The sequence below is a fragment of the Pinus tabuliformis genome, chromosome 8, assembly GCF_031772625.1.
Source record: "Pinus tabuliformis cultivar Carrire ecotype Pingquan chromosome 8, CPIR1, whole genome shotgun sequence".
Classification (NCBI taxonomy): Eukaryota; Viridiplantae; Streptophyta; class Pinopsida; order Pinales; family Pinaceae; genus Pinus; species Pinus tabuliformis.
Window position 1 is genome coordinate 1,451,542,378 of NC_142294.1, and position 72,089 is coordinate 1,451,614,466.

The window sequence follows — 72,089 nt, forward strand, 5'->3', positions numbered from 1 at the left end:
GGAACATGGGTCTTACTAGCTTCCTAAGATGAGGTAGAATACATTTAATTGAAGGTTCTTGTATTTTCTCTTTTCAAGTAGTAGTTTTGTTTTAGATACTTCTTTTTCATTTCTATTTTGTTGGGTCCGTGAGATTGAAGTTAACTGAAGTTCTAGCATTTCTTTGTCCTCTATTTTTGGTGTTTTAATTTTAATGTTATTGGGTTGATAATTAGATTTTTGCCTTTTCTTTTCCATATATTTTTGGTTTTTTAATTTTAATATTATTGGGTTGACTTGTTTTACCTTAATTTATCTTGTAGAACAATCTTGACTCTTCTTAGTAACATACTTTCTTTGCTTTTGTTGTTATATGTTCATTAATATTTCCTTTTTCATTATGTGTAATTCACTTCAAGCTTCCCTATTTTCTCAGAAAATGGGTCTTATTAGATTCCTAAGATGAGGGGAAATACACTTAATTGAAGCTTCTTGTACTTTCTCTTTTCAAATAGTTGTTCCTTTTTTAGATACATCTTTTTCATTTCTATTTTGTTGGGTGCATGAGATTGAAGCTAATTAGAGTGTTTCCATTTCTTTGTCATATATTTTTGGTGTTTTAATTTTAATGTTATTGGGTTGCTAATTAGAGTGTTGGCATTGCTTTGTCATCTATTTTTGGTGTTTTAATTTTAATATTATTGGGCTGACTTGTTTTATCTTGTTTTATCTCGTAGAACAACCTTGATGCTTCTTGGTAACATACTTTCCTTGCTTTGGTTGTTATATGTTCTTTTATGTTTCCTTCTTAATTATGTGTATTTCACTTCAAGCTTCCCTATTTGCTTGGAACATGGGTCTTATTAGCTTCCTAAGATGAGGCATAATACACTTAATTGAAGCTTCTTGTACTTGCTCTTTTCAAGCAGTAGTTTCTTTTTGAGATACATTTTTTTAATCTCTATTTTGTCGGGTGCATGAGATTGAAACTAATTAGAGTGTTGGAATTACTTTGTCATCTATTTTTGGTGTTTTAATTTTAATGTTATTGGGGTTCTAATTAGAGACTTGTTGGCATTACTTTGTCAACTATTTTTGGTGTTTTAATTTTAACATTACTGGGTTGAACTGTTCTACCTTGATTTATCTCGTATAAGAACTTTCATGCTTCTTGGTAACATACTTTCCTTGCTTCTGTTTTTATATGTTCATTTATGTTTCCTTTTTCATAATGTCTAATTAACTTCAAGTTCCCTAGGCAGAATACACTTAATTAAAGGTTCTTGTACTTGCTCTTTTCAAGTAGTAGATTCTTTTTTAGATACATTTTTTTTCATTTCTATTTTGTTGGGTGCATGAGATTGAATCTAATTAGAGTGCTGGCATTGAGTTGTCATCTATTTTTGATGTTTTATTTTTAGTGTTATTGGGTTGATAATTATAGTGTTGGCATTTCTTTATCATCTATTTTTGGTGTTTTAATTTTAATGTTATCGGGTTGACTTGTTCTACCTTGATTTACCTTGTAGAACAAACTTGATTCTTCTTGGTAACACACTTTCTTTGTTTCTATTGTGATATGTTCATTTATGTTTCTTTTTTCATTATGTGTAATTCACTTCAAGATTCCCTTTTTGTTGGAAAATGGGTCTTATTAGCTTCCTAAGATGAGGCAGAATACACTTAATTGAAGATTCTTGTACTTTCTCTTTTCAAGTAGTAGTTTCATTTCGAGATACATATTTTTCATTTCTATTTTATTGGGTGCATGAGATTGAATAGAATTAGAGTGTTGGCATTGATTTGTCACCTATTTTTGGTGTTTTAATTTTAATGTTATTGGGTTTCTAATTAGAGTGTTGGAATTTATTTGTTATCTAGTTTGGTTTTTAATTTTAATATTAATGGGTTGACTTGTTTTACCTTGATTTATCTCGTAGAACAACCTTGATGCATCTTGGTAACACACTTTCCTTGATTCTGTTGTTGTATGTTCATTTATGTTTCCTTATTCATTATTCATTATGTGTAATTCACTTCAAGCTTCCCTATTTGATTGGAACATGGGTCTTATTAGCTTCCTAAGATGAGGCATAATACATTTAATTGAATGTTCTTGTACTTGCTCTTTTCAGGTAGTAGTTTATTTTTGAGATACATCTTTTTCATTTCTATTTTGTTGGGTGCATGAGATTGAGGATAATTAGAGTGTTGGAATTATTTTGTCATCTGATTAGAAAGATTTTTATATGTGGTATTAACATCAAAATAAATTATTAATTACTTTCAAAGGTTTCAGTTCAATTGAAGCTAAGTTGAAAGAATTAGAGATTTGTAGTTGAGGTGAATTAGAGATCTCTACTTGTTTTCCTCTTGCAATTCTCCAACCATCCAACCAAGTAGAAACAACCTTTCTTGCTACCTAGCCTTCTGACAATTTTTTCTAAACAATGATCTTTTGCACAACCTAACAATACTTGTATAAATATATTAAATTCATTTTATTTTTTATTTTTTTACAGGGTTCAGAAAAACCCATTAAACATGGTTGGAAAAAGGACATTATGCATAGAAGTTTATTGTTATCCCAATCTAGGGAAAGAAGTGATTAATTATGTGTTATGCAATGTTATGATGAAAAAATCCTCCAAAGGAAAAGGAATGTACTAGGAAAGACAACAAAAAAATGAACCATATTATATTGCATTAATAGAAGGCTTAGGAACATCTAAGGAGTATGAATCGAATGAAATTGTAGTCTTCACCAATTATGAACTTGTGTGCAACCGAATGAAAGGTGTGCACCAAGTTAAATAAGAGAGCTTAAATAAATGGCATGGAGAAGCAAAAAATATTGTCAGTCAATTTCAATCATTTAGCATAAGACATTGTGAAAATGTTAATAGGATCTCTAGTGATCTATTGTATGCGGAAATGCCAATTCAAAATTTGTGTGTGAAATATGGATTACTGTTAAGGTGTTCTCCATAAATATTTATTGATGGACATTGTAATATATCTTTGATATGTTTGTGTTTTTTAGTTATAAATGTGTCATTTTGAATGACCTTGTGTTTTTTTAAATGTTATACCAAGTGTGCCCCCACTATGTAAGCACAACTTGATGAACTTGACATGTTTTAGAAATTTTTGTATTTAATTTTCAAAATGTGTGTGCTTCAACATTTGTGTTTTTAGTCTTCAGTATATTTTAAATGAAGATCTTTGGATTGTTACATTAATTTTATGAATTCTTTCAATGTTTTTAAATAGCAATTTTAAGATCTTAAAATGCATGATGTAATTTCAATGGTTACATCAATTAAATGCATGAGGTAACTTCAAGGGTTATATCAATTTTCTAAATTCTTAATCTTTTTAAATAGAAATTTCAAGATTTTTAAATGCATGAGGTAACTTCAGGGGTTACAACAATTTTCTGAATTTTTGGTCTTTTTAAATAGCAATTTTAAAATGAATTGTAAATGCACGAGGTAAATTTTTAAATATCATGCATCTATATATCTATAGATATTGATATCATGGATGAGAATTTTCCACATGATTCTTTGAGGTGAACATCAATATAGCCTCATGCATATTTTAGAACGATAGGTCAAGGCCATGGATCAAAGAGAATATAAAATGAATCGGGGAGGTCCATCATTCACATCATGGTATATATGTGTGTGTGTGTGTGTGCATTTAATTAAATGATAAATAAGTATAATTAGATGTATGTACACATAAATATTAAATTGATTTTCTATTTTTGTTAGATGCTTCGCTCGCAATGTTGTCGTGTGACTGTGGTCAAAATTCTTCAGGTGGTCAACATCAGTTTGGTAGATTATATAAAAAATTACGTTAAAAGAATTGCATACATGTCAATGAATTGTGTGTACATTTGTGTATACATGTCTATCTTGCATACATGTATGAATACATTTTTTCACATTTTTTATATTTATGTAATTTTATATATTGATCAAGAGGGTGAAAATGTTGGTCCAATTACACGTAAGCAAATTTGGACAGTTCAAGAAGAAGGCCAGACACCATCTACCATTTATCCGTCTGATATTCCGGACAGGCTTCCTTGGGAGACAAACCTCCAACAATGCACATTACAAAGGTGCAAAACTCATTATTCTAAATTGAGGAAAGATCTTGGGGATTTGGAGCTCCCAACAGAGAGTAGAGAAAGCTTAGAAATAGTTGTGCTCTCTCTAAGTTGATTTCTTGATATTTACGAGAAGCTTGGGCCAACAACAGATTCATTTACAGATATGATGAGGAATATAAAGGAAGCAGTGATGGGTTTTGATAGATGGGCTGAGGTTAATAAAAGGATTACAAAATAAAATGAAAAATATATGTTTAATTTCAAGGAAGGGATGAAAAGAAAGATTCTCAAGGTGCAATATTTCAAGCACCCTAATATAGCTAGCGTTTTGTATGATAGGATACTTGCAGTGTATGGAAAGATGCCATGTAATGATGACTTTCCAGTTCATTTTGTAAAATTATACTATGCATTATTCATTTTGGGTATGAAACCCGATTATAATTACCTTCCATCTAAATATTATGGTATCGAGAAAGGTTGGATATATGATCATAAGGGCACATCACATGATACTAAATTGCCTCGCCCTCAACCACCTTTGGTACTCCAACCTCCTCATCTGGTAACTTTGTGATTGGATATGGATGTTGCTTCTCAAATTAGTTGAGAAGGGATGTCATTATATACAACATACATAGTGCATTGACCAGAATTGATATTGGTCTAAATCGACAAAGAGCACGAGTTGATGCATGTGCTAATTTTGTGTATAAACCAGATGAGGAGATAGATAATATGAATACTGAGGATCTTAAATCATATGCAAAGGCTTGTCATAATGGTTGGAAATACCTAATTGTTCATGAAGAAGAGGGTGTGGGATCAGTATGTGTTAATGGTTAGGGTGGATATTTTAATGTAATTTGTAATGTATGTGTTAATGTCAATTCACATACATTTTGTTTTTATCTTTTTTCAGATATAATCTAACAGAAATGTATCATATTTTCATCATTTGCAGTTAACCCATTTGTTGCATGAAAATTTTGATAATATCACGGTCCCAGGTTCAAGTTCCAATGAAGATATTTTCAGAGATGTTAGATTTTTTGAAGAGTTCATGTTGATACAATTATTATTCTACTTTTATTATATCAGTATATTGTGAGGACATAATTTTAAAAGAAAGAATTATGTATATATAATTAAATGTTAACAGATTTTGATTCCGATCAATGTTTTGGACATAGTGCCACCCTCTTCCTCCTTATTAGGAGATGTGCCACAAGTATTGAATATTTCACTTATGTTTTGTTATAAATTGAAGTGAAAGTTTCATTAAAAAATGTTATATATATATATATATATATATATATATATATATATATATATATATATATATATATATATAGTTTTAAAATTTTTAAATTTTAGGTTTGGGGAGATGATTTCCATTCTCCATGGACTTTAGCGATGGATTCGACAATGGGGATAGGATCATCTAAACAATTTGAAAAACTTGAGTAACAATTTTTTTAATATTTCTAGTTATGCATTTCCATGTGCAATTTAAAATTTCTAATATATACATGTACATGTATTGTACAAGGCATCCAAGAGGATGCAATGCAAGACAAACACCAAAAGGGCACAATGGAGGGGGAACACCATGAGGTATTGCATGGAATTTGGAACTTTTTATAATTTTGTTTTTATGATTACATTCGCATTTAATTTTAAAACATTAATACTTAATTTTAAAGTACGTAATCTTATGTATATATGAAATTACACATGTTGTGCAGGGAAGCCATGATTTAGATGAGAGCACGAGGAGGTTGATAGATCATATATTTGAGCGAGATTGTCTAAATTAATGCAACTTTTTATTTTACAGTCTTTTAATGTTATATTTATTTTTATCATTATATAAATTTTGGACATATTTAAACTAAAATTCTTTATTATGAATTGATGCATATTATTAGTTGACAACTTTTTATTATATATGTTAAAATTGTGGAAATATTTTAAATCTTTAACTCTTTAATATGATTGAATACATGTTAATTTTGGAGTTTATCTACAATTTGTGTGGTACAATATGCATGATGTATGGTTTAATGCTTAAAACTTGGTTTTACATATTTAATTTCATGAATATGTAGCAATGAAAACAAATTTGCATTTAGTTGGTACATTTTTCATTCAATCATCCCTATAATGTTAGTAGATGATTCTTAGGTTTTGTTTAAATTTGTTTTGTCTTGACTTATTTAAAATGAATATATTAAAATTCCAAATTATAAAATGTGAGGTCTACATTTTGCATTTGAATGAATCTTATAATTCGGTGTAGATTTATAAAATAATGATGACTTAAAATTATATTATAAAATATGGTATGTACATTTTTCATTCATGTATAGAAAGGATACTATGGATGTTGGTTGATAGTTAAATTTTAATATAAAGTTGTTTGAATGCACAAACATACGTTAGATAAAATTTCATTGTAAAACATGGCCCACAATTTGCATGATGCATGCATGGTTTGATGCTTTTAAAGGTTTTACATATTTTCATTTAGTTTATACATTTTGCATTCAATCATTCCTACAATGTTAGTAGAAGATTCTTAGGTTTTTTTAAAGTTGTTTTGTCTTGACTTATTTACTATGAATATATTAAAATTGTAAATCACAAAATGTGAGGTCTACATTTTGCATTTGAATGAATCTTATAATTCGGTGTACATGTCTAAAACAATGATAACATAAAATTATATTATAAAATATGGTATGTACATTTTGAATTCATGTATATAAAGGATACTATGGATGTCTATTGATACCTAACTTTTAATATAAAGTAGTTTGAATGTACAAACATACGTTAGATAAAATTGCATTGTAAAACATGGCCCACAATTTGCATGATGCATGCATGGTTTGATGCTTTTAAAGGTTTTACATATTTTCATCTAGTTGGTACATTTTGCATTCAATCATTCCTATAATGTTAGTATATAATTATTAGGTTTTGTTTAAAGTTGTTTTGTCAAGTTATTTAAAATGAATCTATTAAAATTGCAAATTACAAAATGTGAGGTCTACATTTTGCATATGAATGAATATTATAATTAAGTGTAAATGTATAAAACAATGATAAATTAAAATTGCATTATAAAATATGGTATGTACATTTTGCATTAATGTATAGAAAGGCTACTATGGATGTTCGTTGATATTTAACTTTTAATATAAAGTTGTTTGAATGTACAAACACAAGTTAGATAATATTGCATTATAAAACATGACCCACAATTTGCATGATGCATGAATGGTTTGATGCTTTTAAATGTTTTACATATAATTTAAGTTCATGAATATGTAGAAATGAAAGTAAATTTGCATTTATATGGAACGTTTTTCATTCAATCATTCTTATAATGTTAGTAAATGACTCTTAGTAAATGGCGCAACCAACCACAATCACAAATTAATAGAGCAATAACAGTGCAATATACATCACAAATTAACATAGTAGTAAATCCTCAAGACAAGTCTACATAACAGGGATTATACATATAACTTTGTAACTCAATACAAGGCCCAATGAGAATCGCTTTCACATCATCACATTCTTAAGAATGTACAACTTAGGAGTGCACAAAAAGAAATTCCAAACGACCATCGTCTGGGGAAGACCATCTAACATAGGTTAGAGTTGTTGGGCCTTCATAGCAAATTTATTATCCCTGCTCAACTCCTATGCGATAAATTTCTTCTTCGTTATATCTTTGGACCTACACACTTTATATTTGTTTTACTCCATACTTCCCAAACACTAAAGTTCGTTGTTCGACCTAGAGCTCATAGAACCAAAAAATACACACATATACCACACTTTGTTTCCCTCTGGAGTTGCAAGTCATCCATCCTCAATTGTTGATTCCTTCATTTAAGCTCCTTTAAACCCTTCCAATACTATTATGTGAAAAACCCTCAAATGTACACCAAATCCAGCTGAAGAGAAACACCCCAAAGACAAAAAAAATGAAATGGGCGTGTACCTAAAACATAGGGTCGAGGGAAGGGAATATTTGAAAGCTAGCATGCCCCACTTCACCCTATTAATTTATGAAAATCCTCTCACTTTGTCTTCAAACCATGATTCTACATCAATTATATATTTAAACTCATGTTTGCAACTCAGGTTTGTCATTTTGATTCTTAAATAGAAAAAGGAACCTTGTGTGTTGTTATTGAATAACAATGGACTCAACAGATCACAGTTAGTGCTAAATTCAAACCCAACTTAAACTATTTGCATCTCTCTTCAAGGCTCCAAGAAACCTTACAATTAAACTATGTGAAGGTTGAACACACCTCACTCTCGTATATGACCCTACTCAAATGCACAAATATGTAGCACAAGTGGTTTTTTTGACTCTCACTATCTACATATTCCATATACATAACATAAAAAACAAAGATTTTTCCCTTGTATATTCAATGCCATCTTTGGATATGTTTCAACAACTAGGAATGCTCCCCCATTATGGCCCTGAATATAAAACGTATGCTCCAAAAGAGGTTTCCTAGTTTCCTATTATCATGTAGAGGGGAATTCAGGCACACCTAATAGTAGTGACAATATCATCAAGCTTTTTCATAAATATATTTGTATAAGAACAGATGAGTTATAATCCCTGGTGTGGATGTGTTATAATCCTTGGTGTAGATGTGTTCATCTGTATAGTGACATCTCTACAATGCACTTGCTATCATATCTTCACTAAAAGTGATGACATATGATCCATGTATGAAGTGTGGAGCTTCTTATAGTAGCATATTTTCAAATATAAACCTTTATTTTTCTAAAAAACGTCAAGTCTAAAACAAAGAAACAATGTCTCAGGCACTACATAAGAATGTAGTGTGGCCAAAATGCATGCCAGTTGCTGCCATATGTAGGAATATGATGTCTACTAAGTTAGATGAGAGATACATAATAGAATCTAACATTTATTGTCTCAATTAATAACTTCAATAAAATTAAGATCCATTTTACAAGAATTACAATCTAGGAAGACTAGCTGAAAATTGTAAAGTTTTAACCAAAATTCTAAGAGAAAAAAAAGAGAAGTAGTTAGATTAGCAAGCACATATACAAAGAAAGAAATCCTAAATAATACATATAAAACTTTTGTTGAAAAAAAAAAAGAAATAAATACCAGTGATAACAGAGTCATTTAATATCTGTGCGGTCCTTGAAGAGGGTATATATTACTTACTTGGGAGCTTCATCCATAGCAATAGAACCTATACAAGTAATCTCCAAGGAAAAATTATAATGAGTGGCTACAATCACATGTATCAACAGAATTACAATGATCCACCATTATTAGTTTATGTTTAGTTTCACACAAAATAAATAATTTCCCTCTAGAGGGTTTCAAATCACTAGGCATCCTTAGTACGAAGGTAAATAGACATGGTCAGATCCTCCATGGGCCAAATTCTAGTGCCTAGTAATACAACGTTGAGGTTATCTGATATCATTGTTAAGGTGATACTTCAAGTCCAGTTCATATACAAATATAACAACAATTATGTCATGAGAAATAACAATTTGATTTCTAGACGTGGGAATTGACTCCTTGAGGAGTGAGAAGGGGAATCCCTCAATAATTACAAAAATGCCAGATCCTAATTGTTTATGAGAACAATAACATAAATAAATTGTTCTCGGAAGCAGTAAATTTGAATAACTGAGTTGAAATTATCAATATCATTTTATGAATAAAAGACAAACAAATGTGAACAATAATAATTAGCCTCAATAGTTAAATAAAGAAAATTTGATGATATTCAACACAGTAGAACAAGGTAGAATAGTATAGAAAACTTTTAGAATGTTTTATATACATCCTTTAAGATATACTATATCCATAATACTCTTGGCCTCTAGGAAGCAATATAGGATTCATGCCAAGCTTGTAACTAATGCATCTAATTCACCTCCATTTGCAAGCAACGTGACTTCCACAAATGCATATGAGACCTTGCTCAATTGACACTAACAATCTATTGGGGGCATGACATCCTTTGAAGAAAACATGGAAATGGTTGTTTGTTTCTACATCTATAAAGGATAAAAATGACGGCACTATAAGTCTAGAGGTTGGGTTTAATATAGAACCACTACAAGTGATACTAGCAACTGTTTTTGACCATTTCTCTGAAACAATGGGATAAACATTTGAAAGTTTGTTAATCATTAAGTCTTTTCTCAACCTTAATCATAAGAATAAGTGTATGGAAAATATCATAAGGTTCTATTCCATGTTGATTTTTTGTCTTAGATCTTGATGATTGCAAGAGCCAGGTGCTACTAATTATGTGGCATTTAAGGAATCTATTTTTGATACAATCTAAAACAATATCAGTATGCTAGTGAAATGACTGTTTGGAAGTTTCAAATATCCACTATTTACATATTGGATGCCCTTTTCATGATCTTGGCTAGTGAAATATGTATGCTTAAAATAGACTTAGATTGGAGTAATGTCATCAATATGAAGGAAATTGGTTCTAAATTCTTGAAGGCAAGGACAAAACTATCTACCAGAAGAAATAGCCTTGGTATGTAGATGTTACTTGGAAAAAATGTTATTCGTGACAATTTTTATCAAGAAGTTGTTGTAGTGGCTACAAACACCATCCAAAATTTTTCCTTAGCCTATTTTGGAGCCTCTCTACCAACCTTACATAGCACCTTGCCTTGCTTCGACAAGTCCTCAAGCTTCAGTGTCTTTCTTACACAAAGGCAGCTTGTCGATCATAGTTTGATCCTTTCCCTTCACAGGCTGCTCACCTAGACTTGGTCCAACTACAGGTTGAGCATCTTCCCCTTGAAAATTGCACATTTTTGTAGGGCATCCAGCCTTCCCTCCAGGAATTGTGCAATCCTCTCTGACATCTTGTTGGGCTCTAGGATTGTGCAATCCTGCCAGCCAATTCTCCCAGCAGGATTTTCACAAATTTCCCAGTAGCAGGCTATTCATCCGAGGATTTGAGTAAATCTAGGCATCAGTCAGTTGCTCTACCTAGAAATTTTGCAAATCTCTTGGGAAACCAGCCTAGTTCTGAGCCATAAATGCGCATTTTTCTCCAGCAATCGTGTAGTCTCTTAGATGTGCAACTGAGTTGATTGGTTCCCTCCGGGACTGAGAAAACCAAACTTGCATGCATGGGCTACTTCTCTCGAGGCAGCATGCAAAGGCATCCCTTGTTTCATGGATCTATGTTTAGCAGTTGGATTTTACATCCACAGAGCAATTCTAAAACCTCCCACCAAGTGTCTCTTCCCCTAGATTCGTGGCATGCGCGTCACAACCTTGATTTTATCAAAACCCTTCAACCGAACACTGCAGAGCTCATTCCTCACATCAACCTTGTAGCTCTGACATCCCACATCACATCTAGGAGCAGTCAACACATTCATCTCAGATGTTTTGGGGTAAGCCTGCTTCCCATGCGTTGTGCTGCATTTCTGTCACCTTTTTTGTTTTAGCTTGTGGGAGTAATGTTTGCTTGATTTATTTGAATGCTTGCTATCGTTTGCATATATAATAGCTTTTCCTAGCTTTGTTTCAATTTTCGTTGCTATCTCACTGTTGTCGCATGCATGAAACTGTTTTGCACCAACCTTCGCCCAACCAGCGAACTGCCTCACCCACATGCATGTTGATCTATTTGTTGAATATTTCGTTCATGTTTTGCATGCATTGTCAATAAATTTTGCTATCAGTTAGTGTCGCCATGCATTCACTAACTTACTTGCTTTCAGTAACCCGTCAGCGAGTCAGGCCAACCTTGTCCCAGGCTCTGCCTTCACCAAGGCTGCATTATGCAATTTGGGAAAGGAAGGCTCACCTTCCTCTCCAGATTTGTGCATTCCTACCCGAAACTGGCCTCTAGGACTATTTTGTGCATTTCTAGAGTACAGTGGTTGCTTGGACCAATAAATTGCACAGATCTATCCCAAGGCCAGCAGTCCTTCCCAGCTAGAATTGTGCATTTCGCAATCCCAACAGTCAGCAGCCAGACTGGACTGTGCATTACGCAGTTCTAGCAGTTAACCAGTCTCCCAGCAGCCCAGACTGTGCCCTGAGCAGGTTTGGCAGTCGGTCTTCCAACCTCCCGACCGAAATTGTGCAACCTTCATGATTGTTCACCCAAGTATGTTGCAAGTCAGTTCTCATGTTCATTTTCGTTTTTGATTGACAGATTTCTTGCTATGAGTGTTGCCATGTCCCCAGGTATCATAGGTGTTCATCTGGAACCCAACATTATAGATAAAATGGTTTCCAAGAGAGCACAAACGAGGACACCATTCAGAGCATGCTTGGGGATGTAGTTGATCAAGTATTTATGAGCTTGCCTACTCACGAAGACATCAACCTTTTCGTAGACAAGGACATCAAGCGGCAGCATCACAACGAGCAACATCATGAGTAGTATATGAAGAGAGCATAGAAAATTAAACAAATTCAAGAGGAGGGTTGTTCACAACACGGACTCAGAACAAGGTTGCAAGCTCAAGCAGGTCCATTGATGACGAAAGCAACTTTGGAGACTTCAACTATAGACTAACAGCGCGACATGAAGATCGCATGAAGGCAGAAGTCGTAACAAATAAGGAGTTGCATGTCTTGAAGTAGCAACTCAGGAAGAACATGAAGCTACGCAGACAGACGAATGAGTTGGAGCAGGATCAAGAATAATAGTGGACGCAACGTGCGCTCATGAATGAAACTGCACCCAGATAAGTTAAAGATCCATCCCAGCAGCTAACACGGAGCAGACATGGTGAGAAATGTGGTTGATTTCATGCAAGGGATTCAGTAGCATGCATGTCATTGTGTACATGCATGTAATCCAACCGATTCAACGCACTCACCAAGGTGAAGACAAGAAGCAAGTCCACCTGGAGCCGAATGGGTACTTCGACGAGTTGATGCGCATGACCACTAGCATACACTTGAAGATCAGTACAGACACTATGCATCAATGCGTTGCTGGTTTAGCCACACCTAGGAAGACCATGCGCATGTTAGCAAACGAGTTGGATGAAGGGGTCGAACCAATGCATCGGTTGCAACGGAAGCAGGAGTTCGCTTCAGCAAGATGTCACCATGAGGTCCATGCACACCATCACGAACAACCAATCTTGGCATTAGCTCACCAGCTCCACTTGCTCAAGTCATGTTGTCTCACATGAATACATGTGCATTGTAATGTTGAGTCATGTCAAGTGTAAGTCAAGTGTCAACAGTTGGATGTAACAGTCATAGAGTAGATGAAGAGTCATGAGGGTAATTGAATTGTCACAAAGGGGAATGTCAAGGATGACCCCACCCTTTGCTATAAATAGTCCCTCTTAACTCATTGTATATACTTTTGGTCATCCAAGCTTCTACTAAGACTATCTTGAAGAAGGCTTGGACAATATTCTAACATGCCTTAGCTTCTCCACTACACGGAGCTAGTACATATCTTTGGAGGAGCAGGCGATGTGGCTGTAATGTTCCACTGTTGTGGCTAGTAGGTTTACATGGTGTATTGTATGATTGTGACTTACACTTCCTTATATAATAAGAGCCAACACATTTTCATGCAGATGTTGTTATTGTAGTTGGATTGTTCTGATTTCCTTAATTATATATGTTTATTAACTTATGTACTTTTGTATGAACTAATTTGTATGAAATTATATGAATCTTGTTGTTAATGTGTTGTATATGTTATTAATGTTGTCACTATCCATGTTGACTACTCTACCGGACATCAGATAGACCTTCCTCTTGAACTTTTCTATATCAACCATCACACTCGTCTCAGACTGATCCGCGAGTATTATTCATGTTATCTTACCTTGTATGTTGTGACTACCACATCCGAGTGGATGCTCTGCCAAAATTTGTGCATGTTCTTTGTGTGGTGTGTTCTTAGCTGAGTTGGGACTGATCCCTTTCAACCTGGAACTCACCTTCACCTTCCTCTCCCTTCGAAGTGTTGGAACCTCTCGTACCCATTCCTTGACTCTCTGCATCAGTCACACCATTTCTACTGACATAGTTATCTTACTTGCCTCTATTAGACATCACGGTCAAGGCATTACCTTACGACCCACTATTGGGACTCCTACACCAAATGGTCTGAGGTCTAATTGGGACTTCTTACCAGGGAGATCCCCTTGACATGTCGTTTGGTCCAACACCATCAACATTTATGGTGCTAGAAGGAGGGTCTGATGACAATTTATGTCCTCTCATCTAGTTTTGAACCTTTACATATCTTTCATGGAGTCTTGCACTCTTCTCCCCTGAGGTGTTTTTCAAATCATGAAGATGCCTCCATCTGAGGGAAGATTTTCAATATCTTGTGCACTCGCACATAAGATGGTGAAGGTGAAGTGGCCTAGCCTGAGCACTTACATAACTTTCTTTCCATGATTTATGAGGAAGATGAATTTATTAACGAACAGGCCTGTTTGCTACTTGCATACTATTGATGCCCCGAAAATCGTTGTATCAACATTGGGGGATAACCACCCGGTCCGGACCTTAATACAGCTCCTTTTCCGTTTGGAATGGTGGCTCCGACTGGGGATAATGGGACCAGTTTCCCAGCAATGAATAAATGGGATGAATGAATGATTGATTAACTAATCCAATGATAGGCGAATAACTTAATTCATTAGCAAAATAAAAGAATTACTACTAATCCCGGGAACTATTGTACTTTGAAGTGTAGCGCTTGATGATCTATGTTTATTAACAGGCATGTATATGACTCCATCTAATAAACATGGACATTTACTCATTCAAGGATTACTTTGCTTAAATAGTTAAACAAGGTGATTAACGTAATATTGCTACACTCATCATTTATATCATCAATACATATATGATCAAAAGAAAAGCATTACCATAAACATCCAATAGTGGAGGGAATAAAGAAATGCTGTTAAAACACATACATATATTCGATAATAGCAAAGGCGATCAAATAACAATTCATATAAAAAGAATGGATTCAGACATAGATAATAGTACCATATGAGCTGCGAGTCACTCTCCAATATCAATCGCTATTTGAAATTCTTCCTCTAACGCAGAAATACTTTCGAACAAAGACAATAGTGCACATTTGCATAAAAGCTTCTTTGCCAAAATCAGAATGATTGGTCCAGTTTTATAAAATAATATGCCTGAAGTACAGTAGTGCAACTTCAGGTTTTAAGTCAAGTACAAAACTTTACGACCCTTTCTAAAAAGATGAAAGGGTCTATAAATACTTAATTAAACTAACTATCTATGAAATTGAAATCCTACTTAATTGGTATCAAATGATTTTGAATATCTCCTTCTCAGCAACCTGGCAGTCGGCGGCATGAATCATCAAGTAGGCTGTTTGCCTTTAAACTTGAGCTGACTTATCGCAAGCATTGGCTCCACTTCGGGCGGTCTGTTGAGGCGAGAGTTAAGCTAGGCGGCATAGGTGGCATCCTGAATATCGGGGATAATATACCCGATTGCATCAGTAAGGCATTTGAGGGCGGCTCTTGTTGGGTTGTGTTATATTCTTTCCACGTAGTTAATAGGGGGTTTGAAGGACACCCGTAACCCCACTATATGTTAGGTTGGGCGGACCCACCTATGGTTTTGTGCATGATTTTCGCACATGTTTTTGGACGCGATGGTTTTTCGGTCCATGGTATTGGACGCGATGGTTTTCGGTCCATGGTATTGGATGCTTCGGCATGTATAAATATGTATTGTAACATTGAAAGGAATATAATGAAAAATCAAGCTGGTAGTCCCGGTTTTGGGATCCAGGGAAAAATCTTTGTGCATATGTGTTTTATGGGTTATGCTCTCGCATTGTTTATTTTCTTTGTTTAAGAATTCGTATGCAGGTAATTTCTGTACAGGGTTAAAACCTACATTTGGTATCAGAGCTGTTTTGGCTTCAAGGGGACGCCTTTGTTGCTGAGGGGTTTCGCTCAGGCCTGTGGTAGACCTTGTTTAGTGGGAGATCTGCGAGATCGATTCTGGTGGTGAAAGAAGATGGCGAGCAGTGGAAAGATAGAGATTGAGAAGTTCAATGGTCAGAATTTTGAGTTGTGGAAACTCAAGATGGAGGATCTGTTGGTGGATAAAGATCAGTGGATCGCAGTAGATCCAGGTACTAAACCATCGGGAGTGACCGATGAAGAATGAAAGAAGTTGGATCGGAAGGCAAAGAGCACAATACGATTGTGTGTCTCAGATTCAGTATTGTTGAATGTATCAGGGGAAGCTACGGAAAAGGCTTTGTGGGTCAAGTTAGGGATTTTGTACCAATCTAAGTCTCTGGTGAATAAATTGTTCCTGCAGAAAAAGCTGTATAACCTGAGGATGAAAGATGGAGACTCGGTGACAGAGCATCTAAATGCGTTTAATACTGTGGTAAGTCAGTTATTATCTGTTGATATTAAAATTTTAGATGAAGATAAGTGCATCAGTCTGTTGTGTTCTCTACCAGATTCGTGGGATAGTCTGGTTATTGCAATAGGTAGCAATGCAACTGCTTTGCAGTTTGATGAAATAGTCTCAGCCTTGCTGACGGAGGAGATGAGACGGAAAAATATGGACAACCAGAATGGTGATGCCTTGTCTGTACGAGGACGGTCCCAGAACAAAAACAAAAATAAGTCATCGAGTGGGAGATCTAAATCTAGAGGGAGATCTAAATCTCCAGGAAAACCTACAAAGGTGGTGTGCTAGAAATGCGGAAAGGAAGGGCACTTCAGAAGGGATTGTAAATCTAAAGCTCCTGATAAAGGAAAGGGATCTGATGATGCTCCTTCTGCAGAGGCGAAAACCACCTAAAATGAAGGTGGGGATGTGTACTTGGCTTCTTCAAGTACACATGTAGATCATGAGGCATGGTTGATTGACTCAGGTGCATCCTTTCACTTCACTCCCCATGGAGAGTGGTTCTGCGAGTATGAGAAATACGATGGTGGTGATGTCTTCTTAGGAGATGATAGGAAGGCTAGAATCATTAGTCGGGGAAAAGTAAAGTTGAAGTTGCAAGGTGGAAGGGTTAGAACACTTCCGGGTGTTCTACATATTCTTGCATTGGCCAGAAATCTGATTTCTGTAAGCAAGTTGGATGATGCAGGTGTAAAGACGGTGTTCGAGAAAGATACCTGCAAGATGGTTCGAGGAGCATTGATATTGATGCGGGGAGTTCGGATTGGAACTCTGTACAAGCTGCAAGGTAGCACTGTTGTTGATGGGTGCAATAGTTCTATGGTTCCTGAAAATGGAGTAGAAAATCTAGTGGTCTCTGGATAGAAGACCATGTTGTGGCATCAAAGGCTTGGACATATTGGAGAGAAGGGCCTTCGAATACTTCATGGTAAAGGTATGGTAGAAGGTATGAATGATAGCTCTCTGGATTTTGATTTCTGTGAAAATTGTGTGTATGGGAAGCAAAATCGGGTGAGTTTCCCCTCTGGTGGTAAGAGGACGAAACAGATTTTAGAGCTTGTGCACAGTGATGTGTTTGGACCTGCGAAGGTTCCATCACTGGGTAAGTCTGTGTACTATGTATCATTCATAGATGACTTCTCAAGGAATACATGGATATATTTCCTTAAGAAGAAATCTGAAGTCTTTGACAGGTTTAAAGAATTTAAGGCTCTGGTGGAAAATCAGACAGAGAAGAAGATAAAGGTGCTGAGGACAGATAATGGTGGAGAATTTTGCAGCAAGGAATTTGAAGAATTTTGTAAGAAGTGTGGTATAGCACGGCAGAAGACTACTCCATATACACCTCAGCAAAATGGAGTCGCAGAAAGAATGAACAAGACGTTGATGGAAAGGGCAAGAAGCATGCTCAGTGGTGCCGGGTTAGGACAGGAATTCTGGGCAGAGGCGGTGGATACTACATGTTACCTGATCAACAGATCACCTTCATCAGCGTTGGAGGATAAGACTCCACAAGAAGTATGGACTGGTAAGAAACCCTCTCTTTCACATCTAAGGGTATTTGGATGTGATGCATATGTACATGTTCCAAAGGAGAAACGAACCAAGTTGGATAGTAAATCTGAAAAGTGCATCTTTATTGGGTATAAGGATGGTTTAAAGGGTTATAAGCTTTGGAACCCAGTCACACGGAAGGTTGTGTACAGCCGAGATGTGTTGTTCAGAGAGGTAAAAGATGTTATTCAACATGAAGTCCAACCAAAGGAACCTGAAAAGATAGAGTTTGAGCCAAAGGAGGAAGAATCAGACTCTGCAGCAGAGGAGGAATCAGAAGATGAAGAGCCACAAACTCCGGCTGTGAGAAGATCAGTTCGAGAAATAAGGCAGCCAGAAAGGTATAGTCCATCTGCTTTCAGTTCAAATTTTGCTTTGTCTGTTACTGATGATGATCCCAGAACTGTGAAGGAAGCAGTGGATTCAGAGGATGGAAATCTTTGGAAAGAGGCCATGGTCGATGAAATGGCATCTTTGCACAAAAATGAGGCTTGGGATCTGGTGGAGTTGCCGCCTGGAAGGAAACCCATTGGCAGCAAATGGGTGTTCAAGAAGAAGACAAATACAGAAGGAAAGGTGGAGAAATACAAAGCTCGGTTGGTAGCAAAAGGTTATTCCCAGGTGCCGGGAATTGATTTTGGTGATATTTTTTCTCCTGTTGCCAAGGTAACTTCTATTAGATTACTTTTATCTGTTGCTGCTGCTTTTGATTTTGAGGTAGAACAGGTGGATGTGAAGACAGCATTTCTTCACGGGGATTTGGAAGAGGAAATCTACATGAAGCAACCTGAAGGCTTTGCGGTGAAGGGTAAGAAAGAACTGGTATGCAAGTTAAAGAAGTCTCTGTATGGGTTAAAACAGTCACCAAGGATGTGGTATCAGAAATTTGATACATTTATACGTGGACTTGGCTTCACCAAAAGCAAAGCAGATCATTGTGTGTATTTTAAATTAATTGGTGACCATGTTATTTATCTGGTCTTGTATGTGGATGATATGTTGCTGGTTGGAAATGACAAAGAAATTATCCAGGATTTGAAGACCCAATTGTCCTCCAAATTCGACATGAAAGATCTTGGTGCTGCAAACTATATTTTGGGCATGGAAATTAAAAGAGATCGGTCAAAGAGGAAGCTCTGGTTAAACCAGAGGAAGTATGTCGAGACAATACTGCAGACGTTTAATATGCAGGATAGTAAACCGGTGAAGGTTCCTATTCTTGTAGGTGTGAGGTTATCTGCTGAACAGTGTCCCAAGACACAATAAGAGGAAGAGGACATGTCTCGTGTTCCATATGCAAGTGCAGTGGGTAGCCTGATGTATGCAATGGTCTGTACTAGACCAGACATTGCACATGCAGTGGGAGTATTGAGCAGGTTTATGTCAAAACCTGGGAAGGAGCACTGGACAGCAGTGAAGCGGGTTTTCAGGTATTTGCGTGGCACTAGTGATTATGGTTTGTGCTACCAAGGAAGACCAGGATTGGACAGAGTGTTGGATATTCATGGCTTTGTTGATGCAGACTGGGCTGGAGATCTGGATCAGAGAAGATCTACAAGTGGGTATGTGTTTAACCTATTTGGAGGTGCAGTCAGTTGGATGAGTAAGAAACAATCTATAGTGGCACTATCAACTACAGAGGCAGAATACATGGCAGCCACTCATGCAAGCAAGGAAGCAGTTTGGTTGCAGAGATTGTGTTCAAGTATGGGGTTAGTACAGGGAGCTATAAGAATAGACTGTGACAGCCAAAGTGCAATTTTCTTGGCAAAGAACCCTGCTTATCATTCAAAGACAAAGCACATTGATGTTCAGTATCACTTTGTGAGGGATATGATAGAAGACAGAAAGGTGTTGCTGGTAAAGGTGGACACTTTTAAGAATACTGCAGATGCATTGACAAAATTTGTGAGCTCTGAGAAGTTCTCTTGGTGTAGAGAAGCAATGGGAATCTCAGGGCTGAAAAAATGACTAAGCTCTCCTGTGGCCCCCTGTGGAAAGAAAACAACAAGTGGGAGATTGTTGGGTTGTGTTATATTCTTTCCACGTAGTTAATAAGGGGTTTGAAGGACACCCATAACCCCACTTTATGGGGTCCAGGGCAGCACCCCGGAAAATTTTGGTTTTGGACCATATGTTAGGTTGGGCGGACCCACCTATGGTCTTGTGCATGATTTTCGCACATGTTTTTGGACGCGATGGTTTTTCGGTCCATGGTATTGGACGCGATGGTTTTCGGTCCATGGTATTGGATGCTTCGGCATGTATAAATATGTATTGTAATATTGAAAGGAATATAATGAAAAATCAAGCTGGTAGTCCCGGTTTTGGGATCCAGGGAAAAATCTCTGTGCATATGTGTTTTATGGGTTATGCTCTCGCATTGTTTATTTTCTTTGTTTAAGAATTTGTATGCAGGTAATTTCTGTACAGGGTTAAAACCTACAGCTCTTTGACTGTGTGGTTTTACCAAGAAGAACCAATAGGTGTCCCATGTTAAACTATTAATTCCAGCAATTAATCTCCCCTTTTCCTCTAGATCTGGATAACATGACTGCTCCAATGTTTTCACCGCTGTCAATTTACCTGAAGTGCATTGGGAGATCATGTTTGACAAGTAGAGAGTATTATTAACCAATTCAACCAAATTACTTGTGGTTGATTTGCACCTTGAAATTGCCCTCTCTTCTTTCATTAACTGGGACTGCCATTCTGTAAACAATATTTCTTTATGTGACTCTAAAATTCTTGGTAAATTTGCCGCTTGTCCCTGATCGGTATCTTGCCAGTAAAGAAATTTAGTTAGTGTTTCTTCAGCTTGATCCAATTCTATTCTAGCCTTTTCTGTTTGTTTACTTATTGATGCCGTCAATTCGCATAGTGGTTCCGCCTGGGCGATTTGTTGACATAGAAGCTTGATTTGTGTTATTAATGCCTTATTTATCTGTAATGCTTCTAATTTGAATTTGGATATCTGTGGAATGCCCTTTGTCTTCTCAAGCTGTGCTGATAGTTGAGCAATCTGCTCATCTTTTGACTTCAGCATTTGTTCATTTGCTGCCCTCAGTTGTGCCAAGGCTTTAGACAACTCTTTCTGCTTCTGGATTGTGCTGTGATCAATCCTCTGTTTCTCTTCCCGCAATTGTTGAGTTAATTGATTATTTATTTGCTGTTGTGTTAACAATTGTTGTTCTGCCTGCTCCGCTTTCTGTTGTGCTTCTGTTAGCTGTGCTTGCAACAAAAAGATTTCTTGGTCTTTTGTTTTTAATAAAAGACTCACCTCTTATGCCTTGTCTATTGTTGCTGCCGAATAGGCTCCAGCATATTGTGACGGTTTTGTTAGGTCATCAGAGGGGTCAAATTCCTCCTTCCAAGCCACATTGCCCGTGACCGTCTGTTCTGGGAAAAGGGAAGGTTGATCAGTCCTTCTTCTCTTCCTCTGTCGTTTTACCACGGCTTTGTGCCTTGGGCTATAGAAGACATCCAAGGGAGGAATTTCTTCTATCTGCAAAATAATTTGATCGGAGGGGTCCTTTGGAATTATTTCTACTTCCTTTGAACTGGGTAGGCCATTGGTTCCACTTGGAACCTGTTGTGAAGTGGTTTCCTGTGTATCTGCTGCTTTCGAAGTTTCGGTGTCTTTTGAGCACTCAAGATTACTGATAATTGAATCAAATTGCTGCCATTCCTGGAGCAATTTGGGATCAATTTGAGTATCCACATTCACCTCTATGTTGCTCTATTTCTGCTCTTTAGTCTGGGTTTCCTTTTGCACTTTCTCCTGTTCTTTGTTCTGGGTTTCCTCCTGCACTTTCTCCTGTTCTTTTGTTGTAACCGGAGGTTCCTTAGTATGTCGTTGTTCAGGCTCGCTTGGTCTTGTTGCTGGGGTTGTCGCTAACAGATCTAGAGGCAGAGTTTGCAACCTCTGTTCTCTAAGTCTGTTGAATTCAGCTAACCCTTCATCTTTGTATTGCATTATGGCCAGCGATCTAACTTGATACATTGATTCAGCTGAAGAGAACAGGTCATCAAACTTATCTTCTATATGATCAAACTTTGTTAATTTGGCCTGTTCAAGTGCATTATAGGCGACTTTGTTGGGATCAAATCGCCTATTTGGGAGAGTCGCTAGAGTTAATGATTTCATTTTCGTAGCTTCTTTTTCTACATGTTTGAAATCATGCAAAGTGTAGACACCACATCTCAGAGGAAAGGAGGGCCAGACCTGCTTCTTATTTTTCTTGAGAGTTTGAGTAACTCCTTCGGCAATAATCTGATAGGCTATCTCCCTTGCCAGCAGTTTATCAGGTATGTACAAAGGAAGAACATGAGGTTCGGCTTGGCTGCCGAAAATTCTTATATAAGAAAATTTCTCCTCTCCGAACCATCTTCCTATTGATGTCAAATCAATCCCTGCTTGGTAAGAAATCTTGGGAGCAGGTTTATTAAAAATAGAATAATGAATGGGTAACATGAAGCCGTTGCAGACTTGGTACAAATGGTGCTTATAGGAAGTCTTCCACAATTTCTGATGGTATATGTGAATAGGTGTGGGGTCTTGTGGAGTCCACCTCCAGACGAGTACAGGAAACTCAGAATTAAAACACAGGGTATCTAGTATATAAGCACTGTAGTAGAATGGGGGAATAAGCCTTTCTGAGGCGGAAGTTTTAGTTTTAAAACTAAGAACTGCTGTCGCTAGCTTATCTGACAGTATGGTTGCCCAATCCATTATCTCACTATTACATGTCGCTTCCATCAAGGGAACCATTTCAATAGTGAAATTAGCGGAATTGTGCAACCCCCACAATCTACACATCATTATCCCAGCATAACAATACGGAGAACATAGAGAATCAACAGAGTACTTACCTGAAGTTTCATGCTTGTGTTTCACCGGATTTTGCCTCCATTCCCGAATGGGTTCGGATTCAGTTTTGTTCTCATTTTGGAATTTCTCCAGAAATGCCTTGTTGTACTTCTTCTCTGGCTCAGGCAAATGATACATTTACCTCAAATCATCAGCCTTGAATGAACCGAAGATTCTCCCATCTCTGGTGCAGAAAGTTCTGTCTGTGATTGGGATTTCCTCAATTGCCCACTTTACTACATCCGTATATGGGAGAATTTGTTCCCGATCCGCTATCCGATGAAGGAAAGAGTCGGCCAAGTCTTTCAAAGTACCATCAGATTTTCTACTGGAACCCGCTGTAGCTTGTACTGCCGTCACCTTTAGTTCGTCGGCTTCGATCAAATTATAGGTACTTTTCCAAGTGGTCTTGGCAAGTCCTGAACATGTAGTATCAGATATTAATCCTTTCTTTTTATTTGCTGGATCAGCGACGGCTTGTCCTGTGGCTGGTGCAGTGGAAATGACTGTGGTTTTCTTAGACTTCTTCCCCATTCTGCTTGAATCTATTACTTCGGAAGAATTCTGCACAGTAGTGGAAATAAGCGTAACACAGAGAATTGGTAGCGAAAACCAAATACGAGTGAGATATATTGATCAATGCATGATGAGGGATTAACTTAAAAGTGGTCACAGATACAATCTATGAGAAGATTTTTTAAGCTTACTATTTCATTAAATGGCCATTAAAACCTGCCAATCCTTTAAATGCTCATCATATCTCTTATCGGCCGCATGATTTGTTTAAGCGTGCCTTGGACATTTTGGCGGTTGAGCGCAGGTGAATCACTGTTTGAAAGATAAGGCCTTAAATACGAATTAATCGTAATACCTTTGCTTTAACGGCTTTTTAAAGTTTGCGCTTTTGGCTTTATTGCAATCGGGTGTCGGGGAAAACTTAAATCTTCATATTGACACCTTTTGAAATCCCCGTTAGCCGATAGCGATATCGCATCGCATCGCATTGGGAGTATGGGCACTTTAAAGGCATGCATGGTAAATCCCCGATCGCCGATAGCAATATCGCATCGCATCGGAGTGAACGGGAGTTTATCACATCGCATCGGAGCGAAAAGCATTTAATCGCGTCGCATCGGAGTGGGAGGCACTTTTGTTATGGGAACTTATTATTGCCGATATCCAATAGCCTACTGCATGTCATCGCATCGGAGAAAACCAATGGGCCTTTATGTTATGCCTCCTTTGTCATTGCGATATGCAATCTTGCGATCGCTTTATCGCAATGATAAAAGATTAATTATTTATATTATAAGACCAAATAATTGGTTTGTCAAAAAGGTTTTTTGTAATGTTTTCATTTTGTTTTCGAACCTTTTTGAATAATACAAAGTTGATACCAATCAAAACTAAAAGGGACCCATTTCATATGATATTTTTGTGAATAAAAATGATATGAAATGGGGGGTTGTTGTAGAGCACAACAATTGGCGATTCGCTGGAAGAAACAGTTATCTCTGAAAAGTATGGAAATACTTAAACTTTTTCAAAATAGAGTTATAATCAAAGGGGAAAATTCTAATATAACTAGGTATATATGCATTCCGAGTAAAATGAAACTATCTTTGCTAATTTCCTCTCTTATTTAAAATTAGATACATTCTTAGTTTTAAATAGGCTTATATTGGTTTATAATGATAAAACAGAAAACCTTTCCAAATCAACTTTTATATTTAACTCGTCTATCATAGGTAGAGCCTCTGCTGCCAGCAAACGTTCATAGTTTCGACAGGGATACCTTTTAACCATTTTTTTGTCCATTATCCCATCCATTTAAGAGTGTGATTAATAGAATGAATTCAAAACATGTTTTCATATTTTGTATTTCCTTTCATTTTTCTGTTATTGCTAAGATAAAAAGCCATTGTCCTGGTTTGGTGGCCAGCTGTTTGACAATGCCATTCACTGGTAGTAATCTAACCGAACAAGCTAGCTCATGATGAGACCCCTTGTCTTATAATTCCAAGCCATTACCCTGTTTTGGTATGTAGTATTGGTAATGTCGGTTAAACTATTTCCCGATGATCATGGTAAGCAGGCTTGTAATAAGGCCTCTTATCTTTTATATCAAATATTTTAGAATTACACTCTGAGTAACCATAAACTTTGGTGAATGGGATGGACAATTTTCTCCTTAAGAGTAAATGGATGACAGGGTAAGAGTTGAAGATGCTGAAATTGGATTAGTTTCTGTTTTGATATTGATAACCTTTTTGTGACCAATTTGAAAACAGAAAATGATTTACAATACTTCTAAACTTTGAGAAGAGTTCACAAAAATTGAAGTGTGGTTTCGGAATGCAATTATACCTAGTTTCCTAGAAATTGTTCCTCTTATCTAAGACCTCTATTATTTTAAAAGTAAATATCATCACTACTTCTGTTGAGCAACTTTTAAGTACAACAAAGGTCAATGGAAGATACCTTACAACTTTATTTTCTAATGGTCCTACAAACTACAAAATTCTATTAAAAAGGAGAAGGGGTTACCTTCTCAATTGAAGAATTTCTTTTAGATAAGGCCATTAACAGGGAGAGAATCTCTCAAACCTGATAAATCTTGTAATATGAAGGTAAAATGGCCTATCTTCTCACAGATCTAAAATGGCCCAAGCCACATCTTTTGGAACTTGGTGTGTTTTCCCTTGTCTTCATGGGCTTTGTCCCATTTCAGAACTAAATCACCGACTTGAAATTGTTTTGAACCGGATGAGACTGAATCAAAGGATGACTTGATGATTTGCTGATGTTTTGCATGAATAACCTTGGCTTTTTCTCTTTCCTCTTCTAATTTTAGAATTTGGTCATGTCTAAGTTGAATAGAAGAAGAAGGGCTTTCCTCAATAAACTGAACTAGGGCTAGGGAAGGAAGGACAAGATTTGTTGGTAGCAGTGCTTCTTTTCCATACACGAGATTGAACGGAGAAGATCCTATGGAAGCCTTCTATGTTATCCTATCAGCCCATAGTGCGAATATTAAGGATTTGTGCCATTTTTTATGATTCTGTTCGATGGTTCGCTTAATAATTTTAATCAGATTTTTATTTGTAGACTCTGCTAAACCATTACCCTGGGGATAGTAATTAGCAGAATATTTTAATTTAAATCCTATTTTAATAGCGAAATCAAACATAGCATTGCCTGAAAAGTAAGATCCATTATCAAAAACAAGAGCATTTGTGACACCAAACCTGGTAATGATGAATTGATCTATGAATTCAATGATTGCCTCAGAATTTGTCGTCTTCAAAGGAATTGCTTCAACCCACTTAGTAAAATAATCAATAGCAGTAAGGATATACTTATGCTATTTGGAAGAATGTGGAGTAATTTCTCCAATGATGTCCAATCCCCATTGCTCAAATGGTTGTTCAATGTTGACTGGTTGCAAAGGGAAAACTGGTTTTCTTTGCCTTCCACTAGAAGTTTGACAATTTCGGCATTTCCTTACATATTCATTTGCATCTCTAAACAGAGTGGGCCAGTAATATCCAGCATGAATGATTTTATGGGCTGTTGTATCAGCTCCAAAATGTCCTCCTGCTGGTCCATCATGTAATTCCTGCAAGACCTTTTGTGCTTCAGGTTTTTCTAGGCATCTTAGTAAAATTGAATCATAATTTTGCCTGAAAAGCACATCGTCAATAATTGTGAAATTTTTTGCTTTCAATCTAATGGCCCTTTTGTTTTTGTAAGACAGGTTAGGAGGTGCATACCCATTTTTCAAATAAAAGATTAAATCTGCATATTGTGATTCCGAATCAGTAATACTTATCTGGTTGATTTCTTCGGTTTGATCTGTATCACCTGATTCTGGAATGTTGGATGCTCCTGCCAATAACCTGCAAAAACCTTGGCCTCTAACAATATTTGCTGGTTTAATTTCTAAATCATATTCTTGAAGTGCTGTAACCCAGTTTTCCCTTTTTTCACCTAGTTCTCTTTGGATTAATAGTTGCCTTACTGCAGGGAAAGGAACTATAACTTTTGTGTGGGCTTTTAAAAGGAAGGGTCTGTAATGTTTGACAGCTTTATATACAGCAAAGGCTTGTTTTTCTACCTCAGAGTAATTCAATTCAGCACCCTGAAGATTTGAACTATATAATGAAATGGGTGCTTCCAAATTGTGATCATTAATCTGTGTGAGTACTGTTGCATAAGATAAATCGGATGCGATAGTGTACAATGTGAAATGATTAGAAAAATTAGGAGTATTTAAAGCGGGGGCGTTAATTATTGATTGTTTGATTAAATCAAACGCTTCCTTTTCTGCTGATCCCCATCTAAAGACTGAATTTTTCTTAATCATAGTTTGAAGTGGAAAAAAGATTTGAGAAAAGTCTGGAACAAATCTTTTAACAAAACTGATTTGGCCTAAAAATGACTGCATGGATTTTTTATTATGAGGGAAAGGGATTTCAGAGATTTCTTTGATCCTATTGGGATCAATATAAATGCCATCTTTAGAAACAATAAAGCCTAAGAGCTTTCCTTGGTCAAGAGCGAAGAAGGATTTTTTAGGGTTAAGAGAAATACCATATCTTTTGCAACGTTGAAAGATTTGATTTAAATCCTGCAAATGATTGGACTTCTCCTTAGAAAATACAGTAATACCGTCTAGGTAGACGACTACTGTTCTGTTAATCAACCCTTTAAAAGCTATATCCATCGCTCTTTGGAACGTTGCTCCTGCATTAATAAGTCCGAAAGGCATTTTCTGATACGCATATGTTCCCCATTTTGTTCTGAATGTGGTTTTGAGTTGGTCATCAAGATGGACCAAAACTTGGTTATATCCTGAGAAACTGTATAGAAAGGACATTAAATCAGAGCCTGCTACTGATTGGAGTATCTGCTCCATAGTAGGTAATGGGAAATTATCTTTTAATCTTGCCTTGTTCAAATTTCTGAAATCTATACAAATCCTAATGTCGCCAGTTTTCTTTCTGACTGGCACCATATTGGAGACCCAGTTTGAGTGCCGAACGGGAAAAATAATCTTTGCTTTCAAGAGTTTATTAAGTTCAGATTTTATTTGACTCTCTAAGTTTGGATGTATTTTTCTCAACTTCTGCTGAATTGGTTTCTGTTCGGGAAGCATTGGAATGGTATGCTGGATGATGGATGTATCATATGTCTTTAAATCATCATATTTCCAAGCAAAAACCTGTTTATTTTTTTGTAACAGTCTAATGAATGCTTCCTTTTCTTCCAAGGAAAGTCCTAATCCTAAATTAATGTTTTGAGGAGTTTTCTCAGTGCCAAGGTTTATCAATTCAAACCTTAAGGTAGAACTTTGGAGCTTTGTATTGGTCACAGGTTTAAACCTGTCTTTAATATCATAAAGATCCTCAAGCTTCACCACAGGCTTAGGGATTGAATTCTCCTCGGGTTTACCTCTCATTTGATGGTCATGCTCATTTTCCTCGATGATTTGATCATCATAGGACTTTTCGGAAGTTAAAAACTGTAAAATGTCTTCATTGTGGTTGAATACTCTCCAATTAGTTACATTGTCGGGAATTGATGGCCTAAAAAGCAATTACACTGTAAATCTATCTGGGCTATAGTCTTCGGAAGGTAGGAGCTTGGAAGCAACATTGGCTAGCAGGTCGGCTACCAAATTTTGAGACCTGGGAATAGAAGAAATATTGAATGCCGAAAAGTGGGAGGTGAGTTCCTGTACCAGTGATTGATAATGTTTGAGATGGGTGGAAAGATAATGAATTGTATTCCTTACATGTTTGATAATAATTTCAGAATCTCCAAACACTTTCAAATATTGGACCTTGAGGCCAATAGCTTTATATAGTCCTTGGACTAAGGCTTCGTATTCTACTGTGTTATTTGTGCATTCAAATTCTAACCTACAAGACAACATTGTTTTTTCTCATTGCGGGCTAATCAAAATGCATCCTGCTCCTGAGCCCTCACTAGATTTGGACCCATCAAAATATAACGATCAAAATAAAGAAGTATTAACAATTTTATTTACAGTTTTCTCAGTATCATTGAAACATCTTGACCTATCTGTTTGTGAATAATTTTCGATATGAGATGTAAAATGGTTTACTGAGAAAGGGGATGGTTGGGCAACAAAGTTGCCAAAGAATGACTCTGATGAATAATTCCCCAAAATGTTGTTGTTAAATGCTATTGGTTGGTTTTCTTGTTCAAATTCAGTAACTGTATGGGTCATATGCTTTTCCCGATCGATTCTTATTTGATTTGGCTTACCCTTATAGGGAAGCCACATATGTGACCAATCAGTAGAAATATACCCATGTAGTTTTTCAGACCAATCCCTACTCAAGATCAAACCATAAAATTCAGGTATATCGGCGATTAAGATATCAATTCTTTGTACTACTCTGGGATCAGCAGATAGCCTGATAGTTACGGAGTTGATCTCTCCCAAAACCTGTACTTTAGTTCTGTCCAACTGTACAATATGAATAGCGGACTTCTGGGGTTCAATGTTCAGTTTGGAACAAACTGAAGCTGGCATTATGTTAGAGGATGCCCCTGAGTCAATCAAACAGTTATGCAGGTTTCTATTGTAGATCTCATAGGTTAGAAGGAAAGGTGGAGTATGAGAATTTTATCTATCTCCTATCAGAACTGCATCAGTAACTTCGACCATACCAGGAGGTGGTTGTCCTGAATCATTTGCAGCTTTAGCGCTGGGAAGAGGTGAAGTAAGAACAGCATTTAATTCTTTGAGAAGCAATTTTTGCTGATGTTTCAATTTACTAAGTTCAAACATGGTAATGTTTGCCTTAGTCTTTTTCATGTCATCAACAATATTGTAATCCATTGAATCGGACACTACCAGTGTCTTAGATGTTGATGGGATTGTTGAGGTTGAAGGTTGGTTTTGTGGAATTGTTACAGGTGGCTTCTTCGGGGGTACCTTTTCCTTTGTTGTAGCAGCACCTGCACTTCTTTTCTTCGAAGTTGTCTGAACAGGTTCGGAGGTACCTTTACTCCTGGTAGTGACAGGAAACGCTTCTTCTTCGTTTTCTGTATCGGAGTTAGGTAATATAAAATCCCACATTCCATGACATTCAACAACTTCCTCTTCTTCATCAGTTGGTGTAGCTGTTTCTTCTTCTCCTTCTTCAAGATCTGAATCTGCATTTGATATAACATTTGGTGGTTTTGATTCAGTTTTCTTATAATTTCTAAAGGGTCTTTTGGTTGAGGTTTCGGCTACTTGTTTTTTGATTTCAACCATTTCATTTGACATAGTTTTGAGGACCTTTTGTAGACCCTCCATGTCATATGGATCTTTAGGGGTTTTCTTCTTTGAATCATCTTTAAAAGAAATTTTTTTGGCTTTTCTATCTTCCAGAGCAGCTTTCTTCTCTAGAGCATTAATACGTTTCTCCACAGCAAGTGCTTCTTTCATGTTTTCAGCTAAAGTAGGTTTTCCAGCCCTGTCTACAAAAATAGCTATATTGGCAGGTAGGGCAGTTATATACCATTCACTTCAGATTTGCTCACTTGGTTTGGAGGCCGTTGGGATTTTATTCAAGAGTTTATTGAATCGCACGTTAAATTCCTTAATTGGTTCCCTATGCTCTATCCTAAGATTGGAGAGATCATTTATTAGTGTAGCCAAGGACCTATCATCACCATACTTAGTAAGAAACTGTTCTTGGCAAGTCGTCCAACTGGTAATGGAACCAGAAGGTAAAGAAAAATACCAGGATCCTGCTGATCCTTGCAAAGTATAAGGGAAAAGCCTAACGACAACATCTTGCTCTGTTACTCCCTTCAAGTTAACTGCCAACATGAAGTTATTAATGTGTTCCTCAGCTTGAGTTCCATCATCTGGATTAAACTTGGGTAGCCATTTCTCAGGAGCATCAGGTAATGCATGCAATGGTGCAGGCATATTGACTGCACCAGGCCTGGTCCATGGATCTGCCATTATAACACCAGTAGTAGATGATACTACTGTTGAAATTCCAGATGTCTGGGAAGGAATTGATGTTGCGGAGTAAGCAGGTTGGGATGTTGAAGTTCCTAATCCCTGATGAACAACAATATGTAATGGGGGAGTGGATGGTTGACTTCGCGCTGGGGAAGATGAGATGGAGGATGTGGATGAAAGTGTTTCACTATCAGATCCTTCAGTGTTTTTCTTTGCCTTTTTCCTTTTGGGTAAAGGGAACTCAGTGGGTTCAATACCAAGCTTTCCGCTCTGAAGTTTGGTGAGAGGGTGAGGTAAATTAAACTGCGAAGTCGCACTGCTTTGAGATACCTCAGATTTCTGTGGTGAAATCGAGAAGCTCTGAAGTTTGTGGATAAGAGACTAGACTTCAGGGGATTCAAGACTTAGTTTTTCTGGAGTATGATGGGTTTGAGCAGTGGTAGTTGATTCCTCTTCTTCTTGTTTGGATACTGGAGAACCAGCATGCAATTGGGAAGTACGAGGTGATGCGGAGGGAGAATTACTCTTAGAATGGCCTGCAGATTTGGGTTTGCTTGCCATTCACAGTTGAGGCCCTCCTTCTAGCGCCAAAAATGTTGATGCCCCGAAAATCGTTGTATCAACATTGGGGGATAACCACCCGGTTCAGACCTTAATACAGCTCCTTTTCTGTTTGGAATGGTGGCTCCGACTGGGGATAATGGGACCAGTTTCCCAGCAATGAATAAACGGGATGAATGAATGATTGATTAACTAATCTAATGATAGGCGAATAACTTAATTCATTAGCAAAATAAAAGAATTACTACTAATCCCGGGAACTATTGTACTTTGAAGTGTAGCGCTTGATGATCTATGTTTATTAATAGGCATGTAGATGACTCCATCTAATAAACATGGACATTTACTCATTCAAGGATTACTTTGCTTAAATAGTTAAACAAGGTGATTAACGTAATATTGCTACACTCATCATTTATATCATCAATACATATATGATCAAAAGAAAAGCATTACCATAAACATCCAATAGCGGAGGGAATAAAGAAATGTTGTTAAAACACATACATATATTTGATAATAGCAAAGGCGATCAAATAACAATTCATATAAAAAGAATGGATTCAGACATAGATAATAGTACCATATGAGTTGTGAGTCACTCTCCAATATCAATCGCTATTTGAAATTCTTCCTCTAACGCAGAAATACTTTCAAACAAAGACAGTAGTGCACATTTGCATAAAAGCTTCTTTGCCAAAATCAGAATGATTGGTCCAGTTTTATAAAAGAATATGCCTGAAGTATAGTAGTGAAACTTCAGGTTTTAAGTCAAGTACAAAACTTTACGACCCTTTCTAAAAACATGAAAGGGTCTATAAATACTGAATTAAACTAACTATCTATGAAACTGAAATCCTACTTAATTGGTATCAAATGATTTTGAATATCTCCTTCTCAGCAACCTGGCAGTCGACGGCATGAATCATCAAGTAGGCTGTTTGCCTTTAAACTTGAGCTGACTTATCGCAAGCATTGGCTCCACTTCGGGCAGTCTGTTGAGGCGAGAGTTAAGCTGGGCGGCATAGGTAGCATCCTGAATATTGGGGATAATATACCCGATTGCATCTGTAAGGCATTTGAGGGCGACTCTTTGACTGTGTGGTTTTACCAAGAAGAACCAATAGGTGTCCCATGTTAAACTGTTAATTCCAGCAATTAATCTCCCCTTTTCTTCTAGATCTGGATAACATGACTACTCCAATGTTTTCACCGCTGTCAATTTACCTGGAGTGCATTGGGAGATCATGTTTGACAAGTAGAGAGTATTATTAACCAATTCAACCAAATTACTTGTGGTTGATTTGCACCTTGAAATTGCCCTCTCTACTTTCATTAACTGGGACTGCCATTCTGTAAACAATATTTCTTTATGTGACTCTAAAATTCTTGGTAAATTTGCCGCTTGTCCCTGATCGATATCTTGCCAATCAAGAAATTCAGTTAATGTTTCTTCAGCTTGATCCAATTCTGTTCTAGCCTTTTCTGTTTGTTTACTTATTGATGCCATCAATTCGCATAGTGGTTCCGCCTGGGCGATTTGTTGACATAGAAGCTTGATTTGTGTTATTAATGCCTTATTTATCTGTAATGCTTCTAATTTGAATTTGGCTATCTGTGGAACGCCCTTTGTCTTCTCAAGCTGTGCTGATAGTTGAGCAATCTGCACATCTTTTGACTTCAACATTTGTTCATTTGCTGCCCTCAGTTGTGCCAAGGCTTTAGACAACTCTTTCTGCTTCTGGATTGCGCTGTGATCAATCCTCTGTTTCTCTTCCCGCAATTGTTGAGTTAATTGATTATTTATTTGCTGTTGTGTTAACAATTGTTGTTCTGCCTGCTCCGCTTTCTGCTGTGCTTCTGTTAGCTGTGCTTGCAACAAAAATATTTCCTGGTTTTTTGTTTTTAATAAAAGACTCACCTCTGATGCCTTGTCTATTGTTGTTGCCGAATAGGCTCCAACATATTGTGACAGTTTTGTTAGGTCATCAGAGGGGTCAAATTCCTCCTTCCAAACCACATTGCCCGTGACCGTCTGTTCTGGGAAAAGGGAAGGTTGATCAGTCCTTCTTCTCTTCCTCTGTCGTTTTACCACGGCTTTGTGCCTTGGGCTATAGAAGACATCCAAGGGAGGAATTTCTTCTATCTGCAAAATAATTTGATCGGAGGGGTCCTTTGGAATTATTTCTACTTCCTTTGAACTGGGTAGGCCGCTGGTTCTACTTTGAACCTGTTGTGAAGTGGTTTCCTGTGTATCTGCTACTTTCGAAGTTTCGGTGTCTTTTGAGCACTCAAGATTACTGATAATTGAATCAAATTGCTGCCATTAATGGAGCAATTTGGGATCAATTTGAGTATCCACATTCACCTCTATGTTGCTCTGTTTCTGCTCTTTAGTCTGTGTTTCCTTTTGCACTTTCTCCTGTTCTTTGTTCTGGGTTTCCTCCTGCACTTTCTCCTGTTCTTTTGTTGTAACTGGAGGTTCCTTAGTATGTCGTTGTTCAGGCTCGATTGGTCTTGTTGCTCGGGTTGTTGCTAACAGATCTAGAGGCAGAGTTTGCAACCTCTGTTCTCTAAGTCTGTTGAATTCAGCTAACCCTTCATCTTTGTATTGCATTATGGCCAGCGATCTAACTTGATACATTGATTCAGCTGAAGAGAACAGGTCATCAAACTTATCTTCTATATGATCAAACTTTGTTAATTTGGCATGTTCAAGTGCATTATAGGCGACTTTGTTGGGATCAAATCGCCTATTTGAGAGAGTCACTAGAGTTAATGATTTAATTTTCGTAGCTTCTTTTTCTGCATGTTTGAAATCATGCAAAGTGTAGACACCACATCTCAGAGGAAAGGAGGGCCAGACCTGCTTCTTATTTTTCTTGAGAGTTTGAGTAACTCCTTTGGCAATAATCTGATAGGATATCTCCCTTGCCAGCAGTTTATCAGGTATGTACAAAGGAAGAACATGAGGTTCGGCTTGGCTGCCGAAAATTCTTATATAAGAAAATTTCTCCTCTTCGAACCATCTTCCTATTGATGTCAAATCAATCCCTGCTTGGTAAGAAATCTTGGGAGCAGGTTTATTAAAAATAGAATAATGAACGGGTAACATGAAGCCCTTGCAGACTTGGTACAAATGGTGCTTATAGGAAGTCTTCCACAATTTCTGATGGTATATGTGAATAGGTGTGGGGTCTTGTGGAGTCCACCTCCAGCTGAGTACAGGAAACTCAGAATTAAAACACAGGGTATCTAGTATATAAGCACTATAGTAGAATGGGGGAATAAGCCTTTCTGAGATGGAAGTTTTAGTTCTAAAACTAAGAACTGTTGTCGCTAGCTTATCTGACAGTATGGTTGCCCAATCCATTATCTCACTATTACATGCCGCTTCCATCAAGGGAACCATTTCTATAGTGAAATTAGCGGAAACGTGCAACCCCCACAATCTACACATCATTATCCCAGCATAACAATACGGAGAACATAGAGAATCAACAGAGTACTTACCTGAAGTTTCATGCTTTTGTTTCGCCGGATTTTGCCTCCATTCCTGAATGGGTTCAGATTCAGTTTCATTCTCATTTAGGAATTTCTCCAGAAATGCCTTGTTGTACTTCTTCTCTGGCTTAGGCAAATGATACCTTTGCCTCAAATCATCAGCCTTGAATGAACTGAAGATTCTCCCATCTCTGGTGCAGAAAGTTCTGTCTGTGATTGGGATTTCCTCAATTGCCCACTTTACTACATCTGTATATGGGAGAATTTGTTCCCAAGCCGCTATCTGATGAAGGAAAGAGTCGGCCAAGTCTTTCAAAGTACCATCAGATTTTCTACTGGAACCCGCTGTAGCTAGTACTGCCGTCACCTTTGGTTCTTCGGCTTCGATCAAATTATAGGTACTTTGCCAAGCGGTCTTGGCAAGTCCTAAACATGTAGTATCAGATATTAATCCTTTCTTTTTATTTGCTGGATCAGCAACGACTTGTCCTATGGCTGGTGCAGTGGAAGCGACTGTGGTTTTCTTAGACTTCTTCCCCATTCTGCTTGAATCTATTACTTCGGAAGAATTCTGCACAGTAGTGGAAATAAGCGTAACACAGAGAATTGGTAGCGAAAACCAAATACGAGTGAGATATATTGATCAATGCATGATGAGGGATTAACTTAAAAGTGGCCGCGGATACAATCTATGAGAAGATTTTTTAAGCTTACTATTTCATTAAATGGCCATTAAAACCTGCCAATCCTTTAAATGCTCATCATATCTCTTATCGGCCGCATGATTTGTTTAAGCGTGCCTTGGACGTTTTGGCGGTTGAGCGCAGGTGAATCACTGTTTGAAAGATAAGGCCTTAAATACAAATTAATCGTAATACCTCTGCTTTAACGGCTTTTTGAAGTTTGTGCTTTTGGCTTTATCGCAATCGGGTGTCGGGGAAAACTTAAATCTTCATATTGACACCTTTTGAAATCCCCAATCACCGATAGCGATATCACATCGCATCGCATTGGGAGTATGGGCACTTTAAAGGCATGCATGGTAAATCCCTGATCGCCGATAGCGATATCGCATCGCATCGGAGCGAACGAGAGCTTATCGCATCGCATTGGAGCGAACAGGAGTTTATCACATCGCATCGGAGCGAAAAGCATATAATCGCATCGCATCAGAGCGGGAGGCACTTTTGTTATGGGAACTTATTATTGCCGATATCCGATAGCCTACTGCATGTCATCGCATTGGAGAAAACCAATGGGCCTTTAAGTTGTGCCTCCTTTGTCATTGCGATATGCGATCTTGCAATCGCTTTATCGCAATGATAAAAGATTAATTATTTATATTATAAGACCAAATAATTGGTTTGTCAAAAAGGTTTTTTGTAATGTTTTCATTTTGTTTTCGAACCTTTTTGAATAATACAAAGTTGATACCAATGAAAACTAAAAGGGACCCATTTCATATGATAGTTTTGTGAATAAAAATGATATGAAATGGGGGGTTGTTGTAGAGCACAACACATACACACTTTGTGAATCTCCATTTCGTTAGGTGCTCAACCTACCAGATGACACCGTGCACTCATGTGAGCACTTCTGTGATCTTATTGAAGACACATTCTATCATTTTGACTGAGACCATCTTGACCAGAAACTGTTACAACAACGAAGGGCTCCTCATGAATCCGTTATTGATTTTTGACAGTGCTTCCATGACTTGCAATTTCAAGCTTTGAGGACCCAGATGGAATTTGCTTATCTCTGGGATCGGTTCGAGTATTGCCTTAAGAAATCTACCCGTCCTAAGAAAAATCTTGAGATCAAGCCTCACTCAACCTTCTTCATTGATGGAGCTACACAATCTCATGTGGGAGTGGGCACTGTCTCAACTGACTATCTGCCTCCCTCTCATTCAAGAACTCTACCATTGCCCAGTGATTCTGAGGATCATGCTTGTACACCTATTCAATATTCACACTCTCTCGACATCACTCCACTCAATTTTCACGCAGATTTGGTTGTGAGTCCTTCGAGTTTTCATAGGCTTTCTTTTCTACGACCTCCATCTTCGCACCCAAGTGTTCCTCTAGATGATGTTGCCTTGTGTTCGTTCATTTCGAACTCTTCATTTTTTGTGAATGAGGAACAACCCACTTACAAAGCTGGTGTTGCACAACCAACATGCACTGGAATTCATGAAGATTATGAGTGAGAGCTTGAGCATCAACACTCGGTGAAGGATGACTCCCTTTCGTCTAAGCCCCCTCCATTCTTTCCTAACATCGTCGGTCAACCTGCCATCCATGATTTTGCATGTGTGCCTTCATCCATAAATGCACCCATTGTTGATCTTTCGCAGGACACATCATATGTTATCCCATCAGCCAACAATGAAGAGGACCAATCATTCATTGAAAATCCACTTGATCGTTCATCTGCTCTTTTTGGAAACATAAGGGTGAACATCCTTCCTTCTCATCTACACCTCTGTGTGATTCATCAAATCATGAGGATACCGACCAACATCCTGAATTTTCTGATCTTAGTTATCGTGATCTCTTCACCTCATCATCCGATCATGATGTCGATTCACTCGTTGTTAATCCGTCTAAGCCAATAGTCTACGAAGATCCATCTGCCAACGAATTCGAAACCCCACAGACTGTCGAGGCACTTCAGACCCAACTAATGGTTATGTCAGGCCCTCGTTGTCGTGACGTTGGTTTCACTTCTGATCAAGGCTCGTCATCACTCATCTGTATGCATGGAAGATCCATCTCACACACATATCACACTTCCTCCACTCAATCTACACGATCCCATTGCTCGTGCATTGGAGGAGTCTTACATTGCAGGAACTTGTGCACGACACAAGTTATCTTTGCTTCTTTCATTTGCTTGCATGTCACAATCAAGAGTGTGCTTATGCTTCAAAGATGCACGTAGTGTCACACAACACCATGATAGGTCCACGGACCACCTGTCATGCACATGCACTCACTTATGTCCCGTGGGCACTTTAAAACACAAAGTGTGGTTGTCCTCATTGTTATATCTTTCTTGTTTGTTGGTCCGCATAACTAGGTTAATCACAGACCAAGCCTTCACCAACATGGGTCTACCAATGCACCGGTGGCTGCATTAGAAGTATCACTTCACATGGTCAAGCCCATGCACAGTTAGTGTAGGAGTAGGAGTAGTGTTTGCTTTCAGTTGTTTGCTTGCATTTTTGTTTGCTTACATGCTTTGTTTGCTTGTTTGTTTGTTTGCTTTCTTTTCTTTCACCTTTGCTTCTCCTCTTTCTTTGCTTTTTTGTTAGTTCATTCAATTGTTTCAATCTTAGGTTAGTTTTGCATGAAACCATGTGTTGACTCACGAAACAAAATGGGTAAAATACACGAGGGCTTGTACAGCTATCACTACTTGGTTACCTGTCATCTTGCCTCTATATGATGAGCTTGTTACTTTTAGTCCATGATACATCGAAGGAAAATATGTACTGTCTGAAGTGAACCTTGGTGAAAACAAAATGATTGCACGCTAAATAGTGTCACCTTCTCTAATCGGTTGTTTTCGGGTTAACCCTTATCAGCTCAGACAAGTAGAGTAAGGTGAGGGGGAAAACCTTAACAGGCACATCAAATATATAATAAACCACTTCTTTGCTAGAACAACCTCCTCTTCTCTCAATAAGTCGGGATCCCTCTTCTGCCTTTGAAATGAATAAGTGTTATGCATAGTGAAAAATGAAAAATGAAAAGTCAAATAATTCAAAATGAAAAATGAATAAGGCAAAAGAAGAGAAAGGCTTCTTGCATAGGGAGGTGATGCAAGTAACTTCGTCGAGGTACTGACCAGGCTCACTGGCAGCGAAGCCATGCATGTGTTCCTATGTGACTCCACCGGGGTACTGTTTAGGCCTACTAGCAGTGGAGCAACACCAGAGATGAAACTAAGACTCTGAGGACTATACTGCTTGTGCACCTATACCTCTCAACCCCAATCAAAACATGTATGTTTTCTTGCCTTGGAATGTGTGTCAATCGACCATGATTCTAGCAAATGCTACATCTTACAATAAGGCTAGTGTGAAACCAATATGAGGTGAGAGCTGAACAATACTTCTGGAGGTGTTAGACTTGCTTTTCATGAACAAGGTCCATTGAGAGAATTGGAGTTCTACCAGTGTGTTGCCAAGTGTTGTAGCGGCTACAAACACTCTCCAAAATTTTTGCTTATCTTGTTTTGGAGCCTCCCTACCAACCTTACACAGCACCTTTCCTTGCTTCAGCATGTCCTCAAGATTTAGTGTCTTTCTTGCACAAAGGCAGCATGTTGATAACAGTTTCATCTTTTCCCTTCACAGACTACTCACCCAGACTTGGTCCAGCCACAGGCTGAGTAGCTTCACCTTGAAAATTGGGCATTTCTGAAGGGCAACTAGCATTCCCTCCAAGAATTGTGCAATCCTCTCTGATAGCCTGTTGGGCTCTGGGATTATGCAATCCTGCTAGACAATCCTCCTAGCAGGATTTGCGTAAATTTTCCCAGTGGCGGGCTGTTCAGCCCAGGATTTGCACAAATCTGGGTAGCAGTCAGCTGCTTTGCCTAGAAATTGTGCAAATCTCCTGGGCAACCAGCCCAACTCCCAGCAAGAAATGCACATTTTTCTCTAGTAGTTGAGCAGTCTCTTGCATCTACACCTGAGTTGACAAGTTATCTTTGGGACTGAGAAAAATAGACTTGCATGCATGGTCTACTTATCCTGAGGCAACATGCAAAGGCATCCCTTGTTTCAAGGATATATGTTTAGCAGTTAGAGGTTACATGCAAGGAGCAATTCCAAAACCTCCCACCAAGTGTCGCTTCCCTTATATTCCTGGCATGCACATCACAACCTCGATGTTATCAAAACTCATCAACCAGATGCTACAAAGCTCATTCCTCACATCAAACTTGCAGCTCTGACATCCCACATCACATCTAGGAGCAATTGACACATTCAGCTTGGTTGTTTTGGGGTAATCCTGCTTCCCATGCCTTGTGCTACATTTCTGTTGCTTTTTGTGTTTGCGCTTGTGGGAGTACTGTTTTCTTGATTTCTTTTAACGCTTGTTGTCACTTGCATGTATACTAGCTTTTCGTATCTCTGCTTCAGTTTTTTTTTCTATCTCACTGTTGTCACATGCATGAAACTGTTTTGCACAAATGTTCGCTCAATCGACGAACTACCTCACCCACATGCACGTTGATCTGTTTGTTGAATTGTTCATTCACGTTTTGCATGCACTGTTAATCACTTCTACTATCACTTAGTGTCGCCATGCATTCATTGATTTACCTGCTTTCAGTCGCCCATCGGCGAGTCGAGCCAACCTTGGCCTAGGCTCTACCTTCACCAAGGTTGCATTGCACAATCTGAGAAAGGAAGGCTCACCTTCCTCTCCAAATTTTCTTATCCCTACCTGACACTAGCCTTTAGGACTGTTTTGCGCATTTCTAGAGGACAGTGGCTGCTTGGCCCAAGAAATTGTGCAGATCTGTCCCTAGGCCACGAGTCCTTCTAAGCTGGAGTTTTGCATTTCGCAATCCCAATAGTCAACAACCAAACTAGATTGTGCATTGCGCATTTCCAGTAGTCGTCTAGTCTCCCTGTAGCCTAGACTGTGCCTTCAGCAATCTTGGGAGTCGGTCTTCTGACCTCCCAACCAAAATTACGCAACCTTCACGATCGTTCACCCAAGTATGTTGCAATTCATTTCTGATGTTCATTTTGGTTTTTAACTAAAATATTGGTTGCTATGGGTTTTTCCATGTCTGCAGGTATCACAGGTGTTCATCTGCCTCCCAGGAGTACAAGTACAATGGTTTTTAGGAGAGCGGAGACGAGGAAACTGTTTAGAGCATGCTTGGGGATGCAGTCGATTAAGTGTCTATGAGCTTGCTTACTCACTAAGACATCATCTTGTTCGTGGATAAGGAAATCAAGCGGTAACATCACAATGAGCAGTATCATGAACAACAGCTGAAGACAGCATACCAAATGCAGCAAATTCAAGAGGAGAGTTGTTGACAATGCGCAGGCGGAACAAGGTTGCAAGATCAAGCAGGTCCATTGATGATGAAAGAAACTTTGGAGACTCTGGCTATGGAGTGACGGAGTGACATGAAGATCGCACGAAGGTAGAAGTTGTAACAAAGGAGTTGCATGTCTTGAAGCAACAATTCAGGAATAGCAGTGGGCACAGATAGCCGAATGAGTTGCAGCACGATCAGGAACAGCAGTGGGCACATTTTGCACTCACAGATGAAACTGCGGCTGGACTAGTTAAAGATCCATCCCAACAACTAACATAGAGCAAACATGGTGAGAAATGTGGTTGTTCGCATGCAAGGGATTGAGAAGCATGCATGTCATTGTGTGCATGCATGTAATCCAACCCATTCAACACACTCACCAAGGCGAAGACAAGAAGCAAGTCCAACTAGAGCCGAACGGGTACTTTGGCAAGTTGATGTACATGACCACTAGCACACACTTGAAGATCAGCATGGACATTATGCATCAGTGTGTTGCTAGTTTAGCTACACCTAAGAAGACCATGCACATGTTACCAGATGAGTTGGATGAAGGGACGAAACCAATGCACCGGTTGCAGCAGAAGCAGGAGTTCGCTTCTGTAAGATGTCACCATGAGGTGCATGCACACCATCACGGACAACGAAGCTTGGCATCACCTCACCAGCTCCACCATCACAAGCATGTCAAAGAGTTGGTCTCACCACAGCAGACCAAGTGTCAGTGATGTCTTGCACGGCTTGCTCAAGCCATATTCTCTCACATGAATACATGTGCATTGTAATGTTGAGTCATGTTAAGTGTAAGTCAATGTCAACAGCTCGATGTAACGGTCATAGAGTAGGTGAAGGGTCATGAGGGTAGTTGAATTGTCACAAAGGTGAATGTCAAGGGTCACCCCACCCTTTGCTATAAATATTCCTTCATAACTCATTGTATAGGCTTTTGGTCAGCCAAGCTTCTACTAAGACTATCTTGAAGAAGGCTTGGACAGTATTGTAATGCGCCTTGGATTCTCCACTGCACGGAGCTAGTACATCTCTTTGGAGGAGCAGGCAGATGTGGCTGTAATGTTCCACTGTTGGGGATAGTAGTTTTACATGGTGTATTGTATGATTGTGACTTACACTTCTTTATATAATAAGAGCCAACACATTTTCATGCATATGTTGTTATTGTAGTTGGATTATTCTGGTTTCCTTAATGATATATGTTGTTTAACTTACGTAATTGTGTATAAACTAATTTGTATGCAATTATATGAATCTTGTTGTTAATGCGTTGAATATGTTATTAATGTTGTCACCCTCTGTGTCAACCACTCTACCAGACATCAAATAGACATTCTTCTTGAACTTTTCTATATCAACCGTCACACTCGTCCTGGACTGATCTGTGAGTGTTGTTCATGTTATCTTACCTTGTATGTTGTGACTGCCGCATCCGAGTGGATTTCTCTGCTTGAAGTTATGCATGTCCTTTGTGTGGTGTGTTCCTAGCCGAGTTGGGACTGATCCCTTTCTACCTAGAACTCACCTTCACCCCCCTCTCCTTCTAAGTGTTGGACCCTCTCAAACCCATTCCTTGACTCTCTGCATGAGTCACACCCTTGCTACTAACAGAGTTATCTTACTTGCCTCTGTGTGACATTACGGTCAAGGCATTAGCTTACGACCCACTACTGGGACTCCTACACCAAATGGTCTAAAGTCTAATTGGGACTTCTTACTAGGGAGATCCCCTTGACATGTTGGCGGGTCCAGGACAGTCAACAGAAGCTTCTAGCATTGTAAACACATTGAATACATAGTCTCAACACCCATTAGGTTGGAAAATTTCCACTGTTTGTTATATAATTAATGCAATAGCTAATGACACAGCATGGATTGATAGATACATGGATGCAAATTTTCAAAATAAATTAGGTGCCCAAGACAGGAGGATCTAACCCCCATTTGGTTGATACGTCCCTATCACTCACATACCCTGATACAGACCTACCAAAATGACATGCTATACTATCTCATGGAGCCAATATTTCATGAGGGACATAACATAACAACATTATGTGCTCCCAAGTGGTAGAAAAGGACAATTTTCAAAGTTAATGGGCAATAATTATTACAATCCTATTCAATCTTGGATGGACAAATCCTCTCACTAGCTTATGTCAACACCTACATGTGTTTGAACTTTGAAAGTATTGTTGATTTGCAGGTACCCAAATTATTGTTCATACCATCAGTGATAGAAAACACAGTCTATGAATTTTGTAATTTTGATGCTTCATTATTTTGCATGATAACTAAGAATAAGGGAAGAAAACATTGTAGTGATGAAGTTTTAAGGTGTTTTCATTCGATCACCGATTTCAAGTAGCACCCTCATTTTGCACATGCTAAATTAGGGTAGGAAAATGAATAAAATCCTTTGAGAAATAGTGTAGCATGAATAAGATCCCTCGGTCACTAAATTTTATTTCATGTTATCATAAATAGATTCCTTGTTGGTCACATGATAGTTTTCACAACTAGACTGTTAGTCGAGCCTTTGACAAGGTTCAAACTGGGCTTGAAAACTCAAACTAGGTCCACTATAGTAGAATATTTGTATAGATAATTGCAAGTGGAACACAACAATATCATCCATTTCAGATATAAGGACATGCCTCAAACTATGATCTAAATCAGGCTTGGCCTTCTCAAATCTTATCAAAACTGAGTCTCGTGTAATGTCTTGAAAAAAATAGAAACACCAAGTATGAGACAACTCATATTGCAAAGAACTTGTTATTGTATCAACTTAAATGTGGAAAGGTTATACTTCTAGTGTAGATTATTTTTCCCAAGCACACAACTAAGAAACATCATAAGGTTTGAACATAAGTTCCCAATTAAGAAAGAACCAACAAAGTATTGTAAGAAAAGTAAGCACCACAACTAAAAATTATCCCAAAGAATCATAAATCTCGACATCATAGCTTAAGTTTTTATGATTCTTATGAATGTTAAGAAAGTGTCAACATTCATTAGGTCGAAATGGAAAATAGTCAATCACTACAAGCTTAAAAGTTAAATGGTAAGATAAAGAAAAGAAAAGGAAACTGGTCTTAAACATAATTATGAATGGATGTCAACTTTTTTTAAGACAAAAACAGATAACCATCAATCTAGATATTATGAATAATAAATTATTTTCTTCTTTATATATGCTACAGGGAACTAAAAAAATTTCTAGGACATTATCCTTCTCTATACCACATGCTTAGTTCAATGGGTCCATTTTTTGTATGTTTGAATTATTTTTCCTCTTTCTTCACTTTTAAGAATTGTAGGGAAAAGAGATATTACCAAGTATAGTTTGTTGCAAGCTGCATAGTGTTGAAGAATTATTTTGGCCTTATCAAGTGCATGATGCAAAGAATACAATTCCTGTATGCCTGACTGACACCTTGGGCATGTTTCTTCTAAGGTAGGAAATATTTTCGTTATTGTTTAAAGCATATAATTTAATATTAAATAATATGACGACGTGTTTTTTGCAGAAAGGTTTAAGACAAAAAATGTATTTTGTCTTAAACAAATGTCTTAAATGATCCTCATGTGTGGTAGTGCCTTATAGAAATTCTATAATTTTGCACAAAATCAATTTACCAAAGACATTTTTGGCCATCTCATATTTGGAAACTACCAAACCTACCTATTGTAAAGAAATGTTATGCTAGTGTATTCAAGGCTTGTTTTTCTCATTGTGGAAAGCCAAGTCCAATGCTAACCACCAATGCCAATGCACTCTAATTCCATATGAAAATTTGATGAGAAATATACCTTCCAATTTGGGTTCAAAATTTGAGTTCTTATAATGCCAACTAGATAAATAGGCCTCTATTTATGAATTTGTAGCTCCCAAAATATCTTGTGACAGGACATAGAACCGTGTTAATTTACGAATTTAGCTCCATAGATTCAAATATGAATGGTTGTTCATGAGTTCCCATGCACATGCCTTGGTATTTGATGCCAAAAGTACACAATGGTGCACTAATTATTAGCTTGGGAAACATAGTAAATTGATTATTATCTTGGGAAACAAAGCACAACCTTTTCCCACAACTGATCATTAGCTTGGGAAATAGAGCACAAGCTTTTCCCATAATAGTAAATCCCACAAGAATATGTATGAGCCTCACATTTAATATTTAAGAAAATTTATAAGTAGGAGATCACTAAATTGATGTTTTCACTAGTCAGCAAACCATCTAAATTATTTTAGCGTCGTAATATAGTTTACAGAAATTACCTGGATGAATTTACCATAACCAACATACAACGAATGGGTGAAACCATGGAAGTATGAGGGAATTACACCAAGAAAAAAATAATGAGTTAAAGCCCAATGTGGATGATTTTTACCAATGAAAATGGTATGAAATTTCCACAAAATTACACCAATGAGTAGAGGGTAAGTTGACTCTCAACGAATAATGAACTAGTCACTATAGTTCCTTGTCAAATAACGAGGTTGGATGTGAATTAAATACATCTTGGAAATCCTATGAATTCATGATATTGTTGTGATTCAACAATTCATTGAATTAACTATCATGATGCCAACAACTTGGTGCAAAGAACTTGGCAAGGTTGCGCAACATGGTCATAGGTATTGCCAAACTAGTCACAAGGTGAATGTGGACTTTGTTGGAATCATGTCTTAGGAAACAACATGTGCATGGAATCATGAACCCTAACTCTAAATATACCATGATGGAGTATGGTAGGATCGACTTTCTATAGGATCAACTAAAGCCCACTAGGAAAACATATGTATTACTACCACGGGCATCACCTAATTGTGAGCATAATCTATTTATGCAAATTATGTCAAATGGGAAATATTGGCTAAGTCCAATGAAAATTAGGTATCAAGCCTTATGGAGCCTTCAAACAATAATATCTTGATCTCAATGACAGCATAGGTAAATCATTAGGAACAGTTTGTTTTTCAACCAACCATGTGCGTAGAAAATCCTCACAAAATGTACCCATGCAAAGATTTATTTTAGTTCTCTTAAATCATTGAAATAGCTTATCTAGCAACTATCAACATGACCAAATAGTAATAATTACAAAACAAAAGTTGAAATTTAAAACACTAATCTACCATCTGTGACAAAAATAGTAGTGAATTTATCTACTATTCTCTCCTCCTTGCACCACCACAATGGGAATTGTGCCAGAACTATGTCAGACCATTAGAACCATGTGTCAAACCATCGAAATCGTGTGTCAGACCGTTAGAACTATGTGTCAGACCATGTATTGAACCATTACATTTCCATAATTGCAGGAAACATGGTTCTGAATTTTCAAAAAGCAGATTAAATGGCGCTTCAGCAGCTATCCCATCTAGAGCAAGGTGTTGGCCTCCAGACTAGGTGGGCAAGGGAAATTTCCCACAAAACTGAACAAAGGACCTTGGACCATGCTCTATGCATTTAGCACCAACAGAACAAAGAATGGGATAATTTCATGAATACCTTTCAACACAACTACAATAGGCCAACTCTTGTGTCTATTGAGCAATCTTGTTGGACACCTAATCCTCAATGGGTTAGTGTGGAAGCTGAATAGACAAAGTAGTCCAAGAGACCTTGGGATGTGGAACCCAATGGTCACATAATGTACTATAAATGTATATCTCTTGTTAATAAAAATTGTACTCTCATGATTTATCCTTCAGATTATTCTTGTTGCCCATGTGTGTTTAACATGGTATCAGAGCAGGCGATTGCTGGTCCTGCTCCAATTTGAGCCACTTGTTTTGTGGTCTCTATATATATGTCAGTTCTGCCTTTCTCCTAATCAAAATTGAGCAGAATTTCCACCTTATAAAGCATTTTAAAGCATTTTACTGTGTGCAGACCTGCCAGTTTTGTGCATGTCAGTCCTGCACCTTTGCCCATAATCCATAAATAGTAAAAATTGGCATCCCGGGTCTATAAATTCAAGCGTTTTCTATCATCCTGCATCACCAGGTCTGTCATATGCACAATTCAAATGCTAAGGCTCTATTGATACGCTGATGGTCTCCCTGCCTCTCTTCACATGCTGAAATGCTCTTTGTTGTCATGTTTGAAACTTGACCCATCTGCCTTCTCCCGAGCCTATGCGTTACATTTAACTCAGAGCTAATCCTATCAGCTATTTTCTAGTTGTGATTTCTCTGATTCACCCTCTAGAAATCAATAGAAAAAGCGGCCGAATCTTTCTCCAGTCTGCTTAATGATATTCATTCGCTTCTCTTCTTGAAATTTGCCAAAATCCCGCACTCAAACATTGATTCGTTGTGTGTTACTCTGTATTGAATTTTGTGAAATTAGACGTTTCTCTACTAGTCTCACCTGTAAGAGTTGGCGTTACTCTGCTTAACATTCTCTCAACCAATTCCACATTTCTGTCTGTTCTGCAAACCTGCGTTTTGGCTAGCACCATAATCATCATATTTATCAATGCACCTACCAGATGGTATCGAATCACCTGCAAACAGATCCACGTTGTGGCAGTTTTGTAAGAGGTCACTTATATAGGTCCACGTTGTGGCGGTTATGTATTAAAGACATCGGATCCTTACCTAAATTCTTGCATTGAAGGGAATTCCACCAATGGCATTGTTTGGTATATTTTTATCTCGACCTCTTCTTAGAATCATTACAGAATTATTGAATTCTTGGTGGAACTCTTGTTCCATGCTATCATAGTTTGAATACATTGTTGAATACATTACTGGAGCGTTGAATATATTGCTCCTTGTGGTCATGCTTGTGCAAGGGATTGTGAGAAATGGGTAGTTGAATCTTTAGCAATAGATTGAGTTGAAATCCATCCGTTGGTCTCACTATGCAGTTCCCTGCCTCAAAACTTCTTGACATAGAAACCATTCCTTCTCTTATAGCTGGCTCTCACAGATCTTGCGGCAATTCCTGTAATTACCACTTGATAATTTGATACCTGAAGCAGCAGTGAACACGTAATTCAAAACGATCAGTGATTCTTTTGTGGACACGTAATTCAAAATGATCCCAGGTGTTGATATGTTCTACACAAGGAGACTTTCAAGTTGTATGATTAAGGACCTTTGTTGGCATTCTGACAGGTCCCTTAACCTTCAGACGTTTATCTTTCGCACCACGCACAAGATCAGCACAAACTTTTTCAAGATTCTTTACATTTTTAGAAGACAAAGTAATCCTGATCCGGTGCAATTCTTGCCATGATTCTGTTCGTGGGCGTTCTGCTACTGAAGACATTAAACTGCCACAGTCATTTCCAGATTTGATGTTGGGCATGTACACTTGCAATGGTCAAGTTCTAGGCTTGCAAGGCTCAACCACCATGACCGTATAGAGGTTGTGGGTCATTTTCTGCTTGTTGGGCATAATATTTGTCTACAAGGAAGTCGATATCAGTGATATATGGACCACATTTCTTGTCCTGCTGAGCGTGGGTACAGAGGGAATGTTTCTTCTTCGGTGGAACGAGTCAGCATAGAAGATAACTGTGACAAATCCCTGCATCTTACCCTAAATCTCATGAGTTTTCCTAGATGTTATGCATGTATTTAGTGCTCCTTTAGAGGTTGTAACTGGTTAATAAATATTATAGTTGCGAACATGTATGGTTGAAAGTCACGTGGGGAACTTACTAAAATTACTGAAGAATATATTGCTACTTACATACTAGATATCCACTAAATTTCTTTAGGGACAATAATGATATGATTAGAGGGCTGCGGCAGGTTCCAGGTTCTTATTTTGTATTGTAAACTCTTATTTGTAAGTTCAGAAATCAATAGAGATGCATGGCTAGTATCTTCTGTGTTGTTTCCAGTGAGTAAATTACTCCCAGTGACTAATGTAATGTGCTCAGCGGTGATTTAATTTAATGGTGAAATCATTGAATATATTATATTGCTGATTGAGAGGTTTCTAGAGGCATTATACTCTCACTGTGCATCTCAATTTGGAGTAAAACTCAATAAATATACTTACAGCTGTCTGTCATCAAAGTGTTTAACTAAAATCCTCACTGAAAAATCCCATCAAACTCAAAAGAACTCAAACCTATTTTGGAACTTTTCCAAGAGGAATTTCACAGTAGGCCAAGGAGCCACTGATCATATGTTCTAGAATTAATAGTAGACTTATCATTTCAAAGGGGTCGAGTAGCACTTGTTAGTGGTGCCAACTCTAGACAAAGAGGAGCCTATTTCAAGAGGTTGAGTTGGTTGTAGCTTATCCAAAGAGGAAAAGTTGGTTTTAGAGACATTTGCAGATCAGTCATAGTTGCTTGTTGTGTGTTGAGGACGAATTTCCGGGAACAAACTTATCCTTATTACTATGCAAACTCATGATTGTTCCAGGTTCCTTTATCAATACAACACTTCTTTGCCTTGCTTCCTTGATTCATTTGTTGCACATTTATAAAGGATATTGCTGTGTACTGTGAGTGGGTATTACTTTTTGGCATTGAGTAGTAGTTGTGATCATTTTTTTAAGGTGTAAATCTGACATTGAAGAAAAAATGGCCAGAATCAGTGAAGTATTAGAGTTCCTCAAAACTTTGATATTGTCTACTAATCATGATACATTAAAAGTCAACAAAGTTTCTCTCACAGACATTTAGGTCTGTCTACAAAATGCACAAGAGAAAATTGATTTTTTGTAGCTCAAAACTCAACTACAGCAAGAAGAATTAAAATAGAGGAGTCATTCTAAACATGTTTCTGTTCAGAATAGTGAGATTGCAACCTATCAAAAGCAAGTCAATAATGTTACAGCTGGTTCAGATTTAGTACACAATAAAGTAGCAGTTGTACATGCAGATGCAGAAACTCAATCTACACTTCCCATGCGTTGTGCTGCATTTCTGTCACCTATTTTGTTTTAGCTTGTGGGAGTAATGTTTGCTTGATTTATTTGAACGCTTGCTATCGTTTGCATATATACTAGCTTTTCCTAGCTTTGTTTCAATTTTCGTTGCTATCTCACTGTTGTCGCATGCATGAAACTGTTTTTCACCAACCTTCGCCCAACCAGCGAACTGCCTCACCCACATGCATGTTGATCTATTTGTTGAATATTTCATTCATGTTTTGCATGCATTGTCAATAACTTCTGCTATCACTTAGTGTCTCCATGCATTCACTAACTTACTTGCTTTCAGTAACCCGTCGGCGAGTCAGGCTAACCTTGTCCCGGGCTCTGCCTTCACCAAGGCTGCATTATGCAATTTAAGAAAGGAAGGCTCACCTTCCTCTCCAGATTTGCGCATTCCTACCCGGACTGGCCTCTAGGACTATTTTGTGCATTTCTAGAGTACAGTGGTTGCTTGGACCAAGAAATTGCATAGATCTGTCCCAAGGCCAACAGTCCTTCCCAGCTAGAATTGTGCATTTCACAATCCCAACAGTCAGTAGCCAGACTGGACTATGCATTGCGCAGTTCTAGCAGTTAACCAGTCTCCCAGTAGCCCAGACTGTGCCCTGAGCAAGCTTGGCAGTCGGTCTTCCAACCTCCCGACCGAAATTATGCAACCTTCATGATCGTTCACCCAAGTATGTTGCAAGTCAGTTCTCATGTTCATTTTCGTTTTCAATTGACAGATTGCTTGCTATGAGTGTTGCCATGTCCCCAGGTATCATAGGTGTTCATCTGGAACCCAACATTATAGATAAAATGGTTTCCAGGAGAGCACAGACGAGGACACCATTCAAAGCATGCTTGGGGATGTAGTTGATAAAGTGTCTATGAGCTTGCCTACTCACGAAGACATCAACCTTTTCATAGACAAGGACATCAAGCAGCAACATCACAACGAGAAACATCATGAGTAGCAGCTGAAGAGAGCATAGAAAATTAAACAAATTCAAGAGGAGGGTTGTTCACAACACGGAGTCAGAACAAGGTTGCAAGCTCAAGCAGGTCCATTGATGATGAAAGCAACTTTGGAGACTTCGACTATAAAATAATAGCGCGACATGAAGATCACATGAAGGCAGAAGTTGTAACAAATAAGGAGTTGCATGTCTTGAAGTAGCAACTCAGGAAGAACATGAAGCTGCGCAGGCAGACAAATGAGTTGGAGCAGGATCAAGAACAATAGTGGACACAACGTGTGCTCATGAATGAAACTGCACCCAGATAAGTTAAAGATCCATCCCAGCAGCTAACACGGAGCAGACATGGTGAGAAATGTGGTTGATTTCATGCAAGGGATTCAGTAGCATGCATGTCATTGTGTACATGCATGTAATCCAACCCATTCAACGCACTCACCAAGGTGAAGACAAGAAGCAAGTCCACCTAGAGCCGAACGTGTACTTCGGCAAGTTGATGCCCATGACCACCAGCATACACTTGAAGATCAGCACAGACACTATGCATCAGTGCGCTGCTGGTTTAGCCACACCTAAGAAGACCATGCGCATGTTAGCAGACAAGTTGGATGAAGGGGTCGAACCAATGCATCGGTTGCAACGGAAGCAGGAGTTCGCTTCAACAAGATGTCACCATGAGGTCCATGCACACCATCACGAACAACCAATCTTGGCATTAGCTCACCAGCTCCACCATCACGAACAACCAATCTTGGCATTAGCTCACCAGCTCCACCATCACAAGCATGTCAAAGAGTTGGTCTCACCAGAGCGAACCGAGTGTCAGTGATGTCTTGCAAGGCTTGCTCAAGTCATGTTGTCTCACATGAATACATGTGCATTGTAATGTTGAGTCATGTCAAGTGTAAGTCAAGTGTCAACAGTTGGATGTAACAGTCATAGAGTAGATGAAGAGTCATGAGGGTAATTGAATTGTCACAAAGGGGAATGTCAAGGGTGACCCCACCCTTTGCTATAAATAGTTCCTCATAACTCATTGTATAGACTTTTGGTCATCCAAGCTTCTACTAAGACTATCTTGAAGAAGGCTTGGACAATATTCTAGCATGCCCTAGCTTCTCCACTACACGGAGCTAGTACATACCTTTGGAGGAGCAGGCGATGTGGCTGTAATGTTCCACTGTTGTGGCTAGTAGGTTTACATGGTGTATTGTATGATTGTGACTTACACTTCCTTATATAATAAGAGCCAACACATTTTCATGCAGATGTTGTTATTGTAGTTGGATTGTTCTGATTTCCTTAATTATATATGTTTATTAACTTATGTATTTGTGTATGAACTAATTTGTATGAAATTATATGAATCTTGTTGTTAATGTGTTGCATATGTTATTAATGTTGTCACTATCCATGTCGACTAATCTACTGGACATCAGACAGACCTTCCTCTTGAACTTTTCTATATCAACCATCACACTCGTCTCAAACTGATCCGCGAGTATTATTCATGTTATCTTACCTTATATGTTGTGACTGCCACATCCGAGTGGACGCTCTGCCAAAAGTTGTGCATGTTCTTTGTGCGGTGTGTTCTTAGCTGAGTTGGGACTGATCCATTTCAACCTGGAACTCACCTTCACCTTCCTCTCCCTTCGAAGTGTTGGAACCTCTCGTACCCATTCCTTGACTCTCTGCATCAGTCACACCATTTCTACTGACATAGTTATCTTACTTGCCTCTGTTAGACATTGCGGTCAAGGCATTACCTTACAACCCACTACTAGGACTCCTACACCAAACGGTCTGAGGTCTAATTAGGACTTCTTACCAGGGAGATCCCATTGACATGTTGGCGGGTCCAACACCATCAACATTTATGGTGCTAGAAGGAGGGTCTGATGACAATTTGTGTCCTCTCATCTAGTTTTGAACCTTTACATATCTTTCATGGAGTCTTGCACTCTTCTCCCCTGAGGTGTTTTTCAAATCATGAAGATGCCTCCATCTGAGGGAAGATTTTCAATATCTTGTGCACTCACACATATGATGGTGAAGGTGAAGTGGCGTAGCCTGAGCAATTACATAAATTTCTTTCCATGATTTATGAGGAAGATGAATTTATTAACGAACAGGATGGTTTGCTACTTGCATACACACTTCGTGAATCTCCATTTCGTTAGGTGCTCAACCTACCAGATGACACCGTGCACTCATGTGAACACTTCTATGATCTTATTGAAGACACATTCTATCATTTTGATCGAGACCATCTTGACCGGAAACTATTACAACAACGAAGGGATCCTCATGAATCCATTATTGATTTTTGGCAGTGCTTCCATGACTTGCAATTTCAAGCTTTGAGGACCCAGATGAAATTTTCTTATATCTGGGATCGGTTCGAGTATTGCCTTAAGAAATCTACCCATCCTAAGAAAAATCTTGAGATCAAGCCTCACTCAACCTTCTTCATTAATGGAGCAACACAATCTCATGTGGGAGTGGGCACTGTCTCAACTGACTATCTGCCTCCCTCTCATTCAACAACTCCACCATTGCCCAGTGATTCTGAGGATCATGCTTGTACACCTATTCAATCTTCACACTCTCTCGACATCACTCCACTCAATTTTCACACAAATTTGGTTGTGAGTCCTTCGAGTTTTCATAGGCTTTCTTTTCTACGACCTCCATCTTCGCACCTAGGTGTTCCTCTAGATGATGTGGCCTTGTGTTCGTTCATTTCAAACTCTTCATTTTTTGTGAATGATGAACAACCCACTGACAGAGCTGGTGTTGCACAACCAACATGCACTGTCATTCATGAAGATTATGAGTGAGAGCTTGAGCATCAACACTCGGTGAAGGATGACTCCCTTTCATCTAAGCCCCCTCCATTCTTTCCTAACATCGTCGGTCAACCTACCATCCATGATTTTGCATGTGTGTCTTCATCCATAAATGCACCCATTGTTGATCTTTCGCAGGACACATCATATGTTATCCCATCGGCCAACAATGGAGAGGACCAATCATTCATTGAAAATCCACTTGATCTTTCATCTGCTCTTTTTGGAAACTTAAGGGTGAACATCCTTCCTTCTCATCTACACCTCTGTGTGATTCATCAAATCATGAGGATACCGACCAACATCCTGAATTTTCTGATCTTGGTTGTCGTGATCTCTTCACCTCATCATCCGATCATGATGTCGATTCACTCGTTGTTAATCCGTCTAAGCCAATAATCTACGAAGATCCATCTGCCAACGAATTCGAAACCCCGCAGACTGTCGAGGCACTTCAGCCCCAACTAATGGTTATGTCAGGCCCTCTTTGTCGTGATGTTGGTTTCACTTCTGATCAAGGCTCCTCATCACTCATCTGTATGCATGGAAGATCCATCTCACACATAGATCACACTTCCTCCACTCAATCTACATGATCCCATTGCTCATGCATTGGAGGAGTCTTACATTGCAAGAACTTGTGCACGACACAAGTTATCTTTGCTTCTTTCATTTTCTTGCATGTCACAATCAAGAGTGTGCTTATGCTTCAAAGATGCACGTAGTGTCACACAACACCATGATAGGTCCACAGACCACCCATCATGCACATGCACTCACTTATGTCCCGTGGGCACTTTAAAACACGAAGTGTGGCTGTCCTCATTGTTATATCTTTCTTGTTTGCTAGTCCGCATAACTGGGTTAATCATAGACCAAGCCTTCACCAACATGGGTCTGCCAATGCACCGGTGGCTGCATTAGAAGTATCACTTCACATGATCAAGCCCATGCACAGTTAGTGTAGGAGTAGGAGTAGTGTTTGCTTTCAGTTGTTTGCTTGCATTTTTGTTTGCTTACATGCTTTGTTTGCTTGTTTGTTTGTTTGCTTTCTTTTCTTTCACCTTTGCTTCTCCTCTTTCTTTGCTTTTTTGTTAGTTCATTCAATCGTTTCAATCTTAGGTTAGTTTTGCATGAAACCATGTGTTGACTCACGAAACAAGATGGGTAAAATACACGAGGGCTTGTACAGCTATCACTACTTGGTTACCTGTCATCTTGCCTCTATATGATGAGCTTGTTACTTTTAGTCCATGATACATCGAAGGAAAATATGTACTGTCCGAAGTGAACCTTGGTGAAAACATAATGATTGCACGCTAAATAGTGTCACCTTCTCTAATCGGTTGTTTTCGGGTTAACCCTTATCAGCTCAGACAAGTAGATTAAGGTGAGGGGGAAAACCTTAATAGGCACATCAAATATATAATAAACCACTTCTTTGCTAGAACAACCTCCTCTTCTCTCAATAAGTCAGGATCCCTCTTCTGCCTTTGAAATGAATAAGTGTTATGCATAGTTAAAAATGAAAAATGAAAAGTCAAATAATTCAAAATGAAAAATGAATAAGGCAAAAGAAGAGAAAGGCTTCTTGCATAGGGAGGTGATGCAAGTAACTTCGTCGAGGTACTGACCAGGCTCACTGGCAATGGAGCCATGCTTGTGTTCCTACGTGACTCCACCGGGGTACTATCCAGGCCTACTAGCAGTGGAGCAACACCAGAGATGAAACTAAGACTCTGAGGACTATACTGCTTGTGCACCTATACCTCTCAACCCCAATCGAAACAACTATGTTTCCTTGGCTTGGAATGTGTGTCAATCGACCAAGATTCTAGCAAATGCTACATCTTACAATAAGGCTAGTGTGAAACCAAGATGAGGTGAGAGCTGAATAATACTTCTGGAGGTGTTAGACTTGCTTTTCATTAACAAGGTCCATTGAGAGAGCTAGAGTTCTACCAGTGTGTCGCCAAGTGTTGTAGCGGCTACAAACACTCTCCAAAATTTTTCCTTATCTTGTTTTGGAGCCTCCCTACCAACCTTACACAGCACCTTGCCTTGCTTCAGCATGTCCTCAAGATTTAGTGTCTTTCTTGCACAAAGGCAACATGTCGATAACAGTTTCATCTTTTCCCTTCGCAGACTACTCACCCAGACTTGGTCCAGCTACAGGCTGAGTAGCTTCGCCTTGAAAATTGGGCATTTCTGAAGGGCAACTAGCATTCCCTCCAAGAATTGTGCAATCCTCTCTGATAGCCTGTTGGGCTCTGGGATTGTGCAATCCTGCTAGACAATCCTCCCAGCAGGATTTGCGTAAATTTTCCCAGCGGCGGGTTGTTCAGCCTAGGATTTGCACAAATCTGGGTAGTAGTCAACTGCTTTGCCTAGAAATTGTGCAAATCTCCTGGGCAACCAGCCCAACTCCCAGCAAGAAATGCACATTTTTCTCTAGTAGTTGAGCAGTCTCTTGCATCTACACCTGAGTTGACAAGTTATCTTTGGGACTGAGAAAAATAGACTTGCATGCATGGTCTACTTATCCTGAGGCAACATGCAAAGGCATCCCTTGTTTCAAGGATATATGTTTAGCAGTTAGAGGTTACATGCAAGGAGCAATTCCAAAACCTCCCACCAAGTGTCGCTTCCCTTATATTCCTGGCATGCACATCACAACCTCGATGTTATCAAAACTCATCAACCAGATGCTACAAAGCTCATTCCTCACATCAACCTTGCAGCTCTGACATCCCACATCACATCTAGGAGCAATTGACACATTCAGCTTGGTTGTTTTGAGGTAATCCTGCTTCCCATGCCTTGTGCTACATTTCTGTTGCTTTTTGTGTTTGCGCTTGTGGGCGTATTGTTTTCTTGATTTCTTTTAACGCTTGTTGTCGCTTGCATATATACTAGCTTTTCCTATCTCTGTTTCAGTTTTTGTTTCTATCTCACTGTTGTCACATGCATGAAATTGTTTTGCACAGACGTTCGCTCAATCGGCGAACTACCTTACCCACATGCACGTTGATCTGTTTGTTGAATTGTTCATTCACGTTTTTCATGCACTGTTAATCACTTCTACTATCACTTAGTGTTACCATGCATTCACTGATTTACTTGCTTTCAGTCGCCCATCGGCGAGTCAAGCCAACCTTGGCCTAGGCTCTACCTTCACCAAGGTTGCATTGCACAATCTGAGAAAGGAAGGCTCACCTTCCTCTCCAAATTTTCTTATCCCTACCTGACACTAGCCTTTAGGACTGTTTTGCACGTTTCTAGAGGACAGTGGCTGCTTGGCCCAAGAAATTGTGCAGATCTATCCCTATGCCACAAGTCTTTCTGAGCTAGAATTTTGCATTTCGCAATCCCAATAGTCAACAGCCAAACTGGACTGTGCATTGCGCATTTCCAGTAGTTAGCTAGTCTTCCTGTAGCCTAGACTGTGCCTTGAGCAATCTTGGGAGTCGGTCTTCTGACCTCCCAACCAAAATTACGCAACCTTCACGATCGTTCACCCAAGTATGTTGCAATTCATTTCTGATGTTCATTTTGGTTTTTAACTAAAATATTGGTTGCTATGGGTGTTTCCATGTCTGCAAGTATCACAGGTGTTCATTTGCCTCCCAGGAGTACAAGTACAATGGTTTTTAGGAGAGCGGAGATGAGGAAACTGTTCAGAGCACGCTTGGGGATGCAGTCGATTAAGTGTCTATGAGCTTGCTTACTCACGAAGACATCATCTTGTTTGTGGATAAGGAAATCAAGCGGCAACATCACAATGAGCAGTATCATGAACAACATTTGAAGACAGCATACCAAATGCAGCAAATTCAAGAGGAGGGTTGTTGACAACGCGCAGGCGGAACAAGGTTGCAAGATCAAGCAGGTCCATTGATGATGAAAGAAACTTTGGAGACTCTGGCTATGGAGTGACGGAGTGACATGAAGATCGCACGAAGGTAGAAGTTGTAACAAAGGAGTTTCATGTCCTGAAGCAACAATTCAGGAATAGCAGTGGGCACAGATAGACGAATGAGTTGCACCACGATCAGGAACACCAGTGGGCACATTGTGCACTCACAGATGAAACTGCAACTGGAGAAGTTAAAGATCCATCCCAGCAGCTAACATAGAGAAAACATGGTGAGAAATGTGGTTGTTCGCATGCAAGGGATTGAGAAGCATGCATGTCATTCTGTGCATGCATGTAATCCAACCCATTCAACACACTCACCAAGGCGAAGACAAGAAGCAAGTCCAACTAGATCCGAATGGCTACTTTGGCAAGTTGATGCACATGACCACTAGCACACACTTGAAGATCAGCATGGACATTATGCATCAGTGCGTTGCTGGTTTAGCTACACCTAAGAAGACCATGCACATGTTAGTAGATGAGTTGGATGAAGGGATGAAACCAATGCACCGATTGCAGCAGAAGCAGGAGTTCGCTTCAATAAGATGTCACCATGAGGTGCATGCACACCATCATGGACAACGAAGCTTAGCATCACCTCACCAGCTCCACCATCACAAGCATGTCAAAGAGTTGGTCTCACCACAGCAGACCGAGTGTCAGTGATGTCTTGCAAGGCTTTCTCAAGCCATATTCTCTCACATGAATACATGTGCATTGTAATGTTGAGTCATGTCAAGTGTAAGTAAATGTCAACAGCTGGATGTAACTGTCATAGAGTAGGTGAAGGGTCATGAGCGTAGTTGAATTGTCACAAAGGTGAATGTTAAGGGTCACCCCACCCTTTGCTATAAATAGTGCTTCATAACTCATTGTATAGGCTTTTGGTCAGCCAAGCTTCTACTAAGACTATCTCGAAGAAGGCTTGGGCAGTATTGTAACGCGCCTTGGATTCTCCACTACACGGAGCTAGTACATCTCTTTGGAGGAGCATTCAGATGTGGCTGTAATGTTCCACTGTTGGGGATAGTAGTTTTACATGGTGTATTGTATGATTTTGACTTACACTTCTTTAAATAATAAGAGCCAACACATTTTCATGCATATGTTGTTATTGTAGTTGGATTATTCTGGTTGCCTTAATGATATATGTTGTTTAACTTACGTACTTGTGTATAAACTAATTTGTATGCAATTATATTAATCTTGTTGTTAATGCGTTGAATATGTTATTAATGTTGTCACCCTCTGTGTCGACCACTATTCCAGACATCAAATAGACATTCTTCTTGAACTTTTGTATATCAACCGTCACACTCATCCTGGACTGATCTGTGAGTGTTGTTCATGTTATCTTACCTTGTATGTTGTGATTGCCGCATCCGAGTGGATTTCTCTGCTTGAAGTTATGCATGTCCTTTGTGTGGTGTGTTCCTAGCCGAGTTGGGATTGATCCCTTTCTACCTAGAACTCACCTTCACCCTCCTCTCCTTCTAAGTGTTGGAACCTCTCATACCCATTCCTTGACTCTCTGCATGAGTCACAGCCTTGCTACTAATAGTGTTATCTTACTTGCCTCTGTGTGACATTACGGTCAAGACATTAGCTTACGACCCACTACTGGGACTCCTACATGAAATGGTCTAAAGTCTAATTGGGACTTCTTACTAGGGAGATCCCCTTGACATGTTGGCGGGTCCAGTACAATCAACAGAAGCTTCTAGCATTGTAAACAGATTGAATACATAGTCTCAACACCCATTAGGTTGGAAAATTTCCACTGTTTGTTATATAATTAATGCAATAGCTAATGACACAGCATGGATTGATAGAGGCATGGATGCAAATTTTCAAAATAAATTAGGTGCCCAAGACAGCAGGATCTAATCCCCATTTGGTTGATATGTTCCTATCACTCACATTCCCTGATACAGACCTACCAAAATGACATGCTATACTATCTCGTGGAGCCAATATTTCATGAGGGACATAACATAACAACATTATGTGCTCCCAGGTGGTAGAAAAGGACAATTTTCAAAGTTAATGGGCAATAATTATTACAATCCTATTCAATCTTGGATGGACAAATCCTCTCACTAGCTTATGTCAACACCTACATGTGTTTGAACTTTGAAAGTATTGTTGATTTGCAGCTACCCAAATTATTGTTCATCCCATCAGTGATAGAAAACACAGTCTATGAATTTTGTAATTTTGATGCTTCATTATTTTGCATGATAGCTAAGAATAAGGGAAGAAAACATTGTAGTGATGAAGTTTCAAGGTGTTTGCATTCGATCATTGATTTCAAGTAGCACCCTCATTTTGCACATGCTAAATTAGGGTAGGAAAATGAATAAAATCCTTTGAGCAATAGTGTAGCATGAATAAGATCCCTCGATCACTAAATTTTATTTCATGTTATCATAAATAGATTCCTTGTTGGTCACAGGATAGTTTTCACAACTAGACTGTTAGTCGAGCCTTTGACAAGGTTCAAACTGGGCTTGAAAACTCAAACTAGGTCCACTATAGTAGAATATTTGTATAGATAATTGCAAGTGGAACACAACAATATCATCCATTTCAGATATAAGGACATGCCTCAAACTATCATCCAAATCAGGCTTGGCCTTCTCAAATCTTATCAAAACTGAGTCTCGTGTAATGTCTTGAAAAAATAGAAACACCAAGTATGAGACAACTCGTATTGCAAAGAACTTGTTATTGTATCAACTTAAATGTGGAAAGGTTATACTTCTAGTGTAGATTATTTTTCCCAAGCACACAACTAAGAAACATCATAAGGTTTGAACATAACTTCCCAATTAAAAAATAACTAACAAAGTATTGTAAGAAAAGTAAGCACCACAACTAAAGATTATCCCAAAGAATCATAAATCTCGACATCATAGCTTAAGTTTTTATGATTCTTTTGAATGTTAAGAAAGTGTCAACATTCATTAGGTCAAAATGGAAAATAGTCAAATCACTACAAGCTTAAAAGTTAAATGGTAAGATAAAGAAAAGAAAAGGAAACTGGTCTTAAACATAATTACATATGGATGTCAACTTTTTTTAAGACAAAAACAGATAACCATCAATCTAGAAATTATGAATAATAAACTATTTTCTTCTTTATATATGCTACATGGAACTAAAAATTTTACTAGGACATCATCCTTCTCTATACCGCATGCTTAGTTCAACGGGTCCATTTTTTGTATGTTTGAATTATTTTTCCTCTTTCTTCACTTTTAAGAATGGTAGGGAAAAGAGATATTACCAAGTATAGTTTGTTGCAAGCTGCATAGTGTTGAAGAATTATTTTGGCCTTATCAAGTGCTTGATGCAAAGAATACAATTCCTGTATGCCTTACTGACACCTTGGGCATGTTTCTTCTAAGGTAGGAAATATTTTCATTATTGTTTAAGGCATATAATTTAATATTAAATAATATGACGACGTGTTTTTTGCAGAAAGGTTTAAGACGAAAAATGTATTTTGTCTTAAACAAATGTCTTAAATGATCCTCATGTGTGGTAGTGCCTTATAGAAATTCTATAATTTTCCACAGAATCAATTTACCAAAGACATTTTTGGCCATCTCATATTTGGAAACTACCAAACCTACCTATTGTAAAGAAATGTTATGCTATTGTATTCAAGGCTTGTTTTTCTCATTGTGGAAAGCCAAGTCCAATGCTAACCACCGATGCCAATGCACTATAATTCCATATGAAAATTTGATGAGAAATATACCTTCTAATTTGGGTTCAAAATTTGAGTTCTTATAATGCCAACTAGATAAATAGGCCTCCATTTATGAATTTGTAGCTCCCAAAATATGTTGTGATAGGACATAGAACTGTGTTAATTTACGAATTTAGCTCCATAGATTCAAATATGAATGGTTGTTCATGAGTTCCCATGCACATGCCTTGGTATTTTATGCCAAAAGTACACAATGGTGCACTAATTATTAGCTTGGGAAACATAGTAAATTGATTATTATCTTGGGAAACAAAGCACAACCTTTTCCCACAACTGATCATTAGCTTGGGAAATAGAGCACAAGCTTTTCCCATAATAGTAAATCCCACAAGAATATGTATGAGCCTCACATTTAATATTTAAGAAAATTTATAAGTAGGAGATCACTAAATTGATGTTTTCACTAGTTAGCAAACCATCTAAATTATTTTAGCGTCGTAATATAGTTTATAGAAATTACCTGGATGAATTTACCATAACCAACATACAACGAATGGATGAAACCATGGAAGTATGAGGGAATTACACCAAGAAAAAAAATAATGAGTTAAAGCCCAATGTGGATGATTTTTACCAATGAAAATGGTATGAAATTTCCACAAAATTACATGAATGATTAGAGGGTAAGTTGACTCTCAACGAATAATGAACTAGTCACTATAGTTCCCTGTCAAATAACGAGGTTGGATGTGAATTAAATACATCTTGGAAATCCTATGAATTCATGATATTGTTGTGATTCAACAATTCATTGAATTAACTATCATGATGCCATCTTGGTGCAAAGAACTTGGCAAGGTTGCGCAACATGGTCATAGGTATTGCCAAACTAGTCACAAGGTGAATGTGGACTTTGTTGGAATCATGTCTTGGGAAACAACATGTGCATGGAATCATGGACCCTAACTCTAAATATACCATGATGGAGTATGGTAGGATCAAATTTCTATAGGATCAACTAAAGCCCACTAGGAAAATGTATGTATTACTACCACAGGCATCACCTAATTGTCAGCATAATCTATTTATGCAAATTATGTCAAATGGGAAATATTGGCTAAGTCCAATGAAAATTAGGTAGCAAGCCTTATGGAGCCTTCAAACAATAATATCTTGATCTCAATGACAACATAGGTAAATCATTAGGAACAGTTTGTTTTTCAACCAACCATGTGCGTAGCAAATCCTCACAAAATGCACCCATGCAAAGATTTATTTTAGTTCTCTTAAATCATTGAAATAGCTTATCTAGCAACTATCAACATGACCAAATAGTAATAATTACAAAACAAAAGTTGAAATTTAAAACACTAATCTACCATCTGTGACAAAAATAGTAGTGAATTTATCTACTATTCTCTCCTCCTTGCACCACCACAATGGGAAGTGTGCCAGAACTGTGTCAGACCATTAGAACCGTGTGTCAGACCATCGAAACTGTGTGTCAGACCGTTAGAACTGTGTGTCGGACCATGTATTGAACCATTACATTTCCATAATTGCAGGAAGCATGGTTCTGAATTTTCAAAAAGCAGATTACATGGCGCTTCAGCAGCTATCCCATCTAGAGCAAGGTGTTGGCCTCCAGACTAGGTGGGCAAGGGAAATTTCCCACAAAACTGAACAAAGGACCTTGGACGATGCTCTATGCATTTAGCACCAACAGAGCAAACAATGGGATAATTTCATGAACACCTTTCAACACAACTACAATAGGCCAACTCTTGTGTCTATTGAGCAATCCTATTGGACACCTAATCCTCAATGGGTTAGTGTGGAAGCTGAATAGACAAAGTAGTCCAAGAGACCTTGGGATGTGGAACCCAATGGTCACATAATGTACTATAAATGTATATCTCTTGTTAATAAAAATTGTACTCTCATGATTTATCCTTCAAATTATTCTTGTTGCCCATGTGTGTTTAACATGGTATCAGAGCAAACGATTGTTGGTCCTGCTCCAATTTGAGCCACTTGTTTTGTGGTCTCTATATATATGTCAGTTCTGCCTTTCTCCTAATCAAAATTGAGTAGAATTGCCACCTTATAAAGCATTTTACTGTGTGCAGACCTGCCAGTTCTGTGCATGTCAGTCCTGCACCTTTGCCCATAATCCATAAATAGTAAAAATTGGTGTCCCGAGTCTGTAAATTCAAGCGTTTTCTATCATCCTGCATCACCAGGTCTGTCATATGCACAATTCAAATGCTAAGGCTCTATTGATACGCTGATGGTGTCCCTGCCTCTCTTCACATGTTGAAATGCTCTTTGTTGTCATGTTTGAAACTTGACCCATCTGCCTTCTCCCGAGCCTATGCGTTACATTTAACTCAGAGCTAATCCTGTCAGCTATTTTCTAGTTGTGATTTCTCTGATTCACCCTCTAGAAATCGGTAGAAAAAGCGGCCGAATCTTTCTCCAGTCTGCTTAATGATATTCATCTGCTTCTCTTCTTGAAATTTGCCAAAATCCCGCACTCAAACATTGATTCGTTGTGTGTTACTCTGTATTGACTTTTGTGAAATTAGACGTTTCTTTGCTAGTCTCACCTGTAAGAGTTGGCGTTACTCTGCTTAACATTCTCTTGACCAATTCCACATTTCTCTCTGTTCTGCAAACCTGCATTTTGGCTAGCACCATAATCATCATATTTATCAATGCACCTACCAGATGGTATCGAATCACCTGCAAACAGATCCACGTTGTGGCAGTTTTGTAAGAGGTCGCTTATACAGGTCCACGTTGTGGCGGTTATGTATTGAAGACATCGGATCCTTACCTAAATTCTTGCGTTGAGGGGAATTCCACCAATGGCATTGTTTGGTATATTTTTATCTCGACCTCTTCTTAGAATCATTACAGAATTACTGAATTCTTGGTGGAACTCTTGTTCCATGCTATCATAGTTCGAATACATTGTTGAATGCATTACTGGAGCGTTGAATATATTGCTCCTTGTGGTCATGCCTGTGCAAGGGATTGTGACATATGGGTAGTTGAATCTTTAGCAATAGATTGAGTTGAACTCCATCCGTTGGTCTCACTATGCAGTTCCCTACCTCAAAACTACTCGACATAGAAACCATTCCTTCTCTTATAGCTGGCTCTCACAGATCTTGCGGCAATTCCTGTAATTACCACTTGATAATTTGATACCTGAAGCAGCAGTGAACACGTAATTCAAAACGATCAGTGATTCTTTTGTGGACACGTAATTCAAAATGATCCCAGGTGTTGATACGTTCTACACAAGGAGACTTTCAAGTTGTATGATTAAGGACCTTTTTTGGCATTCTGACAGGTCCCTTAACCTTCAGACGTTTATCTTTCGCACCACACACAAGATCAACACAAACTTTTTCAAGATTCTTTACATTTTTAGAAGACAAAGTAATCCTGATCCGGTGCAATGCTTGCCATGATTCTGTTCGTGGACGTTCTGCTACTGAAGACATTAAACTACCACAGTCATTTCTAGATTTTATGTTGGGCATGTACACTTGCAATGGTCAAGTTCTAGGCTTGCAAGGCTCAACCACCATGACCATATAGAGGCTGTGGATTATTTTCTACTTGTTGGGCATAATATTTGTGTACAAGGAAGTCGATATCAGTGATATATGGACCACATTTCTTATCCAGCTAAGCGTGGGTACAGAGGGAATGTTTCTTCTTTAGTGGAACGAGTCAGCACAGAAGATAACTGTGACAAATCCCTGCATCTTACCCTGAATCTCATGAGTTTTCCTAGCTGTTATGCATGTATTTAGTGCTCCTTTAGAGGTTGTAACTGGTTAATAAATATTATATTTGGGAACTTGTGTTGTTGAAAGTCACGTGGGGAACTTGCTAAAATTACTGAAGAATATATTGCTACTTACATACTAGATATCCACTACATTTCTTTTGGGATAATAATGATATGATTAGATGGCTGTAGCAGGTTCCAGGTTCTTATTTTGTACTGTAAACTCTTATTTGTAAGTTCAGAAATCAATAGAGATGCATGGCTAGTATCTTCTGTGTTGTTTCCAGTGAGTAAATTACTCCCAGTGACTAATGTAATGTGCTCAGCGGTGATTTAATTTAATGGTGAAATCATTGAATATATTATATTGTTGATTGAGAGGTTTCTAGAGGCATTATACTCTCACTGTGCATCTCAATTTGGAGTAAAACTCAATAAATATACTTACAGTTGTCTGTCATCAAAGTGTTTAACTAAAGTCCTCACTGCAAAATCCCATCAAACTCAGAAGAACCCAGACCTATTTTGGAACTTTTCCAAGAGGAATTTCACAGTAGGCCAAGGAGCCACTGATCATATGTTCTAGAATTAATAGTAGACTTATCATTTCAAAGGGGTCGAGTAGCACTTGTTAGTGGTGCCAACTCTAGACAAAGAGGAGCCTATTTCAAGAGGTTGAGTTGGTTGTAGCTTATCCAAAGAGGAAAAGTTGGTTTTAGAGACATTTGCAGATCAGTCATAGTTGCCTGTTGTGTGTTGAGGACGAATTTTCGGGAACAAACTTATCCTTATTACTATGCAAACTCGCGATTGTTCCAGGTTCCTTTATCAATACAACACTTCTTTGCCTTGCTTCCTTGATTCATTTGTTGCACATTTATAAAGGATATTGCTGTGTACTGTGAGTGGGTATTACTTTTTTGCATTGAGTAGTAGTTGTGATCAGTTTTTTAAGGTGTAAATCTGACATTGAAGAAAAAATGGCCAGAATCAGTGAAGTATTAGAGTTCCTCAAAACTTTGATATTGTCTACTAATCATGATACATTAAAAGTCAGCAAAGTTTCTCTCACAGACATTCAGGTCTATCTACAAAATGCACAAGAGAAAATTGATTTTTTGCAGCTCGAAACTCAGCTACAGCAAGAAGAATTAAAATAGAGGAGTCATTCTAAACATGTTTCTGTTCAGAATAGTGAGACTGCAACCTATCAGAAGCAAGTCAATAATGTTACAGCTAGTTCAGATTTAGTACACAATAAAGTAGCAGTTGTACATGCAGATGCAGAAACTCAGTGTACACTTCCCAAGCCCATCATCAGACCTTGGGAACAGCTTGTCCACAACAAGAACATAACTAGTCTTGGATATGACAAGGACTTGTCCTTTCATATTCCAGACTACGCCAAGCCCATTCAGTTTCAGAGTGTTGGATTCATTCATGACAGTTCACACCCAACCGTTCCAAATTCTGTCCCTTTTCAACAGCAACAACAATATATTGTGAAATGCCAACACTGTGACCGATTTGGCCATTTGAAAGATCATTGTTTTGATCTTCATCCATGTAAGCATTGTCATAAAACCACCCATTCTTCACACAGATGCTTCAGAGACAAACGTCCTGCAAGAACAAAGATTCATCTTGGATGGATCGCTTCTTGGAAATGGGCATCAACAACCAAGAAGATATTCCAAACGCATGTCAGAACTTGTTCCAGAGTATTGAACAATCTTGCAGTTGAGTTTTCTCCATTATCGCACCTTGTATCTGATAGGGGGGGAAATGATGGTCATCTACAAGATTCAAAGTCACATCAAGAGAGCCTGAGCCACAACCTGCCACACCAGTTTCAGAGTTGTAGCCAGAAACAAAGATGCCCATGAACATGTCTTCAGTTGGTAATCTAGGACACTTCCTCTAGCAGAAGACTTCAACTTCTTGCCAGTTTCAGAAGAATTCTAGGAACAAAATCGAGGACACTTCCTCTAGCAGAAGACTCCAACTTCTTGCCAGTTTTGGAAGAGTTCCAGGAATTGCATTAAGAATTCCAGAGTTTTTGGTCATCCTTAAACCATCACGGGTTGAGACTTCCCTTTTCAGGTTGAAGTTCTCCCTTTTATGCAAGGTGAGACCCCCCTTTCATGGTTGAAGGTTTCCCTCTTCAAAACAATAGGAGCACTTCCTCTAGCAGAAGACTTCAGCTTCTTGCCAGATTTGGAAGAGCTCTGGGAACTAAACTAAGCATTCCAGTGTTGGTGGTCATCCTTAAACCACCGCCCTTTATACCAACATTTCAGAGAGCACATTCAGCCTAGTGTTGCCATGCATTTTTGCACATTTCGTATTACAGCTCTCTTCTTGCACTCATACATAACCCTTCGGATTAAGGGGGGGAATGTTGGATACCTAATCCTCAATGGGTTAGTGTGGAAGCTGAATAGACAAAGTAGTCCAAGAGACCTTGGGATGTGGAACCCAACGGTCACATAATGTACTATAAATATATATCTCTTGTTAATAAAAATTGTACTCTCATGATTTATCCTTCAGATTATTCTTGTTGCCCATGTGTGTTTAACAAATCCCAATTTGAGGTTTGTTACGACTTCCAGCCTCCTTCCTATTATAAGCTTCCATTTTGTCTCCTTGTGACACCCAAATCCCACTAAGGAAATAAGTAAGATAAAGTTTCTTCATTTATGCATAACCTGGCCAAAATTTACAACAAAGTCTATGAAATACTTCAGTAAACACAAGAAAAGTACACGAAATTATATAACAGACATAAAATACCTACTAATTTTAATTTGGAAATAGATTTTAGCATCATTTTCACAAAAACAAGCTCAAAAATCAGCCAAATCACAACCTCAAGAGAATCCAGTATGAGAAATATACAACCACGTGACAAGCTGCTCCAAATGCCTTCAAATTGGATCTTCCACCTCATCTTTCTATCGATGATTCAGTGAATCTCAATTATATCAAGTTACATGACTATCAACATTTGAAGGAATCGGTCTTAGTCACGCATCAAGACACAACTATTCCTCATTTTCAGCCTCCTTTCCCTGTAGATATGCTGCTTGATATACTAGACAGTGTTAAAAAAAAACTTACTTGGTGGTATGCAAAGGCTTTTTAACCACCCAATCCAAGTGTTTGTCCTAATCAGCAGTTGAGTAGTAATTCTAAAATCTATGCAAAAATTATTAATTAGGGACAATTTATTCCTAGAAGAAGAAACTATGAAACTTGGTCAAATGGACCTTGTCCAGATATGTATCATATATGTGCTTTACCCTTTGTATTTTGTCTTGCACAGTTGACTTCAACAAAAAATATCCTTCCACTAACATTCATATTTTATATTTGTACATCTAGGGGACTTGGTCAAAGAAGTTCCCCCTTTAATTTTATAATATATATATAAACGTATAAAGAGTATACAACATGTTCAGTTGTAGGCTGTGGCGATGTCCTTTGAACTCTGCTTATATCAGTGACAAATAGAGATGCTACATTTTTGGTATTTTAGAATATAGATGGAACAATAGACCTAATTGTTTCTTTGGTCTAATTTTCTATTAGCATTAGGGCCCACAAAGGTAAAGATATTTGCAAAAGGATTTGAACATTTTCTTGTAATTTTTTTCCATACAAAGATATTCTTGTACAATGAGAAGAACATTTTAAGAGGGTGAAACTTTCAAGGGAATATTTTAAAAAACTATGGAGTAAGGGAAGATTTTTAAAACTATGGTTTCAACTCCATATCATTTGGATTTGCGGGAAGTCATATTGAATCACAACCAAGATGGTAAAAGTAATCTAATTCAAACTTGGATCATTTATCAATAATTTAATTTATAGGAACTAAGGAGTCTATAGTAGAGAGCCATCAATGAAATAAAAATACCTAATCTTGGATTTCCATACGATAAAACAACCAAAAATATTTGGCATTATCAAAGAAGTTGAAACCACAACCCAACATGAGAGATGATATCATAGGGCATTCTTTTGTGATATAGAGGGAGTAATTTTATGGTACGTTGAAAAAAAGGACACAATGTATTGCACAAAAACATAAAAATTACTTCCCTCTGGTCAATTAATTAATTAATATATGTCAGTGTTATAGAACCTCGCTCAATAAACAAACTCAACACTAGACAATAAGAATTAGATGAAGATCCTAAAAAAGCTCACAGCTAATTTTTGGAGTATAATAGTAAGTTTTTTCTTGTTGGGATCATATGAACTTATAAATGGACCTAAGAAGTTAATTGGTAGGCTTGAAATTCAAAATCACCCATCCTTGAAAAAATCAACAAGTACTAGTGGATTTGAGTTTGACCCACCAGTACTTGCATATAAAACTCATTGTCAATGAGTTTGAATCACCAACAAGTTGGTTTGGCCCATTTTATTTTCCTCGGGAGTACTTAGCAATTCGACCAAGTTTTGTAACAAGGATATCAACATAACAATTATGTAAATAAATCAAGACACGTCACTAATCTAATGTTGCGCAAATCAACTTGTCAATTGACATACTTATTCACAAAGAATTGGATGTTATGTTCAAGAATGTACGAATGACATTCCTCACAATCTCAAAGTGATCATTTTGACTTGCTTAATCATAAATGCACATCGCCCACCACACCCCACCCCCTCGGCCCTCTGAAATCTTTGTCTCCCCAGTTCACACTGCTCAAGTCACGATCATCCTCTTAACAACACCTCAAATTATTGCCAAGGATTATTTGTATTTTAAACTATGAATCATACAGACATCAACAATTCCACCATGCCATTGACTTAATAGATTGTGTTGTGTATCATTTTTTCATTGAGGCATTTTTAACATCAATAATAAGCAATTGTTGCAACAAAGAATCAACAACCTGAGATGAGTTATGTATCAATGGGCCAATTATAAAAGTGCAGCCTGAAGTTACCAATAGTACAATGAATTATGTAAATATATTATCGCTAGAAATCATGCAACACTGAACAATTCCATTCACATACTTTGTTGCATCAATTTCCTACCCTTTTACATCTATTCACCTTGAGGCATTCACAGTATCGGAAGCACAGTTAATGCAAGCAAAATCAAAATCTAAAATGCCACTTTTGTATACCTACAACACTTAAAAACTACATGTATTTGAGTCTCGTATCTTAAGGAAATGGTGAGATAATTGTTAAGCTACTTGGGACTTCATTCCCTCATTCAGATCCAAACAGAAGAAGGAGCCAGAACATGACACCTTGCAGTCCTTACAACAAATGATGGTTAATTTCCTAAGAAGTTGGTCATTTTCTCCCTATCAAATCTCTTAGTTAAGTAATGTGAAACACCATTGTATAAAACACTTTAGGAGGCGAAGGCACCCATCCGGGTTGCAGAATGGAAATATGGGAAGAACCAAGTTATGATGAGCAATGTCCATCACTCTTTTCCTCAGAAAGTGCATCAAGAGGCCACAGAGGAAAATTGGACGTAGGATACTTTGTGATACTAGACCTCATGAGGTGTCAACGGTATGTACAGTTAATAACCATAAGGTCTATGAATTACAGTTACAAGGAAAAACCCTCCTCGGTTGTATCCATTAAGGATTGACCCTGCTTCACCTAGGTTCCATACATAAGCATATAATAATAATAGAACAACTATCAAGGTATAGTTACACATTCAGGTATGATCAAACATCATCTCGTTATGATTATGATTTATCTTACTAGCTGAGATTGTTGTCTGTGGTCATGGCATACCACAGTATTCTTGGTTATCAAACATTTCGGTAGGTAGGCAACATGGTTCCTCATTATGGGAAATAATTAAGGATTGTGGTTACACACAACATAGGGTTTTTCATGTTGTCCTACCACCTTGGACATTGAAACACCTGAAAATGGGCACATGGACAGGTTTCCTAATCACCTCCCAACCATTGACATTTTCTTTTGTGCAAGTGTCACCCCCTAGTGTGAAACCAATCCTAATCTTTAGGCCAGGGATTCGAGAGGTTGTCCCACCTCCACCCTACTAGAACACAGAATTTCCAAAGAACTTTGTGGGACTCCAGGGATATATATATATATATATATATATATATATATATATATATATATATATATATATATATATATATATATATATATATATATCCCCACCCATAGTTGGTAAGGGATTCTAGGGATGTATACCACCCAATGTATAGCCAGGGACTCCAAAGGTCAATGTCTCCACCCTTTGATTAGAAAGGGGCTCCAGAGATCAATGCCTCCACCCTTTAGGCATATCCCCACCCATATTTGGTAAGGGGTTCTAGGGATGTATATCCCCACCTAATGTACAACCAAGGACTCCAGAGGTCAATATCTCCACCATTTGATTAGAAAGGTGCTCTAGAGATCAATTCCTCCACCCTTTAGGCATCTGAGGTTCCAGAGACATGGCTCTCTACCCTAACTCTATTATGTGATTCTAGAGACTTATCCCCACCCTAAGCTTACTTCATTAACTTCTTCCAATTGATCACTATAAAGTGATTTTGTCACATAGTTCTTACAGGATTATCAAGGAGGATTCCCAGAGATGTAGTGATGAAGTTAACAAAAGGGTTAGTGAACTTGGACTGAAATGGGTCTATCTCGATTTTGTCCTCTGGCTTAAAACTATAGATGTGACCCAAGATTTGACATGATAACG